At 41.8% G+C, this 63,159-nt stretch overlaps 4 protein-coding genes across 7 annotated transcripts; all 4 read right to left on the bottom strand.

Moving 5' to 3' along the window:
- Positions 1–2,761: 2,761 nt before the first annotated feature.
- sult2st3 (sulfotransferase family 2, cytosolic sulfotransferase 3) lies at positions 2,762–12,750 on the bottom strand. Of its 3 annotated transcripts, XM_054782728.1 has the most exons (7): positions 12,563–12,750; positions 10,148–10,296; positions 6,313–6,521; positions 6,113–6,239; positions 5,792–5,886; positions 5,517–5,697; positions 2,762–4,308 (listed from the first exon to the last, which is right to left on the bottom strand). In XM_054782728.1, exons 1-7 carry the CDS (start codon positions 12,595–12,597, stop codon positions 4,163–4,165), a joined length of 942 nt encoding a protein of 313 aa, XP_054638703.1. In that variant the 5' UTR covers positions 12,598–12,750; the 3' UTR covers positions 2,762–4,162. The 3 variants fall into 3 exon arrangements, with proteins under 3 accessions (XP_054638703.1, XP_054638705.1, XP_054638704.1); XM_054782730.1 differs by lacking the exons at positions 10,148–10,296; positions 12,563–12,750 and adding an exon at positions 7,260–10,113; XM_054782729.1 differs by lacking the exons at positions 10,148–10,296; positions 12,563–12,750 and adding an exon at positions 6,877–7,228.
- Positions 10,306–18,192, bottom strand: tmem147 (transmembrane protein 147). Of its 2 annotated transcripts, XM_054782731.1 has the most exons (8): positions 18,122–18,192; positions 17,654–17,754; positions 17,248–17,317; positions 16,777–16,842; positions 15,732–15,868; positions 15,512–15,596; positions 15,160–15,281; positions 10,306–12,872 (listed from the first exon to the last, which is right to left on the bottom strand). In XM_054782731.1, exons 2-8 carry the CDS (start codon positions 17,728–17,730, stop codon positions 12,752–12,754), a joined length of 678 nt encoding a protein of 225 aa, XP_054638706.1. In that variant the 5' UTR covers positions 17,731–17,754; positions 18,122–18,192; the 3' UTR covers positions 10,306–12,751. The 2 variants fall into 2 exon arrangements, with proteins under 2 accessions (XP_054638706.1, XP_054638707.1); XM_054782732.1 differs by lacking the exon at positions 17,654–17,754 and having other exon boundaries at positions 18,122–18,186.
- Positions 18,193–20,243: 2,051 nt separating this feature from the next.
- LOC129185348 (glyceraldehyde-3-phosphate dehydrogenase 2-like) lies at positions 20,244–25,004 on the bottom strand. Its single transcript, XM_054782223.1, has 10 exons — positions 24,840–25,004; positions 24,407–24,503; positions 22,677–22,783; positions 21,885–21,975; positions 21,671–21,789; positions 21,507–21,588; positions 21,259–21,410; positions 21,012–21,174; positions 20,831–20,928; positions 20,244–20,744 (listed from the first exon to the last, which is right to left on the bottom strand). The coding sequence occupies exons 1-10, from the start codon at positions 24,866–24,868 to the stop codon at positions 20,675–20,677; spliced, it is 1,008 nt and encodes a 335-aa protein (XP_054638198.1). The 5' UTR covers positions 24,869–25,004; the 3' UTR covers positions 20,244–20,674.
- Positions 25,005–28,367: 3,363 nt separating this feature from the next.
- LOC129185116 (glyceraldehyde-3-phosphate dehydrogenase 2) lies at positions 28,368–38,683 on the bottom strand. Its single transcript, XM_054781816.1, has 11 exons — positions 38,573–38,683; positions 32,958–33,014; positions 32,525–32,621; positions 30,797–30,903; positions 30,009–30,099; positions 29,795–29,913; positions 29,631–29,712; positions 29,383–29,534; positions 29,136–29,298; positions 28,955–29,052; positions 28,368–28,868 (listed from the first exon to the last, which is right to left on the bottom strand). The coding sequence occupies exons 2-11, from the start codon at positions 32,984–32,986 to the stop codon at positions 28,799–28,801; spliced, it is 1,008 nt and encodes a 335-aa protein (XP_054637791.1). The 5' UTR covers positions 32,987–33,014; positions 38,573–38,683; the 3' UTR covers positions 28,368–28,798.
- Between the last annotated feature and the right edge of the window lie 24,476 nt (positions 38,684–63,159).

The raw sequence follows: 63,159 nt of genomic DNA, 5'->3' as shown, positions 1-63,159 counted from the left end.
TCATAAGACTACAGTCAACCATTCACATTCACACCTACTTAGAGTCGCACATTAATCGTACTGCATGTTTTTGAGCTGTGTAAGGAGTAAACCCAGTGATGAATGGAATTGTACAAAGTAATGCCATCAAACCAATTTGAAACAATGCAGCTGCTCAAAACCTTGTGTTGGCCTAATGTGAACTGCTGAGCATCAGATAAACGTAAGCATGGCACTGGGCAGACAGACTCAAAATGATTTGGCTGGCTGATGGACTGTTTGGAGGGGTTATTGTGTGTGTTTGTGTGTTGATGAGAGGAGCCATCAAAGAAGCCCGGCATCCTGTGGGCAGCCCAGGGCAGGACCAGTGGGCTCAAGGCAGCAGCGAAGTGGGTGTCCTAGTGCAGGCACCGCACCGTCTGCAACACACACACACACACACACATGCACACGCATGCACACACAGGAAAAAAAGGCCACCATGTAATTGATTGTAATTGATGTAGTGTCAGAACTCCAGGGACTGATAAGACACACACATACGCAGACACACACATCATTTCGCTATCAAAAAATTGGGCTGCTTATCCGCTGTTGGACAGGGATATACTGTAGCATAGCAGAACATTTAACAATCCATGCCATGCCATGGCGATCAATTTAAACTTTGATTTTGAAGAACCGAGAGCAAAAGAAAACAAATTGATTTACTTAAATTATGATCACATAACATTACCATCGTTTTGTAAATGGAAAGAGGACTGTTTTGTTAAGCAAGTGAATGTACGCTCTCGGTTGCTCAGGATACATGCCCATTGTTTACATAGTCATAGTCAATTCCCTCGTGTCTTCCCCCTCATACAAAGAAATTTTGGACGAGTCCAACTTTCTGTGAACAGGGTGTTTTATTCCGGCATGACAATGCCCTATTTTCTCCGGGTACTCCGGTTTCCTCCCACGTTCCAAAAACATGCATGTTAGGTTAATTGGCGACTCTAAATTGTCCATAGGTATGAATGTGAGTGTGAACGGTTGTTTGTTTATATGTGCCCCGCGATTGGCTGGCGACCAGTCCAGGGTGTACCGAAGTCTCGCCCGAAGTCAGCTGGGATAGGCTCCAGAATACCCTCGCAACATTAATTAGGCTAAGCGGCATAGAAAATGGATGGATGGATGGACTATCCCCTAGTGCACAAAGCAAGGTCTGTAGAGGCATATTTGGATGAGTATGGTATGGAAAGACTTGAAAGCCATGGCCGCAACCCATCAAAACACCTTTGGAGTGAGCTAGGACCAGTGACGTACGAGGCGAGGCACCTGTCATCATGAAAAATACAGATAATGATCAATTTAAAAAAATATTTGTCTGATACCTGTATTTTTTGTATGATCCCAATCATTTTTAACATTTTCTTGAGTAAAAGTTGCTGAATTTGCACATTTCCTGATGAAATGTAGGGCAGAAATGTGAGATGAAGACATGGTGAGTCTCTCCTCTCGGCTTAAGTGCGTGAGCTGAGTTTACCGCCCAAGTGTACTGAACACAGTGCACGAAGTTGGATGGCGATTTGTTTGTCAGCATGTTGCCAATGTAATGTTTAGAAACATGTATTATACATCATGGCTTTCTACAGTCCATGTACTTAAGTGTGACATACTCATGTTTGCCAATCAAACAAGAAAATACAGAAAACCTCCACCTCAGCATGAAGAGGTGGAGGCGTGCGGCAGCTGGAAGGTGCTTGTTGCTGCCATCCTTCTACAGAGAGGATAATCCAGCATAGTTTGTTTTTTTTACTTTATTGAAATACATCAGTAGTAGCGTCAGCAACGAGAAAATATGTATTAAAGATATTTGTATGCTTTGCTGAAAAAAATAAATGAATTTGACTGCCAAGATGGAGGTTTATACAGTATATCCAAGCTCAACAGATGGTGGTCAGACTTTTAAAACAAAGTAACACAGCTTTTCCTAAAGCATAGAGTGCATGCATTTCATATGCGAACACAACGGTAAGACCAGACAAAAGTTAATTATTCTCTTCTTTTCTTGTTATCCTCTTAACAAGCAACCTGTATTAACATTAGGAAACTGAGTGGTCAGTCTGTGCATCACCAGCCATCACGTCACTGACTCGGACAGTCATTCAATGTCTTCGCAGCAAAGTTCCTTTATTGCTGCAAAGGGGACAATAAACCTTCCATTAAGAATATATCAAGGGTTGACTAACTGTTTACACAATGCTTATGAATGTATGTGTTGGTAAAGACACTGCTAGTCTAACACATTCCAAAACATGGAACACCCCATTCTTAATCTATTAATACGCGACAATATTTGCATCATTAATGCATTCACAATGAAAGTGAATGTAATCAACCAGAATCTTTGATGATTACTTTTTTTGAAGTTACGGTAAAAGTCAAGTAAAAAGCAAATGGCATGTTCTCATATTTCTGTCCGAAGTACATCTGAACATCAATCTGTGGTTTGAGAATGATAATTTATATTCACATTGCTTTTTTAAGCCTATGATGTTGTCATTATGGAATTACAACAATTTCAATTGAAAACTGAGTTTTGAGGGGTGTGTGTGTGTGTGTGTGTGTGTGTGTATTACATTCCCTGACATACAGTATTTGGCTGCAGTGACGGTTGAAAAGTTAAAACTGTGCTGCCACCTATCGGTTGATTAAGTAATCATTATGCACTCTGCAAGGTGGACAATAAAAACTTGTAGCTGTTATTGCGAGGACATGGATTGAAAAAAACAAGTTCAAATTAAAAAGAGAAACATTTATTTTGCATGTGGGTACACATCAGGCAGTGTTTGTCTACTCAGCATGTCTGAGCTTGACGGCTGAACTACATTATTTCACAAGACCTGAAAACCCTGCACTAAATAGTCACTTTGTCATTCTTGTTTTTTGGACCTGTTGAATCCACAGGGAGATCTAATTATGATTGTGTTTATTAAACTGACCATATAGTAGGAACTTATTTCAGAGCTCAATTAGAAGTAAACTCATCAAGGAGTTGCAAAAATATATAATATACATCATGCACAATGGAGAAAAAAACCCAAAGGGATTCTGTATCAGTCCAAAATCTTTACAAAAAGCTACAAATCTGTCAGCACTCATTTGCAAGTATTAAAAAAAAAACTGGAAATGGAATTATTCCAACAATGTTGGCCGTTTAGTTCTTTATCCTTTCCTACATCTTTGGCCTGGAGTACTGATTTAGCGTTGCTCGGGAATTATTTAAAATATACCAAGAGTAAGCACATCACAAGTATTGATAAATTCTAATTTACTGTGGGGATATACAGTACATGAACTGTACATGCTGTCAGAGGGTTCTAGAGTCTGTCGGGGTCCTAGGCAAAAATTCACAGGAGGCCCTTGAAACCAGAGTTCATCAGCATTATGCTTAGTGCCACTGCTGGAAAAGGTCAACATTTTTCAGCCTTGGGCTGGGCCCCCAAGCAGTTGCTTGCCTTGCCAGCTTAAAAGGAGCCATTAAGGGTCAATAATTGAGCAAAGACATAGCAACTACTATTCAGTCCTTCCGTGGACTTTTTTAGTGATTGTTGCGGCCTAAAATGCCTGATTTTGCGGTAGTTTCTCAAAGAGTTGTGGCAAACGTTGAGATGTTTTGAGGCTTGTTTATTTTTCAATTACATTGTATCAACTTGTGATTTCCGAAATGTATCAATGTTTTAAGTGTTCTTTGTAAGATTAACCACAAAAACAGAGGATTTCAACAAATGTAACAAAATATGCTAAATTTAAAAATACATTTGTTTAAAAAAAGTGTTGAATAAGCAATTAACAAATATAAAGAACAAAAAGACTGACAAAAGCATCTTACCAACAGGCACAAAAAATTGTGCAGATAGACTTTATTCTGTCACAACGTTCACCCGCATTCATGTAAGCAAATACAAACTACAAAAAAAAGAGGAAAAAAAGTCCAGTTAAAATTTATGCTAAAGACAACTAAACAATACAAATACTCTCCAGGGACATTATCATCGAAATGACACTTTCCATACCAGCTGTACACTAAAGAAGACAAAGGAGCACAAATACAACCAAGAGCCCAGTAAAAGTACAAAGAAAGTCTTGTGCTATAGAATAATCTTGTCCTACTACATATCCAGCTCTGTGACATTTCAACTTAGATTTGTTTGTTTGCTCCAGTTTCTGTTCCATCCAGGATCCATGGCAGAGAGAAGTTCTCTCCCTCCAGCTCCTTGTAAATGGCCGAGGAGAAGTGGGCCACTTGCTCTGCACTAAAATGTTTTTTCCAGTCCCCGGCAACACCTAACACACAGACGATATCAAATAAGCCTTAATACGAAGAAAATGCAAGCCACACAGGGTCCGCACATTATAGCGATCTAATTTATCTTATTTATTATGTATTGTTTACAACGAAGACATGAAAAACATCTGAATGCCGACCCACCATCCACCAATTCAAGCCTGGAGTTTTTCCAGGGAGATCATTACATCGCTGTTTGACGTGTGTGGTAAAAGGCAGTGCGCTAGCATGAATTAACTTGAGCCAAATGTGCACATTAGCACTCAATAAGTCATCCAAACTTACCTTTATGCATTCCCACATAGTATCAGCATTTCAGACCAAATATGAGGTGAAAGAAAAATGGTAAAAATACAGTAGTAGTCTATCTGTGCGCCATGAAATAAAGTTAGCACACGCACAATGGACATGCGTCAAGTGAGCCGGACGTAACAGAGAGAATCTGGACACTTTTCAAAATAAAACATCATGGAAATTATTTTTGCTTTCTGTGCGGCCCGATACCAAATGACCGGGGGTTGGGGATCACTGACTTAGTACATAAAACACACTGATACTACAAATCCCAGAATGCATAGCTAAAGCTGGTGTGTTGTAATGTAGCCATCCCAAGCGGCCGTTAGCAGTACAGTCACTCATTTACACACATGTAGATCATCTAGGTCATATTTAAGAAGTCTTTTCGTAACAATTTAATTCTAAATCATATTTATATCGCGTCAAATCACAACAAAAGTTATCTCGAGGCACTTCACACATGAAGTAGGTTGATGAGCACGCGCCTCTTAAATGGGAAACCAATTGAAAGCCCACATGAGCAAGCAGTTGGCAACGTAGACAAGGAAAAACTCCCTCTGGGGAAGAAACATTGAACTGAGCCTAGGCTCTGTGGGGCAGCCGTCTGTCTCAACCGGTTGGGTTAAGATAGAAAGATATAGTAGAGGGACAGATGGTAGCTCATGCAAGAAATCGCCAAGGATCCTCATTTAAAAAAAAAACAATGTACAATTAGTCAACTACAGGAAAAATCGAATGAATCGGATTTGACTATGAAAATCCTTAGTCGAAGACTGCCTTAAATGTAATAAAGACTGTAAGTGACATGCTGTATTACACTTTAAGTCTCAATAGTAAGTGCTGCATTCTTGTCGTAAATATAGAAATAATTTTCTTACTTCTTTTACACTATAATTCATTGTCATCTCACCTTTCCGAAGGAACGGAGACTTGTCAGTGTCCATGTAGTCCTTGCCGATCAAGCTGAAGTTGGACATGTTGTTGGCCTGCATGGACCCGAAGGAACAATGATCCGCTATTTTTTGAACGACTTCTTCGCTCAGGTTCTTTCCCAGGAATTCTGAAATACTACGTACAGCTGTACGAAGATCCTGCAAGAGATGATTGTTTCATCTTAAAAGTACATTGTTTTCCCAAATGTGAGTGTACTGCAATAATGCAAACGCTCTGCATGCTTTATTTCACCTGAACCATTTCCTCATACGTAATGAAAAGGATTCTGTCTCCTAACGCTGCGTGCTTCCAGCTCTTCACGTGGTCTGTCCATTTGCCAAACAACACTGCAGACACACAAAGTTAGGTCATTTTCGGCACAAATTTGACAAAACACCTCCACATGGCACAATAATAATGTCGCTCATGCTGCACAATCAAGATCAGTCTCTTACGCTGCCAGAGTTTTAACAATTTAGTACTATAGTTTGCAAATAGTGCAGCAATGCACTATACTGCATCATGCTGAGGTGTGCTACTAATATCTGGAAAGTAGTTACAAGTGATCTTGACCTCTGCCTTGCAGGAATTTGTCAATGAACTCATCCAAAGTTCCAGGGTCCTCAAGGAAAGTTGCCATCTGATGGAAGTAATATGACGACACCATGACATCCTTAGGGTTCCTCATGACATAGATCACCTAAAAAAAGGGATAAAAGGGATACAGGATGACATGACGCAAACAGACTGTGTGGTGGACTTGAATTATTAACCTTGGCATTGGAAGCTACGAAGGAAGGTGGCATGAACTGGAAAGGAAAATGTGTGACCAGCGCTCTTGGGGACGGCAACTGATCCACCACTTCTTTCAATCTCTTCTCCTCCAGCCAGGGAACTCTGTCCCAGTTGGGGATGGTATGGATGGGTGTCAGGTCCCCTCCATTCAGCACCAGTGGGAGAATCTCTTGCATCCAGATTGTACCTACAGAGGAGCGCAGCGTATAATATTATATGGATTACTGCATAATATCATATAGAATAGAGTCTAATCACGTGTCTAATACAACTTTACAAAATAACTGCACTAATAAGAATGACTTTTACTTCTGCACAATTCTCACTCACGAACACATCAGACTGCAAATTCACTAATTCCTTCATCGACTAAACAAACAACTTTCCACATTATGATGATCGTTTACTTAGATTTTTCAATTAGCATGGATTTCTCCTATTCTGCGTGGTGATTAAACATTACATTGCATACCCCGAGGTTAGTTCAGTATTACGTAATAGGCTTTGAATGACGACTAGTTCGACGAAGCAAACTAGCTGACCTGACTTCGGGTAGGTGACAGCAATGGCGTCACTGTCTTTAAACATGAATTCCTGTGCAAACGTCAGGCTTTCTTTGGAGTGGGTCTCTTTCGGTAACATAAGTCCATGATGCGTTAAAAAGAGGTCTTCTGCAGACATCGTTCTTCAAGAAAGTTCAAGAACGAACACAGGCGGGTCTGCTCTCTGTTGTTGCATTCACGTACATAGAAATATGTGGAGGCTTTTTTTTTTTTTTTTTTTTTACAATACGACGCTTTCAAAAATACACTTTGGATAGCTTTCAAGCCTCTTATTTACAACCCCGCCTAGAAGGTACAAGGTACGACTTGACGTGACCACCCGAGCATCTGTAGCTAAAAGGACACAAAAAAATGACACTCACTTGTAAGAAGCCACATTTCGGAGGGTACCTGAAGTTATCACACCACTTCTCTACTCCCTGCATAATCGTGTAGAACAAAGGTTACCAACTCAATCACAAGAGGTGCCCGCGATGTTGGTTTTCATTCAGGTTTAGTCAACAATGTGAGATTAAACTGGAAAGTAACGAATTCTGAAGTACAAAATGCAAATGAACAAAAATTATTGTTAATGTTTTAATACAAAATGTGAGTTGTGGATACCAACATTTTTGTTAATGTTCTGGTTAGACATAGCATGTGTTTGGGTTGAAATAAGCTATGAAAATAAATGTTACAAAAATGAGGCGCTCTTAGCCATTTTCATTTTGGAAAAATGATGGAATGATGGAAAATAGCTTTCACAAGAAAGAAGAAAGAAGACCCCTCTTTTTACTGACTCGAGTTCTTAGAAATCACTGACGCGAGTCACTCGTCACAGAGTGCCAGAGCAGAATCTTGCACATGCGCAACATTACACACATTGGAGGTAAAATTAGAGGTAAAATTGTTGACTTTACCATTGCCCTGTGAAGTAAATCCGAAATCGGATTGGTTAAACAAACAGAGAAAATGGAGAAAATTTGCCATAATTTTGCATACATTTTCCAGTCAGCATACAATGTGACGCACGTCTGGTCGTGTTATAAATACACTGCATGAGTCCAACTGTTGTTAATGTATTTTTATCACAAATTGTCCTTGTTAGTAGCTTGCTAATAGATGGAAACAGGAGGAGGAAGTCAGCTCCATCGCAAGTCTATGATGCCATCAGTGGTTGACTCTGTAGTTATTTGCTAACTAACACAGTTACGCCACAAGTATCAAAAATCGTAACAGAAAACACGTTTTTATGTTTTACAATGATAGTTTTACATGAATGAAACAGTTCAGTTCAATACATATAAATCACAAATGAATGGGATAAATGAAGGTTACTTTTTTAAGGGTACGTTTACCTTCATCAAAGACGTATTGTTGACAAAGGCACGATGTGGCAGAGAGATCAACACGGACACTAGCATCGTATTTTGCTACGAGTTTGTTTTTTTTCATTCAGTGGTGTTTCTAACCTTCTTTATCAAAATGCCAGCACTTGCAACTTCCTTTGGCTCCAATGGGTAATTTTGCAGCTGTGATCTAAAGAAAAGCAGAGATTTGAGGTCTATTGAATTTACGTCTTAAGTGGCAAATTTTTCTTATTAGGGTTGTTATTTCATATCTAGAGGGCTCTAATAATGTTAAAACACGTATTTAGAAGGTTGTAGACAGGTTCTCTATGCTCTTAACTAGCAAAATATTATATTTATATGTAAGAAATCTTAATTTGCGGAAATTTTGTTATCACTTGCGGAAATGTTGTTATCACGGTCGGGTCTGGAACCAATTAAGCGCAATAAACGAGGCATCTGTTTTGATTGTGAGTCTTTTCAAGCACTAAGGGGACATTGTCAGATATGTGACGACCTTTCTTGAAACCTGGCTGTGTAACTCATATGATCTCTTCCAAATGAAGTATTTTTCTTTTAACATTTAAAGAAGTTAAAATTTTGTAATGAGTTCACCGAAGTCATAGGTCTCCAGTTTTCAATAGGAAAATGAGTGACGCGAGGTTTCATTGTGTCTGGTAATTCATCTATCCTTAAAGTTTTGTTGAACACAGACAAAAGCAAATTCAACAAGGTTTTTTTTTAATTTTTATTATTTTTACGGGCCACTTTTTTTTTTTTTTTACAATGTTCAAGTTCTTTCCTTGTTATGGGACTATATTGCATGATACTGAATGATGAGGAGAAATTTGTGGTATTAAAGGATAAAAGGATGGCTTACATTCTTGAATGTTTCCAGCATTCACACAATTACCCCTAACTTTCCACAAAGGCTTTGCCATTCCCACCCAAACCTGCGCTTGTCAACCACACATATCAAAACGTGCTGTTATTGTATCGATGGTTAGTCAGTATTCATTTTGGGGTTTTAATTTGATGCTGTGCTTTTCTTTGTTTCATTCATCAGGAAATGACAATAGTGTTTGACAACTATATTAGATTACTATAACATGTGACAGCGCTGCATTCCCCGTCCCACTCCTGTCTAGCAGGGGTTTGACAGAACACGAGTCTGTGGGTTCAAAAAGGCTGGGGACTGCTGCTCTAGACTATAAAAATAATTAGAATCTTTTCCCCTGCGTTCTCAACATTTGACTCTTCATATTCTAAAGGCCCCTTTAGCCTTTTAAATATATACTGTATCTAGTTTATCTGGTTTGGAACACTTCAGATTCTTTGGCTGCATTAACAATGATCAAGTTTGGTTCTTTTAAAACAAACTCTGGTGCTTGGGTGGGTCATTTGGTCAAGTGTGAACCCACAATCTCAGCACTGGTGCGCACAAAACAACAGCACTCTTGAAAATTATATTTTTGAAGTTTTTCGTGAAATCTAAGCTGGTAAAAATAGATTTTAAAATAACAATCACATTCAACCCAGCAGATGACATTTTGGCTTGAAATATTTGAGTTAAGTCATACAAAAAAAAGTAGTATACGTGTCTTTATGCAGCTATTGAAAGGAGAAATATAAGAAATTAAGACGTGTCCAACTGGCATCTCCATTCTTGTGCATGTCACAAACTCAATGCATTGAATTCACTTTGAATTTTTCTCAAACAAGACTGATGCTGCATGCACTGCGTGCCCTCAGTAAACGTAAGAGTATTGTCTCAATGCATACAACGAGCCACACACTACAGCACAAACATCTGTCCTCTCACTACAAACTGCAGCATGCAATGTAATGTAAACTCTTGTTCCGTTTAAAGCCCCAGATCCACTATGTTGTTCACAATAAGCCAAGTCAAAAATAAACTGTACCTGATTTGGGATATGTCACAGCAAACACATCAGTATCCTCTACAGAAAAATTCTGGGCATATTCCAAGCTCTCATCAGTGTGGGCTCCAGGAGGCAGGGGCAGGGAACGGTACTTCATGTACTTGGTCCAGGACATGCTGGCTGAAGCGCTGCAAGAATATTGGTAGCCCACGTCACGCCTTGCACTTTGAGGTAGACAGTGCTATTATCATAAATAAGTTCCTCATGATTCGCTACTGCAGTTGACAGGCTGTAACACTAAAAAAAACAATCTCCTAAAACTAAGGCTTTCGCCTCCACCATTAGGTACAACTGATGTCTCCCCGTAAAGCAGAGAGTAAATATGTCTGTTTGAAAGGATACAGACTGATAAATGAGGAATTGCTCATCTTTTTAGTGGATAATGAAGATGAGTTTTAATACTTAGCTTCTGATATAGGATAATGGTAAGCTATGGCCGAACCAAAGAATCTCTTTCACCACTACCACATTTTTTAAGCTGTCCCTCATAGTCACACTTGTCCAATTCTCACTGAAATGTGCAAGGTCAGGACCTTTAGTGTTTTGCCAGCATCCGTTATTCTTGTACACAGAGGCAGCAGTGTGTCAACAGAGACGTGCGTATTAGCCAACAGCACAGTCTATTGAGGCCTGCTCAGAATGAGAGCTTTGTGGGCCTCTTGAGGTGAGACAACAGACAAGTGACAACAAATATTTTGTCAATATAAAGCACTGAACAAAATGGCCTTTCCCAAAGTGTTCCCAGAAATTTAGAAGCATACCACTGTTCAAAATGTTTCTCTTTTCAAGGGTGAAATAAAACAGCGTACATATTATTCCATTCCATTTTATTACGCTTATCCGCGTCCATGTCACGGGAGCATCAGTCTCAGTAGGAAAGCCCAGACTTCCCGGTCACCAACCACCTCCTCCAGTGCAACGACACAAAAGGTGCTCCCAGGCCAGTTCTGAGACATAATTACCCCAGCATGTTCTGGGTCTGCCCCAGGGCCTCCTTCCGGCTGGGTATGCTCGGAACACCTCACCAGGAAGGAATCCAGGAGGTATCCAGACCAGATGGCCGAGCCACCTCAACTGGCTCTTCTCGATGTGAAGGAGCAGCGGCTGTACTCTGAGCCCCTCCCGGATGACCGAGCACCTCACTCTATCTCTTAGGGTGAGTCCAGCTACCCTACAGAGGAAACTCATTTCAGCCGCTTGTATCCGCAATCTCGTTCTTTCGGTCAAGACCCAAAGCTCATGACCACAGATGAGGGTAGGAATGCAGATCAACTGGTAAACTCAGAGCTTTGCCTTGTGGCTCAGCTCTCTCTTCACGACGGTCCGTATTTGCACAGGTGACTTTTGCGAGGTACTATATATAGTCACCTAAAGCCACACCTAAAAAGTGGTGCTGAAGGTTCCAGAATGTCTTAACCTGATAAGGCCAAGCTCTATACACTTCTTGTTCACATTCACAATCATGATTGCTTGCAGTGTCTCTTTGCCAGCTGACAGTATGGCAATGGACACGGGACAGAATGAATGGACAGACTACTTGACAGAACTGTACCACCCAGCTTTATATTGAGCTTGGATCATCACATTGCTACAGACATGGGACATGCCATGCATGATCAAGATTCTGACTTGCAAACAGTACCTTCCTTATATACTTTCCTTAAAACAGGTTAACGTCAACTTGACTAACAGCCCACTAATTGTGGCATGGTAAACATATATACTGTATGTAAGCCTTTCACCACACATGGCAAGGCATGTCTGTTGAACTTGAGAGCTTTTACTCAGATTTGAGTCTGCAAAGAGCGTACTTTGTACGGCTTCCCTGGTACAGAGAAATTCATGATATCACCAGCATACAAGAATTGTTTTACAAGACTCATTTGGATCAACGAATAATGAGGACAATGGGAAAGTCTAAGGAACTCATGAAGAAAAACTAAGAGTATTGTAGATTTGTCAACATTTATTCATATTTTTAAACATCTTAGAAAATCTTCAACAATTGGGCTACATGACAGAGATGTAATGTGGCCTTTCAGCATATGGAAGATTGTTTGACATCTTTTTTTGTAAGACAAAAGAATGCCTTTTTTGCTAGTTTTTCATCCTTTATCCATATATTTGCCCCATGTAGAGATATTCAACACACTACTGGTCATAGAAATCACACCATGTGTTTCTCATGGAGGTGTGGATTTGGCATTTCGTCTAGTCTAATAAATAATCAAGAAATGGTTAAGATTGGGGCTTGAACCTATAGTTGGTGTTTTAATTACATACAGGTCAAATTTTGTATTGAGCCATTAATGTACCCAAAATCACTATTCAAGAAAAGGCAGATAGAAAAAGTTACTTATAATAACTTAATTGTGATCATAAAACAAAACGCACCTTTTCACATAACATCGTGTTTCAGAAAAGACCATCGTGGATGCCTTCGGATGTCACAAGAGAATAATCCACCACAAGAGAATAATTTCCCTGTCCAGTCCAACATGAAAACATTAAAAAAAAGCCCATTAAGTTTACCAGCTGGTGGCTCGGCTGTAAGACCAGTCTATACAAACAGTAATACTGGATTTAGTTACTGTGTACCAGGGTGACAAAGAGAAAAAGTGAGCAAAGAGAAATGGCACCAGTCAGCACAGCTTTCACCAACAACACAGTCCAGCTGCCCAACAGGAAGGCATGGATGAACAACCTGCAGACAAAGCGGAATGAAACAACATATTAGACAGATCTTCAAATTGGAACGTGTCTCTAAAGTCAAATGGGAAAAAAATGCACATTTTCAAGAAATTGAATTTTCACAAACATGTTATTCAGTTGAACTATTAACAAATAACATCTTCATTAGCTGCACGGTGGTTGAGTGGTTAGCATTTTGGCCACACAGTCAGGAGATCGGGAAGATCTGGGTGGCCTCTGCTTGGGCATCTCTGTGTGGAGTTTGCATGAGTTTCCAAAAATGCATGTTAGGTTAATTGGTGACTCTAAATTATCCATAGGTATGAATGTAAGCATGAATGATTGTTTGTCGATGTGTACCTCGCCTCTCACCCATTGTCAGCTGACATAGGCGCCAGCATACCCCCACGACCCTAAAATAAGCTGCATAGAAGATGGATGGATGTACTGCCCTCCCTCAAACTAATGTAGGGTAACGAACACATTATGCTTCTTTTACTGTTATGCCACAGAACACATTTCACAAATAAACACTGCAAAATAAGACAAATACTGCAATACAAGTTGTACTAGAAAGCATCAACATAATGCATGTGACTCAGAGTGATTCTTCCTGAGCTGTAGAGTACAAGTATTATGCACATAACCAGCGCTTTACATTCATTGCTGTATATTAACAATCCCAAGGTGAAACTTGTAAATACTGACGACATACTGAGCTTGTTGCTATGTGGGGAACAATGCAGTTGATGAGATCTCACTCTCATCAACTCTATCAATGGCTCTCTCAATAGCACTAGCGGAGAAAAAAACAATACCAATATGATTGGATATCTCTTCTCACGCCAATATGGGCCAATAATATCAGTCGGCTGATAATATGGGACACTCCTAGACTCCACCCTGAACAAGTCACCTGTAAATTGCAGGGACTTTTTGCATGGGGCTTGCAAGTCAGTTAGGTGAACCACTAAACTACAGTGGCTTGAAAAAGTATTCATACCCCTTGAACTTTCCCACATTTTGTCACGTTCCGACCACAAACATAAATATATTTTATTGGCATTTTAGATGAAAGATCAACACAAAGCGACACACAATTGTGAAGTAGAAGGAAAATTGTACATGACTTTCAAATTTTTTTTTAAATAAAAAACTGAAAAATGTGGCGTGCAAAAGTATTCAGCCCCCCAGTGTCAATACTTGGTGGAACCACCTCTGGCTGAAATCACAGCTGCAAGTCTTTTGGGGTATTACACGAATAGGCAAGCTCATTAGGATGACGTTCACATGTCAAACAAATCCTTCTATCAAGGCAAATGTTTTGGTATCTTTGTAAAATCATATCGTGCCCGCTCCTCTGCAGGCTCATTTTACATACTGTATGTACAGTAATGTGTATGCCGAGCAGTGATGTGTCAGGAAAGACAGGTGCGGCAAAGGCATGAGTGTAACATGAAATAACTAATATCTGTCCACTAATCTGTCTTATAAATGGATTTTCTGTAGCATTCGAATCCATCCATTTTCTATGGCGCTTATCCTCACTAGGGTCATATGTATGCTGGAGCCTATCCCAGCTGCCTTCGGGCGAGAGGCGGGGTACACCCTGGACTGGTCGCCAGCCAATGGCAGGGCACATATAGACAACCATTCACACTCACATTCATACCTATGGACAATTTAGAGTCGCCAATTAACATAACATGAATGTTTTTTGAATGTGGGAGAATGTGAACCGGAGTACCCGGAGAAAACCCACGCAACCACGGGGAGAACATGCAAACTCCACGCAGAGATGCCCAAGTGGCGTTTCAAACCCAGATCTTCCCGATCTCCTGACTGTGTGGCCAACATGCTAACCACTAGGCCACCGTGCGGCAAGCATTCCAGTCATTTTTACAACTTACTTCAGTAAAAAAAAGGTGAATTTGTGCATTCCTATTAAATAAAGGGCAAAAATCAGAGGTGTAACAGCAGCAAGAGGAGTTTCCCTCACAAACTGGGTTGTGTGGCACTTTCCCCTCTCTGTTTCTCAGTATGTCGTCAATATAATGCTTGCAGAAAGTTATATTATACACCATAACTTTATAAAGTCTGTGTAACATCTTTAATGTAAGTGTGTGACATAATTATGTTTGCTAAGCGGACAATAAACTGCAGAGAACCGTCATAAGGTGAAGCAGATGGTACTCTGCAGCACCTGAAGGGTGTGTAGGTCTAGACCTGACTCTATAGGAATCAGTGTCTCACAAGCCATGAACCTCACCACATGTCACTGGTGACAAGCATGCACTTACTCCATTAGGAAGGACTTGTAGACACACAGTGCCAGCAGAACAGTAACAGGAAGCCTGAAGCTTTTAGGAAGGTCATAGCGTGTAAACATCCACACTACTGCTGCCATGGCAATATAATGGACCTGTACACACACACACACACACACACACGCACACGAGCACAGAGGGAAATAAATAACAACAATAATAAATAACAACAATTTAAGAATGTGTTTGTCTGACCACAAAAAGAACAGATATAATGATATAATCTTTTCAGATTATATCATTGCAAATGAATATATGTAATGATGTATAATAATGAGGTATGTGAGAAGCAAAAGAGACTACAAGTCAGACTATGAACACTCACCAGACTAATGTTGGAGTCAAAGCTCATTTGGATGTATTTCCAGTCAAATTCGATCCCTCTGGCTCCGACCCACAGAGGAAGACACCTAAAGAAACACAAGCAGAGAGATTATATGAGAACTCCTTTAATGAAATGAAAGGTGTTTGCAATTGGTATTTGTTTCGATGGCACCAAGTCAAGTCATGTAACTATAGCCATGGGAAAAGAGGCAACAGCTTACCTTGACATGACGAGTTCTGCTGTTGCCCAGCCCATGGCGGCCACCATGATTTTGTACTCTCCTTTGCCAGCATTACGTGACATGACAAGATGGAGGCCCAACAGATCTGCAAGGTCCACTGTTGCTTTCATAAATTCCTGATAGAAAAACAGACATAGTTATGCTTGTTACATTTGGCTGAGCACCAACTTTAAAAGAACTGGCGATTACCGGTGGAAGTTAGTTACTAATGCTCCAAGCTAGTAGTACAAATGAAAGTCAGGCGTATCGGTGACGATGTATTGAAAGATAAAGCATGAAGTTGGTGTCTTGCTTAATTAATAATGGTATTGTGGTGACCCTAACTCCGCTTCGTAACACCTAATACGTAAGAGATCCGTGTTGACTATTTAGCGACATGGTTACTATATTTAACAACTAGGGGTGTGCGTTAAAAGTGAAAGGCATTAAGTGTTTCTTGTGTCAGGCATTTATTCGGTAATTAAATACAAGCGGTCAACAAAGGTGAAGTAGTCGCTGTGAAGGCGAGAGGAGGTGGAGCACTACCTCCAATTCTGAAAGCTGAATAAAACCCTCCACAATGCAGGCCAAGTCCTGACCAGCAACAGAGCCAGAAGGTTTGGATCCACTCGTCCGTCATAGTGGCATAGGCATAATCTTACTAGAAAAAGCTAAAATGTTGATACTAATGACTAATAAATTGTCTTTAAATATATGTATATACAATATTTTTAAAATTAGATGTATATCTCAAAGGACAGCCTGACGTAAATGGACAATGACAAGTAGGCAAGACAAAAACAGTGCAACCACAAGCTGTAACTATATCATTATACTGTAGTTCCACATAGCCAATGCATTTAGTCAAATGCACATCCTTAGTAGCATCCCACCAATTTTTAATGCACATTACTGCCACCAACAGTTCTGGGGTGGATTAATATAATTACATAATAAATAATATAATTGTTACTGAGTGCCATTGTAGTTACAACTTTAAGAAGGCAGACTTGTCGATATGTTGGGAGACTGTTTCAACACTCACCCCTACAAAATCATAAACACCAGCTCCTCCTTCCCAGGTGGGGAAAAAAGTCGCAAGGAACAGCATCTGACAAACACAATGATAAGAATATTAGATTTTTGGCAGCATTGCCAAAAGTTCACTTTCGGGATTATTATATAGGACATTTTTAATGTTATCCTGCTGTTATGACAGAAATGCATGTACTAAAATGTGACTCTGCAAAGTCGTGTTTTTTCCTACTAAAATATTCTATTCTACTCGACTATGTTATAATATTTATAATACAAAATTAGTCAATTATGCACACACACCTGCAGATGAGGAGCATTTCACTTCAATCTCAACTTTAAGTTGAAACAACAATCAGCACATGTGTGATGATATACTGTCAAATGTATTATTTGTGTAATATCCTCAACTAAATTTTAGCTGAAATACTGTACTTTCAAAAACTTACAAGGAAGATGCCAGTAAAAAAAGCTCACTCACTTTGCAGAGCTGGACAAACAGGTATGTGGCACCAGCCTGGACACATCTCCAGAAAGCATTGTATTCAGAACTAACAAGTGGGAACACAAAAAACACATCATAGGATGCACAACGTGGCAAAAATAATGCATGAAAACATGTGAGAAAACTGATGAAAGAAGACCTAAAAATGTATGTTTAAATGCTACCATAAGCATAATACAAAGTGCTAAGAGGATTAACAAAGCTCTGGTTGTACTAAGCTGATTATTAGGCCTTTTATTGTCTCTATAGGGAAAAAAAAAAAGAGTACATAACTTCCATATGATACAGCAATACTAACAAATACAATGCAAATGTTACATGGGAAGGTAACGTCATAACTGTACGTACGAGTATAGATTTCAAATTCAAAATAGACACTTACAGTCCACTGCACTTGTATGTTATAAAATAAGGGAAATACGCCAAAGCAAAGCAATTTCCAAAGTGAAACAAGGTCATGACTGGTGACGAAATCAAGTCCCCCTGTAAAAAGAGATTGAAAATTGAAATATTTACTCCATAAAGCATTTAGGTGCGAGGAAATCCGACACTTTTCCTATATTCAATCCCGTTTGTTATGACTAGCTGGAATTGCCCGAATTAGTGTGAAAACTATACAAAAACCTAATCACACAGTACTATAAAGGATTGTATTGGTAATGACCCGACTGTGACTGAATAACGTGGTGCTTTGACGACACCGTTACAGACACTCATGCCCATCAAGTAAGAACGCCAAACGACTGTCAAACGCCTGTTTCTCCTTACAGAGATGCCTCTCAAAACATTTCTATCGATTTAACATGTAACTGTGATGGCGGTGGAAATATATTTTCACGGCGTCACTTACAACACGATTTATGAAGCAGCACAACGTCCTACAGCGCCGAACGACAACCGGAAGTGACCGGGGTTCTACGATAAAATCCCATCGACTGTGCCACGTAATATACTTGTCAAAGGTTCCGTCGCAGCCAGAATGACAGCGAAATTCCTGCATTTTCTGTTTGATAGTATCAGCGTTTTATGCCATTTATAAATTAGTATATGGTGAAAGTCCCTTCTCTAACAGAGGAGCAACATGTTTAATGTTTCTTCAGTACAGCTGCCATTTACACGGGTCTGATGGGAGTATATGTAATACACACCAGGGGGCGCCACACCCCCCTCAGCTTCCTCGGTCCTCCGTCGGAACTTTTTTTGGAGGAAAGCATCACGGGTTTTTTCCCAGTTGGAACATGATTATGATAATGCAAGCCGTGATCATTGTAATTGTGACCAACTTGACCGCGCATTTCTTAAAAGATATTCTCTGGATTTTATAGTAATCCACTCATTTTTATGGCTGGTTTTACTGTGCACTGAAAAAGGTGGACAAAGCAAAAGGTGTGTAACACTTACCTGTCCATTCCTCTGTGGTATCCATAGTCCACAGTTGCTCTTCTCTTCAGCGGCGTGCATATTACAGCATCATTTGCTATTTTATGTAGTTCACTTGTAATATACAGTAAAGTTAGTCTCCTGCTAAGAACATCATTTATAGTGATAGCCTATCCATCCATCCATCCATTTTCCTCCGCTTATCCGTGTACGGGTCACGGGGGCAGCAGTCTCAGTAGGGAAGCCCTCCCGGCTGGGCATGCCCGGAACACCTCACCAGGGAGGCATCCGGACTAGATGCCCAAGCCTCCTCAACTGGCTCCTCTCGATGTGAAGATGCAGCGGCTCTACTCTGAGCTCCTCTCGGATGACCGAGCTCCTCACCCTATCACTTCAGGTGAATCCAGCTACCCTATGGAGGAAAGTCATTTCAGCCACTTGTGTCCACGATCTCATTCTTTTGGTCACGACGCAAAGCTCATGACCATAGGTGAGGGTGGGAACATAGATGGGTGGGTACATTGGGAGCTTTGCCTTCCGGCTCAGCTCTCTCTTCACCACGACGGTCCGGTACAGCGACTGCATTGCAGCAGACGCTGCGCCGATCCGCCTGTCGACCTCACGCTCCAACCTTCCCTCACTCGTGAACAACACCCCGAGATACTTGAACTCTCCATCTGGGGCAGGACCTCACTCCCAACCCGGCCGGAGCAAACAACCCTTTTCCGACTGAGAACCATGGCCTGGTATTTGGAGGTGCTAAATCTAATCCCAAAAGCTTCACACTCAGATTCAAACCGTCCCAGTAAATGTTGCAGGTCACAGGCCGATGAGGCCATTGGGACCACATCATCTGCAAGTAGCAGAGACGAGATCCTATGGCCCCCGGACTGGACTCCCTCGACGCCTTGGCTGCGCCTACAAATTGTCCATGAAAATTAGGAACAGAATTGGTGACAAAGGGCAGCCTTGGTGGAAACAGGCTCCTGTTCCGGTTGTACAAGGACCAAATGGCACGTAGTAACGCTCCACCAATCCCATACTACCGGAGCACCCCCCACAAGACACCGCGAGGAACACGGTCGAATGCCTTTTCCAAGTCCACAAAGCACATGTAGACCAGTTGGGCAAACTCCTAAGTACCCTCCAGTACCCTTACAAGGGTGTAGAGCTGGTCCAGTGTTCCGCGACCAGTATGAAAACCACATTGCACCTCCTGTAGCCGAGGTTCGACTAACAGTCGTACCCTTCTCTCCAGCACCCTGGAATAGACTTTCCCAGGGAGGCTGAGGAGTGTGATCCCCCCATAATTGGAACACACCCTCCGGTCACCCTTCTTGAAAAGGGGGACCACCACCCTGGTCTGCCAATCCAGAGGTACGGTTCCCGACTTCCACGTAATGTTGAAGAGACGTGTCAGCCAAGACAGTCCCTGAACATCCATAGCCTATCAAATGAAATAAAAAATGATTTATTTAAAATATTAGTATTGCTTAATATGTTTAAACAATGATAATTTGTGTGCAATAAACTGTCACAGTGTCAAAGCGTAGCATATTCATGTGTATTATTAAACAGGACAAAAAGGCGGCTTGAAGGTTTTCAAGTTTTATTTTTTGTCTCATTACTCTTTAGAGGAATTACAGTCACTCTGCCTCTCATGTTCCTTCTTCCACTGGTGAATAAGCCTTTGAAACACGCCAACATAGAGATGGGTACAGCAGTTAACCATAGTACTGAGCCAAAACGACAACTACAGTGGCATTGGGAGGTGAAGAGGGCAGGGGCACACAGACACAAATACTGTCAACAACTGATCATCTCATCATGAAAGAAAAAGACAAGATTAACTCAGAACACTTAACAGTTTCTGCTGCCTACTTGTACAGTATAGTAGTAGAGCTAATGGGCTGTGAACCTCAGACAGGGCTATGGCTGGGGCTTATGTGTAAAAGAGAAAGGAGGGGATGAAATGTGGGTGGGGGTGGTCCCTTTATGGACTTCCTTTCAGTACAGGAAGTGTCTACTCCTTGGTGTTCATGTACAGCAGCAGGTCAGCAACACGGTGGCTGTAGCCAAACTCATTATCATACCTGGAAGAGGAGCCAGAGGTGAGAAATTATCAAAATGCCATTTTAGGACAATCTTAGTTTAAATCCAGGGCAAACAAAAAACTAACCAGGAAATGAGCTTCACAAAGTTGTCATTGAGGGAGATGCCAGCGTTAGCATCAAAAATGGAAGAGTGGCAGTCACCAATGAAGTCAGAGGACACCACCTACAAAAACAAAGCAAGCAGTTAGCTTCTGATAATCAAATTTAAATACACCATTTTAAAAACATTGATAGTATTTGTGTCACCTGATCCTCAGTGTAACCAAGGATTCCCTTCATGGGCCCATGAGCGGCCTTCTTAACAGCTTCCTTAATCACAGCGTATGATGCAGGCTTTGACAGGCGACATGTCAGGTCTACCACAGACACATCAGCGACAGGCACCCTGAAGGCCATGCCTGTCAGCTTACTGGAGACGAATGCACAATATTACAATTCACTACCTCCTTGTCTCAATTAACAATGTACATTGTGTTTCTCTTTATGTCCTCACCCATTAAGCTCGGGAATGACTTTGCCCACAGCCTTGGCGGCTCCAGTGGAGGCTGGAATGATGTTCTGGTGGGCCCCACGGCCATCACGCCAGGCCTTGCCGCTGGGACCATCCACTGTCTTCTGGGTGGCTGTGTAGGCATGGACCATAGTCTACAATGACAAAAATCTTTACCTTTCAACCCCATTATTCAGTGTACAGAAAATGGAAACGGTGCTTGTTGTTAGAGCTTTCTTACTGTAACTTACCATGAGAGCCTCTTCAATACCAAAGTTATCATGGATGACTTTGGCCAGGGGGGCCAGGCAGTTGGTGGTGCAGGAGGCATTGCTGTTAATAGAAACACATTCGGTTTATTTTAGAGTCACATCACTCGTTGTATTAACATTTTAAATAAAGAAACCAGAATTACCTGACAATCGACATGGAGGAGGGATCATATTTGTCCTCATTAACGCCCATGACAAACATTGGGGCATCAGGTGAGGGTGCTGACACAACCACACGTTGGGCTCCACCACTGAGGTGAGACTATGGTGAGCCAGGATAAAAAGAGGGCACATGTTAGAAACTTGACAAGCTGCAGACAATGTGTGTCTGCATATACTGGACGTCTATGTACATACAGAAGCCTTCTCCACACTGAGGAAGACTCCGGTGGACTCCACAACGTATTTTGCACCAACATTGCCCCAGGGGATGTCAGCTGGCTTCATGCTGGTGTCAGATAAAGAAGAGTAGAACTTCATTTACTACTGCCATGTAGAATAGGAAGGACTTTATCACTTCACAATTCGTACAATGAGATAAGGAGCAAACCTACCGAAAAACAAAAAAGAACAAACATAAGGCTATGGCCACACAAATATGGATTTTTTAAAAACATATATTTTTCTATGCATTTTAGCTTTTATAAAAAAAAAAAATCCAGAATGAAGCAAATGTTATGTATTTTTTGCGTAAATTAAGCATTGTCATGCATACAAATGGCTAAATGAACCAAAATGCATATACACGGAATTTAGAAGCTTCATTAAAATTGTGAATGTAGCATTCTACATTGGTCAGTAGGTATCAGTAATTGTTTGGTGAGACAAGCACCAGACGATCACAGGAACAAACAGGCAGTTTACCCTCGACTTTGTGTGGACATAGCCTAAAAAAGACCAATACAGATAAAAAAAACCACTGAGATAAAAAAGAAAAGAAAAAAAAGAAAGATTCAACACTCAAACCTATCTCACGTCCCTGTCAGTTTAATGTTTAACACCCTCCTTTTGTCTGCAGTGATTTTAGTCAACTGACAATGTATTGAAACAACAGGATTTTGACAGGTACAGTAGCAGCTATTTCACGAGGCTGACAGTATGTTGTCCAGGATTTACTTAACTGCTTAGGTTCATATCTGTGTCACTCACCACTGGAAGACAGAGATGGGGTTGCCATCAACGATAAGTTTACCATTCTCCTGGGACACTTCACCACGGTAACGGCCGTGGGTGGAGTCATACTTGAACATGTAGACCTAGAGGTGCGATGTTACTGGTGAATATGTGCGTTTCAACTAAATCACAAGCAAAAAAACAAGTAGTACAGTACCGTACGTGTAACTCTGTTATATCCACACAGGACACATTCATTCATTTTCTACCACTTATTTTGTTCGGTGTCACAGGCGAGCTGGAGCCTATCCCAGATGGCTCTGAGCGAAAGTACAGCATATACCAAGGACGCTAAATGATTGGGGTTGTCGACTTTTCCGCAAATTAATGGAACAGAGTGTACTACGCCATAATGGTGGGCAACAGTGTACAATGTATTCACTAACTCTGTGCTGAGTATAAAATACAGTTATGCGCTGTGTGTACACTTTGATGAAATGAGTAATATTTACTGAACAGAATGAATATTTATGTATATATACACAAATGTGTGAAAATCCATTTAGAAATATGACCTACATGGAGATGTCAATAAAAAACTGAGCAGCAGTATGAACTTTTTCCTTCTTTATTTTACTTTTTTCCTTCCTTACAATGTTGGTAATGCTTAATAATCAACATACAAAATAATAATAGTTTATTATACGGATAATTAACTGGAAGTATTTACACAAAGCAGTATTTTGTATAATGCGCAATATAGTTTTCTTCATTTTCATGTGAATAACCCAACTACTACAAATTAACATGTGTATATATATTTTCTTAACGCCTAACTATCAACATGTGCCATATTATTTATTCATTACATCATCACTGTACTGTTAAACATCTTTAGTGCCTACATTTATTGTACTTTCTTACATACTTGGTCATCTCATACTTTACTCACTTGGCTAGGTTTTATGTTATAGGTTTACTGTATATTGTTAATATGTTTATTTTTAGATGTTTTTATAGTAGATTGTTTATCTTTCTTGTATAAATATTTGGTATATTGTGCTTTTTGTATTTTTCTGCTGCTGTAACATCTAAATTTCCCTGTTGTAGGATAAATAAAGTACAATCTAATCTAATTTACTCAGTAATGGCATTTTTAATATATCTGATAGACTATAACCTAAATCATCATCATCACTGACTTGTCATTAATTCAACTAATCACTCTGAGAAACAAATTAGCTTAAAGCTATATTGTGTGGGACAACACGAAGTCTTGGCCACCGTCCAGTTTATTTACAACAACCAGTGTTATAAATCAACATTTTTATGACACATACCTGTCTTTGTTTTTGGGGAACCTGAAAAATGACAAATGTGGTCTTTTGGACGGTCTATTAGAGCAATTAATCACTGAGCAGTGTTTTTGAATTCTGCTCACCATCATGGTGGCCAAATCCACGCAGAGCGCACTACAGAACTGGATGCCGGGTTGACAGTCCTGTTCTTTTCTAGTGTCCTTGGTATATACTGGACTGACTGCATTCAATAACAAGGCACATTCAGACAAAACAACCACACACTCACATTCACACCGACAGGCAATTTAGAATCTCCAATTACCTCTGACATGCATGTTTTTGGACTGTGGGAAGAAACTAGCTTGAGTAAACCGACAACATTTGATCTAAAAAAACATTCTGGCTGTGAGGCAGACATTTGTGTGCTTCCATAAACACATTTCAAGTATACTTCTATTTTCTCACCATGTACTGCAGGTCAATAAAGGGGTCATTGATGGCCACAACATTAATGCCTTTCTGAAGGCAGGCCCTCAACACAAGGCGGCCAATACGACCAAAGCTACAGAGAAGGAAAGACACAGTGAGATTGTTAATGTTACATTTTCATATCAACTAATTCCTGGGATGTACTATTACGGCCCTATGAAATCCGTTTTATTTTCTTCTAAAATCTGTTTTCATTTTTTACAATTCAGTTTTTTGACTTTGACACTTACTTTACCACTACAGAACGTGTGCTTGTTGTGACTCAATACAATGCCTGTTAATTAAATGGAAAAATCCTTGCATTTATTGATGCAATTAGGCAGCCTAAATGACCCTAACATTTTTGGATATTCTAATGTTTCTCTATCAATAATCACATGCTGTTGCTAAAAAAGTATTTCAAACTCACCCATTGATTCCAACACACAGGTCTGACATGGTTTCTTCTTGGGGGAGGCTGAGTTAACTGGAAAGAAGAGAAAAGCCAACATAAGAAAAACTGTTGACAGAAACATTACGTAAGTGCTGATTTGAGTTTAGACCAAATAAGTTATTGGCACATTACTGTGTGTGTGCGCACGCGCGCAAGTCTCTCTCAACATCTAATGAGCTACAAAAGTGTTATTTGTGAATGCACATGCACACAATATATCAAAGCAAATTCAAGAGATCCCTTCTGCTGTGTATGTGGAAGTGGTTTACCGCACCCCAAACTTCAATGAAAACGTACATAGTGAAGTAGATGTAATTTGTTACTATCTAAGTAAAAGCAGTGTAACATAGTAGGGTGAACACTTAACTACTTAAGATGCAGTACTGTATTTTTTGTTCACTTCAAAAAGCTGAGTGGCAGCGATATTCTTTCAATGCAGTGATGGAAAAGTACAACTTTTGACAGTGAATGTACTACGGGCAAGAGGAGGTATTATATCATGCATGAACATGTTTAGAAAACGATTGGGAGGATAAAACAGGCAGTGAGAACTGCAGTGAAAAGATCAGATCAGGCATGATGGTTGGCATCAGTTCAGGTATTTGACCCTTCTGCTCTGCCATCCACAACCCTCAACTTGTCCTACTCTTGTTTCTGCATGGTTAACGTTAATAGGTTTACAAACGCACATTGCTTTCTGAATCTTCTGACTCATGCTAAACCAGCAGCGTTAACCACGTGTTCGCCTGGTCAACAGGTTTTGTGTATGTTTTTGTGTGGGAGGTATGCAAGATCACTGTCGGTTGTCCTTGAAACTGATTGAATGTCATTGGATGCTATAATCTCCTTAACTGTGTGACCTGCGTGTGTGGTTGCATGTGTCTCAATAATGTTGGACAGGTTGTCAACCTGGTGAAATCCATTATGGCTACACTCAAAATAGACTAAAAATGAGGACAATGTCATGATCTGTGTGCTGCTCTGCTGCCCTCTGGCTGTTTTCTGTTGCAGCACACGGGTACCGGCAGGAGGAGCTAATTTGACACACCTGCAGGCAATTAAGGAAGCTCTTCTTAAACTGCAGTCCAACACTTGTTCAGTGCCGGATTGTTACTCAGCCTACGCCAACTACCTGCTCTTTCCAGCATCTAGTTACCTCGTATTGCTACTCTCTGGTCATTCACTACCTTGTTTGCCTGTTCCTCCTGCAGTTGGGTTTTTCCCTGCAGTGGTGAGTCATTGTCCTGCTTGATTGTTCAGCAGCGTTTTCATTTCTATTCTGCCTACCTTTTTGCGCAGCTTTTTGTGTTTTTCTCTCTGCTAGTTTACGCAGCACTCTTCGTTCACTTACCTTTTTTCCCTGTGACTAGGTCCAGGAGTTTTATGTTGTACTTTCTAGTTTTGTTGTATGTTTTTCCCCACTTGTGGACAACCTTTGTTAATAAACCCTTTTGTTACGATTGTGCGCTCTCTGCATATTGGAATCCAAGTCCCGGCATAGCTGTTCCGAACAGACAATGTGTATTTTTGAAAAGTAACATCTAATTTGCCATTTTATGCTGTGTTGCTGCTCTGTAGGGCCACATGGTGGATGAGTGGTTAGCATGTTGGTCACACAGTCAGGAGATCGGGAAGACCTGGGTTTGAATCGCCACTTGGGCATCTCTGTGTGGAGTGTGCATGTTCTCCCCGTGCGTGCATGGGTTTTCTCCGGGTACTCCCGTTTCCTCTTACATTGCATGTTAGGTTAATTGGTGACTCTAAACTGTCCATAGGTATGAATGTGAGTGTGAATGGTTGTTTCTGTATGTGCCCTGCGGTTGGCTGGCGACCAGTCCAGGGTGTACCCCGCCTGTTGCCCGAAGACAGCTGGGATGGGCTCCAGCATGCTCCCGTGACCCTAATAAGGAAGAAGCGGTTTCGAAAATGGATGGATGGATGGATGAAAAAGGTGGACAAAGCAAAAGGTGTGTAACGCTTACCTGTCCATTCCTCTGTGGTATCCATAGTCCACAGTTGCTCTTCTCTTCAGCGGCGTGCATATTACAGCATCATTTGCTATTTTATGTAGTTCACTTGTAATATAAAGTTAGTCTCCTGCTAAGAATATCATTTATAGTGATAGCCTATCCATCCATCCATTTTCCTCCGCTTATCCGTGTATGGGTCACGGGGATAGCAGTCTCAGTAGGGAAGCCCTCCCGGCTGGGCATGCCCGGAACACCTCACCAGGGAAGCATCCGGACTCGATGCCCGAGCCTCCTCAACTGGCTCCTCTCGATGCGAAGAAGCAGCGGCTCTACTCTGAGCTCCTCACCCTATCACTTCAGGTGAATCCAGCTACCCTATGGAGGAAAGTCATTTCAGCCACTTGTGTCCACGATCTCATTCTTTTGGTCACAACGCAAAGCTCATGACCATAGGTGAGGGTGGGAACATAGATGGGTGGGTACATTGGGAACTTTGCCTTTCGGCTCAGCTCTCTTTTCACCACGACGGTCCGGTACAGCGACTGCATTGCAGCAGACGCTGCGCCGATCCGCCTGTCGACCTCACGCTCCAACCTTCCCTCACTCGTGAACAACACCCCGAGATACTTGAACTCTCCATCTGGGGCAGGACCTCATTCCCAACCCGGCCGGAGAAATCCACCCTTTTCCGACTGAGAACCATGGCCTGGGATTTGGAGGTGCTAAGTCTAATCCCAAAAGCTTCACACTCAGATTCAAACCGTCCTAGTAAACGTTGCAGGTCACAGGCCGATGAGGCCACTGGGACCACATCATCTACAAGTAGCAGAGACGAGATCCTATGGCCCCCGAACTGGACTGCCTCGACACCTTGGCTGTGCCTACAAATTGTCCATGAAAATTAGGAACAGAATTGGTGACAAAGGGCAGCCTTGGTGGAAACAGGCTTGACTTACTGCTGGCAATGTGAACCAGGCTCCTTTTCCGGTTGTACAAGGACCAAATGGCACGTAGTAACGCTCCAATAAATCCCATACTCCCGGAGCACCCCCCACAAGAGGGTACTTGGGAGTTGGGCAAACTCCCAAGTACCCTCCAGTACCCTGACAAGGCTGTAGAGCTGGTCCAGTGACCAGTATGAAAACCACATTGCGCCTCCTGTAGCCGAGGTTCGACTAACTGTCGTACCCTTCTCTCCAGCACCCTGGAATAGACTTTCCCAGGGAGGCTGAGGAGTGTGATCCCCCCATAATTGGAACACACCCTCCGGTCACCCTTCTTGAAAAGGGGGACCACCACCCTGGTCTGCCAATCCAGAGGTACGATTCCTGACTTCCACGTAATGTTGAAGAGACGCGTCAGCCAAGACAGTCCCTCAACATCCATAGCCTATCAAATGAAATAAAAAATGATTTTTTTTAAATATTAGTCTTGCTTAATATGTTTAAACAATGATAATTTGTGTGCAATAAACTGTCACAGTGTCAAAGCGTAGCATATTCATGTGTATTATTAAACAGGACAAAAAGGCGGCTTGAAGGTTTTCAAGTTTTATTTTTTGTCTCATTACTCTTTAGAGGAATTACAGTCACTCTGCCTCTCATGTTCCTTCTTCCACTGGTGAATAAGCCTTTGAAACACGCCAACATAGAGATGGGTACAGCAGTTAACCATAGTACTGAGCCAAAACGACAACTACAGTGGCATTGGGAGGTGAAGAGGGCAGGGGCACACAGACACAAATACTGTCAACAACTGATCATCTCATCATGAAAGAAAAAGACAAGATTAACTCAGAACACTTAACAGTTTCTGCTGCCTACTTGTACAGTATAGTAGTAGAGCTAATGGGCTGTGAACCTCAGACAGGGCTATGGCTGGGGCTTATGTGTAAAAGAGAAAGGAGGGGATGAAATGTGGGTGGGGGTGGTCCCTTTATGGACTTCCTTTCAGTACAGGAAGTGTCTACTCCTTGGTGTTCATGTACAGCAGCAGGTCAGCAACACGGTGGCTGTAGCCAAACTCATTATCATACCTGGAAGAGGAGCCAGAGGTGAGAAATTATCAAAATGCCATTTTAGGACAATCTTAGTTTAAATCTAGGGCAAACAAAAAACTAACCAGGAAATGAGCTTCACAAAGTTGTCATTGAGGGAGATGCCAGCGTTAGCATCAAAAATGGAAGAGTGGCAGTCACCAATGAAGTCAGAGGACACCACCTACAAAAACAAAGCAAGCAGTTAGCTTCTGATAATCAAATTTAAATACACCATTTTAAAAACATTGATAGTATTTGTGTCACCTGATCCTCAGTGTAACCAAGGATTCCCTTCATGGGCCCATGAGCGGCCTTCTTAACAGCTTCCTTAATCACAGCGTATGATGCAGGCTTTGACAGGCGACATGTCAGGTCTACCACAGACACATCAGCGACAGGCACCCTGAAGGCCATGCCTGTCAGCTTACTGGAGACGAATGCACAATATTACAATTCACTACCTCCTTGTCTCAATTAACAATGTACATTGTGTTTCTCTTTATGTCCTCACCCATTAAGCTCGGGAATGACTTTGCCCACAGCCTTGGCGGCTCCAGTGGAGGCTGGAATGATGTTCTGGTGGGCCCCACGGCCATCACGCCAGGCCTTGCCGCTGGGACCATCCACTGTCTTCTGGGTGGCTGTGTAGGCATGGACCGTAGTCTACAATGACAAAAATCTTTACCTTTCAACCCAATTATTCAGTGTACAGAAAATGGAAACGGTGCTTGTTGTTAGAGCTTTCTTACTGTAACTTACCATGAGAGCCTCTTCAATACCAAAGTTATCATGGATGACTTTGGCCAGGGGGGCCAGGCAGTTGGTGGTGCAGGAGGCATTGCTGTTAATAGAAACACATTCGGTTTATTTTAGAGTCACATCACTCGTTGTATTAACATTTTAAATAAAGAAGCCAGAATTACCTGACAATCGACATGGAGGAGGGATCATATTTGTCCTCATTAACGCCCATGACAAACATTGGGGCATCAGGTGAGGGTGCTGACACAACCACACGTTGGGCTCCACCACTGAGGTGAGACTATGGTGAGCCAGGATAAAAAGAGGGCACATGTTAGAAACTTGACAAGCTGCAGACAATGTGTGTCTACATATACTGGACGTCTATGTACATACAGAAGCCTTCTCCACACTGAGGAAGACTCCGGTGGACTCCACAACGTATTTTGCACCAACATTGCCCCAGGGGATGTCAGCTGGCTTCATGCTGGTGTCAGATAAAGAAGAGTAGAACTTCATTTACTACTGCCATGTAGAATAGGAAGGACTTTATCACTTCACAATTCGTACAATGAGATAAGGAGCAAACCTACCGAAAAACAAAAAGGAACAAACATAAGGCTATGGCCACACAAATATGGATTTTTTAAAAACATATTTTTCTATGCATTTTAGCTTTTATAAAAAAAAATCCAGAATGAAGCAAATGTTATGTATTTTTTGCGTAAATTAAGCATTGTCATGCATACAAATGGCTAAATGAACCAAAATGCATATACACGGAATTTAGAAGCTTCATTAAAATTGTGAATGTAGCATTCTACATTGGTCACGAGGTATCAGTAATTGTTTGGTGAGACAAGCACCAGACGATCACAGGAACAAACAGGCAGTTTACTCTCGACTTTGTGTGGACATAGCCTAAAAAAGACCAATACAGATAAAAAAAACACTGAGATAAAAAAAAGAAAAGAAAAAAAAGAAAGATTCAACACTCAAACCTATCTCACGTCCCTGTCAGTTTAATGTTTAACACCCTCCTTTTGTCTGCAGTGATTTTAGTCAACTGACAATGTATTGAAACAACAGGATTTTGACAGGTACAGTAGCAGCTATTTCACGAGGCTGACAGTATGTTGTCCAGGATTTACTTAACTGCTTAGGTTCATATCTGTGTCACTCACCACTGGAAGACAGAGATGGGGTTGCCATCAACGATAAGTTTACCATTCTCCTGGGACACTTCACCACGGTAACGGCCGTGGGTGGAGTCATACTTGAACATGTAGACCTAGAGGTGCGATGTTACTGGTGAATATGTGCGTTTCAACTAAATCACAAGCAAAAAAACAAGTAGTACAGTACCGTACGTGTAACTCTGTTATATCCACACAGGACACATTCATTCATTTTCTACCACTTATTTTGTTCGGTGTCACAGGCGAGCTGGAGCCTATCCCAGATGGCTCTGAGCGAAAGTACAGCATATACCAAGGACGCTAAATGATTGGGGTTGTCGACTTTTCCGCAAATTAATGGAACAGAGTGTACTACGCCATAATGGTGGGCAACAGTGTACAATGTATTCACTAACTCTGTGCTGAGTATAAAATACAGTTATGCGCTGTGTGTACACTTTGATGAAATGAGTATTATTTACTGAACAGAATGAATATTTATGTATATATACACAAATGTGTGAAAATCCATTTAGAAATATGACCTACATGGAGATGTCAATAAAAAACTGAGCAGCAGTATGAACTTTTTCCTTCTTTATTTTACTTTTTTCCTTCCTTACAATGTTGGTAATGCTTAATAATCAACATACAAAATAATAATAGTTTATTATACGGATAATTAACTGGAAGTATTTACACAAAGCAGTATTTTGTATAATGCACAATATAGTTTTCTTCATTTTCATGTGAATACCCAACTACTACAAATTAACATGTGTATATATATTTTCTTAACGCCTAACTGTCAACATGTGCCATATTATTTATTCATTACATCATCACTGTACTGTTAAACATCTTTAGTGCCTACATTTATTTACTTTCTTTCATACTTGGTCATCTCATACTTTACTCACTTGGCTAGGTTTTATGTTATAGGTTTACTGTATATTGTTAATATGTTTATTTTTAGATTTTTTTATAGTAGATTGTTTATCTTTCTTGTATAAATATTTGGTATATTGTGCTTTTTGTATTTTTCTGCTGCTGTAACATCTAAATTTCTCTGTTGTAGGATAAATAAAGTACAATCTAATCTAATTTATTCAGTAATGGCATTTTTAATATATCTGATAGAGTATAACCTAAATCATCATCATCACTGACTTGTCATTAATTCAACTAATCACTCTGAGAAACAAATTAGCTTAAAGCTATATTGTGTGGGACAACACGAAGTCTTGGCCACCGTCCAGTTTATTTACAACAACCAGTGTTATAAATCAACATTTTTATGACACATACCTGTCTTTGTTTTTGGGGAACCTGAAAAATGACAAATGTGGTCTTTTGGACGGTCTATTAGAGCAATTAATCACTGAGCAGTGTTTTTGAATTCTGCTCACCATCATGGTGGCCAAATCCACGCAGAGCGCACTACAGAACTGGATGCCGGGTTGACAGTCCTGTTCTTTTCTAGTGTCCTTGGTATATACTGGACTGACTGCATTCAATAACAAGGCACATTCAGACAAAACAACCACACACTCACATTCACACCGACAGGCAATTTAGAATCTCCAATTACCTCTGACATGCATGTTTTTGGACTGTGGGAAGAAACTAGCTTGAGTAAACCGACAACATTTGATCTAAAAAAACATTCTGGCTGTGAGGCAGACATTTGTGTGCTTCCATAAACACATTTCAAGTATACTTCTATTTTCTCACCATGTACTGCAGGTCAATAAAGGGATCATTGATGGCCACAACATTAATGCCTTTCTGAAGGCAGGCCCTCAACACAAGGCGGCCAATACGACCAAAGCTACAGAGAAGGAAAGACACAGTGAGATTGTTAATGTTACATTTTCATATCAACTAATTCCTGGGATGTACTATTACGGCCCTATGAAATCCGTTTTATTTTCTTCTAAAATCTGTTTTCATTTTTTACAATTCAGTTTTTTGACTTTGACACTTACTTTACCACTACAGAACGTGTGCTTGTTGTGACTCAATACAATGCCTGTTAATTAAATGGAAAAATCCTTGCATTTATTGATGCAATTAGGCAGCCTAAATGACCCTAACATTTTTGGATATTCTAATGTTTCTCTATCAATAATCACATGCTGTTGCTAAAAAAGTATTTCAAACTCACCCATTGATTCCAACACACAGGTCTGACATGGTTTCTTCTTGGGGGAGGCTGAGTTAACTGGAAAGAAGAGAAAAGCCAACATAAGAAAAACTGTTGACAGAAACATTACGTAAGTGCTGATTTGAGTTTAGACCAAATAAGTTATTGGCACATTACTGTGTGTGTGCGCACGCGCGCAAGTCTCTCTCAACATCTAATGAGCTACAAAAGTGTTATTTGTGAATGCACATGCACACAATATATCAAAGCAAATTCAAGAGATCCCTTCTGCTGTGTATGTGGAAGTGGTTTACCGCACCCCAAACTTCAATGAAAACGTACATAGTGAAGTAGATGTAATTTGTTACTATCTAAGTAAAAGCAGTGTAACATAGTAGGGTGAACACTTAACTACTTAAGATGCAGTACTGTATTTTTTGTTCACTTCAAAAAGCTGAGTGGCAGCGATATTCTTTCAATGCAGTGATGGAAAAGTACAACTTTTGACAGTGAATGTACTACAGGCAAGAGGAGGTATTATATCATGCATGAACATGTTTAGAAAACGATTGGGAGGATAAAACAGGCAGTGAGAACTGCAGTGAAAAGATCAGTTCAGGTATTTGACCCTTCTGCTCTGCCATCCACAACCCTCAACTTGTCCTAGTCTTGTTTCTGCATGGTTAACGTTAATAGGTTTACAAACGCTCATTGCTTTCTGAATCTTCTGACTCATGCTAAAACCAGCAGCGTTAACCACGTGTTCGCCTCAACAACAAACCTCAACAGGTTTTGTGTATGTTTTTGTGTGGGAGGTATGTAAGATCACTGTCGGTTGTCCTTGAAACTGATTGGATGTCATTGGATGCTATAATCTCCTTAACTGTGTGAACTGCGTGTGTGGTTGCATGTGTCTCAATAATGTTGGACAGGTTGTCAACCTGGTGAAATCCATTATGGCTACACTCAAAATAGACTAAAAATGAGGACAATGTGTATTTTAAAAAAGTAACATCTAATTTGCCATTTTATGCTGTGTTGCTGCTCTGTAGGGCCACACGGTGGATGAGTGGTTAGCATGTTGGTCACACAGTCAGGAGATCGGGAAGACCTGGGTTCGAATCGCCACTTGGGCATCTCTGTGTGGAGTGCGCATGTTCTCCCCGTACGTGCATGGGTTTTCTCCGGGTACTCCCGTTTCCTCTTACATTGCATGTTAGGTTAATTGGTGACTCTAAATTGTCCATAGGTATGAATGTGAGTGTGAATGGTTGTTTGTCTGTATGTGCCCTGCGGTTGGCTGGCGACCAGTCCAGGGTGTACCCCGCCTGTCGCCCGAAGTCATATGGGATAGGTTCCAGCATACCCCCGCAACCCTAATTAGGATAAGCGGCATAGAAAAAGGAACAAACATGGTCACCAAAAGAAGCTATATCCCAGTGTGGCTGTGTGCTTTCTTCCTTCTTCCCAACCAACATCACCTTTTGTGTGTTAACTAAACTCAATCACCTCCATTGTCTTGAAGTTTCTTTCCTCTCTGGCCCCTACTAGGCTTTGTCAATTCTAAGCACTCCATTTTCACTGAACACAGTAGGTGGCCCAACTTTTCAAACACAAAATGGCTGCTCCGCTTATAAATGATACCCTTTTAGATTTGAGAATCACAGACAACTAATGTGGTTAGCACGTCTGATTTTCAAACTCACGAATGATGTTTGTATTACAACTTGATAAAAACCTACCTTACATACACTGCGAGTTATGTTCAATTATCACATGTTTCTAATGGCACTTGCCTTCAGATCTAGTATTCAGCACACATTCACACACATTAAATCTGCCAGTACACAGAGGCAGCATTGTGCCGAGCCAACCAGTCAAGTCTAATGTTGGGAACAGCAGCTTGAAATCTGCTGACACTCATTTAAATGTAGAGCGGAACACACAACAAGGGTTCCACTAATGGCTTGACTGTGGTCACAAAAAAAGTGTTGTGAAAATAGCACAGAGTGAGTGAAATTCTGAAAATGAAAATGATAGGGTCATCCCAAAGCCTTTGTCACATTGTACTTTAAAACGGCAGTCCAGAATCAGCGAAGAATAAAAAAAAAGCTACACCACACAACCCTGGTCTAGTGGTTAGCATGTTGGCCAACACAGTTACAGTCTGGAGATCTGGAAGACCTAGGTTCAATTCTCTCTTGGGCATTTCTGTGTGGAGTTTGCATGTTCTCCCCGTGTGTGCGTGGGTTTTCTCCGGGTACTCCGGTTTCCTCCCACATTCTAAAAACATGCAGGTTAGGTTAATTAGAGACTCAAAATTGTCCATAGGTATGAATGTGAGTGTGAATGATTGTTTGTCTATATGTGCCCTGCGATTGGCTGGCAACCAGTCCAAGGTGTACCCCGCCTGTCGCCTGAAGTCAGCTGGGATAGGCTCCAGCATGCCCCCGCGACCCTAAATAGGAGAAGTGGTATAGAAAATGGATGGATGGATACACCACACATGGTGGGTGTTTTCCATTGAACTCCTGTACTACCTTGTGTTATGGTTCAATATTTTTTCGATACAAAAAATAAATTACCTTGCCTTTTTTAATTTGACTGTTATCGAAATTGCCAACATTTTTCAACATTTTAAGCATGGTATGAATGTGGGAGGCGGAGCTCAGTGGCTCTGTGCTTGACAATGCAACCTATGCCAGAGTTGTCGATCGCAGATACACTGAGCTTTCAGCACAGAGCGACGTCAGAAGTTGATGAAATAAATATGAAACTGCGTATTGCTCGATACAGGGGTCATAGTTCGGTCCGTATGTGTATTGAACGGTTCCATACAGACACTTGTATTGTTACACCCCTACTAACAACATAAATAGCGCAATGCATTATTGGTAGGACTCTCTTGCGTTGTACAGTAGGAAACGTGAGGTAAAACATTCATTCATCATTCATCTATGCCGCTTGGAGATAAAAACATATTTTTCTAAATATGGCAACAACGTCATGCTTGCCATGCATGCACCAACTTTTTTGACGTCTATTTTGAGGAAGCTAGAACAAAGTATGTTTTCCAGTAGGCATTTTCTTTTTCAGACTAAACTAGTTGGCCAAAAAGCCTCTTTAACAAGTCCAGAATGTTCTATCTCATTGAAATATTTCCTTCTCCGAGTTCAGTTTTTGTACTTCATTCTTCCTCCAACTGCCTGCTCACCAGCAGTGTTAGTGAGCACTCAACACTCACAATTTTGTACTATTCGCTTGTGTTTTACGGTAGGGTTTTTTTGGTCCCACCCCCACCTTCTCTTCCCAACCACCCAGCGAATGATTAAAAATCCCCACCCTCCTTCCATCAGCCCATTTGTTCATTTTTACCATTCTTAGCAGTCCACCTCATTAAGCCCTGCCCTCCCTCTGAGCTACGACCTATTTTCCACACAGAAATCCTTGCAGTAGTGGGGTGGTGGGAGGGGGTCACCATGGCTGGGAAATAGACACTTCCAAACAATACTGACTCTACAATGTCTACACCTCAATTGTAGTATGAAATAACCAAGTGTAGTCCCTTGCTGCCACCCTTTATTGGCTACAATTCCTTTTTTAGAACAAAAAATGCACTTGAACTCATGACACTCCCCCAACCTTCTTTTGTCCTGCCCTCAGCGTCTCTTGCCTATTCAAACTTTCATTGTACTGTCAATCCCTCAGCCACTCCTTCCATCCCTGCTTTTACACTGCAGTTGGCTGATTGGATGTTCCTTCTGGACTACAGCCAATCAGGGCATGTTTTCACTTGTAGGCCGCCTCCCTATGAATCAGAATTTAGTAGCAGTTTAACTTTAAATACAAACCAAAAACAATTATAGTGCCTACCACAACATTCATTCTTCTTACTGCCCTTTGCCAGTTTCTGACAATGTCACCTTGCTGCCACATAAGACACACACAACAAGCTGCACACTCAGCAGGTTTTACTTCCTGAGGACAGCAGGACACAAACAACATGTCTGCTCTTTGAATAGGACTTCCTCTGAGTGATAAGTGGGATCAGCAGCTCCAAAAAAATACAAAGCCTTTGCATGAACAAACCAACCACCATGAATAAATGAAAGGTGCACCATGCCTGCCTGCAGAAGATTCAGTAGGAGAGGCAGGCCATGTGATGACTCTGCAGAGGAAATGAAGGTAGGCAAACACTGCCCCTGTGTGCCAGAAGCACCCCACAGTTGCGTTTGAATGATACTTTCAGCTTTCAGAATCGCACACACATATGCAAACACTGGCTTACAACCCTGTTTTGCTAATAATAATATTAGGAGTAATAACAATGTAACACTTCCTACAAAAAGGTGTGTAGTTGAGAGTACCTGCTATAACTTGTCATTACATACTACAGGGATGTTTTAAACTACAGGCCTGTGCTTCATGACATCCAGTCATCTAGAATGTGTACTGTGGATTGAGTGTTATTATCCCATCAGCACTTGATCTGAGATATCAAAATAAATATTGGCAGTGGCTCTTCGTCTCAGCAGCAGCTCGAGGCCTGCACTGACCTTCTACAGCTGGAGTGATGACCTTCATCTCACAGCTAAAGGTCATCACCCCTTACATGGCTGATGGCTGTATTTGTAACACAGAAGTGGATTCAATATACTGTAAAGCACGACTTCAACAGAAACATAGATACAGTGCATGTTGCTCGAAACACTTTGCTTGCTTGATAAAACAAGACACCTTCTTCTTCTTCTTCCCCTCCTTGTTTATAGGACAATTATAAAGCATCTCTTATTTCATCACATGCCCTCGCTCACACACACAATGATCCAACTGCGCCAGACGTTACACTTCACTATGAAGAGACACCGCCACGTAGCTCTTTCCACAATCATTTCGCCATATATGTACATCACAACAAGACCGCGCTCAAAGTACTGGATTGTATGTCGTCACTGCACATTCTAATGAAAGAATTGCCGTTGATGGCAGCAAAGTAATACGTTGAGTCAAGTTACGTAACACGGCCATATTACTTCCGCAAAGATGCAGCAAGGGGAGCCGCCAATGTCACGTTACCCGCGAAGCAAGGTTGCTCCAGCAACAGACAAAACTCTACGCTAGTTTCACATTTTCAGTTCCTGGGTTAATTTATAAAATTATGCACAGTTTATGTGAAATTACAAGTGTAAACCTAATGATGCAACAGTGCTTGAATTATACAACCAGACCGGCGCCATAACCGCATCTCCTCCCATCTGAGGGCTTATCCTCCATTCCAGAGAGAAGATAGGCCTGTATCCCCTAGAAGACGCCCTTTAGCGTTCTCAATGGTGCCCAGTCATTATATTGCACATTTTAAACAGCTATTTATTAGTAAAATAAGACGAATGTCTAAAATGAACCAACGCAGGGTCATCTTGAGACAGTAGCTTCCGCGAGCCAAAATAGGACGTCGGGGATCATGTCATGTCGTCGTGTCAAATTCGTAACGTACATACAATCATCTTAAGGACATTCGTGACTACGCTTTACAATGACGTCACCACACTGTGCACTACTTGTCTTGTTTGAAACAAAAATTGTCGGATATCCGTTACGTGCGGGTTAGTGGTGTCTAAAGCAGGCTTACGACTTACCTCACGGTTGATGCTTCCTCAGTCCGAGTGCACAGCCCACTGCGCCGCCTTCCGCTTTTATACATGACACGTGCCTCGCGCAGCCGGGTTTCCTTGGTGACATGACGTCATGCCATCCTTTCCTGCTAGCGTCCATTCTGAACCGGGCGCCTGACACGACCGCTCTTCGCTGCCTGCCATAGCAACCATCATGTTCGAGCAGGTGGTGGAATCTTACAAAATATGACAGACCACAGGGGCAAAGAAAGCAGAAATGATAACCTATGTTGTGCTGAAATAATGGCATGCTTCATCAAATAATGCGGTGGAAAGGGAAATGTTGACTATTAGGCTTTTCACTCAGGCAGAATCCTTTTTGCAGAGTGGGGTGTGGGTGCAACGTGTGTCTGGCATGTTATATAATGGTGCAATAGTAGTAATACGTCACTGTCACAAACAACAATACTGTATATTCTTAACGTGCTGGCTATACTGCAGTGTCATGTTGGTTATCCTCTGCTGGTTAGAACTGCACTACTTGTGTACACTAATATCACACCACGTTTGCGCAAGGCTACGTGCAGCAGGATGTGTACAACATGGGAAATCCCTGCAGTGCCGTTGATCATTGGAGCAACATCCTCTTGTCAAAATATGTGGTTAGTGTTGGATTTCCAGAGAATGAGGGCATATCTAGCTAGCTATCCCACTTATTTCCTTTTGAATCATAATGTTTCATCTTTTGGATAATTGTATGCTTCCCACTTTGGGAAATGCCTATTGTCCATTTCTTTCCCAGCAACAGCTTGTGCACAAATAGAAGTCTATAAAAGTCTATAAACGCATGCTTGTATGAGTTTGATGTGGAAGAACTGTAACAGAACCCTGACCTCAAATACGTTCGGGCTGACCCAGAATTCAGCTATAGTTCGCCTACACCTCTCTCTGGTCCAACATCTGTAACCTCTGACTTCACAAATGTTCTTCTGGATGAATGGACACAAATAATCACACAGACACACTCCCAATATTTTATAGAAATGGAAAGGAAGTTGTTATAGCAACTACATGTATTTCGAGTTTCACTTTTACAGGTACCTTGTGTGGCCCAGAGGCCATTTACATGAGCAGTCCATTTTATGTTGGCCACTGGCATATTCTGAAAATGTATTCATTATTAAAAAGCCACCAATTTGCTTTGTTACCTATAAACACAAAGCTAAGATGTTGATGTTTTGTTCAGATAGCTCTTCATATATTGATCTACATTGGATTAGTTTTAGCATCTTTAATGTACAAAATGTATCAAAGGCATCATTCATTTTTCTTTATAAGCGGCCCTTGGTGGAAAAAGTTTGGACACCACGGGGTTACGTCATATATGCAGATATATCATTCGATCTGTGTATCATAACCTAATCTAACAACGTAATTCAATGTACTGTACTTTAGTGATTGTTTCAATTGGGACGCCTATAACATGTATCCTGAGCCTGTTTTAAACTGCTATATTGTACAATTATTTGTAAAAAAAACTCATCTGATGTCACAATTGTCACAAGTGCAAGTCATTAGGGAAGTAAGAAACCACCCCTTTTGTACTCTGATGGTAACCAGGTCAGCGACTATCCGATTATGATAACACACGCGAACGCAAATATTAAACAATGGCGACATCCTGTGGACAAACATTGGATGTACAATCATACAATAGTAACCACAATAGTTTTGCCAGTGCTCAGCATTTTTTTAGACTAAAACTGCTGCTATCTTTTGGATCAACATGATCAAAGGGTGGACACATATTTCCAAACTAGACAATGTAATACATATTCTTACAAATATCTTCGATAGGAGATTATTTGAGCCCAAGAAGGAATTGCACTGTTGCTGTTTCAGGTTCACCACTAACCTGTTTCCTGACTGGAGATTGTAGCGTGATCACACATAATAAATACAATTACATCCTAACACATGGACTCATCTCACCTGCTATGTCAATGTGCTATCCCGTTTCTGACTTTGCAGAAGAATATGCTACAATCAGTTTAGCAAGTCACATGCTTCATTTGCATCTCCATATAAAAGGGGCATCAGCATCAGCTTCAAGACATAAACCACACTGTTTATTTTATAAATGTGTGGGCCTAAAGTCTTATTAAATTATTACAACACAATATAACATGCTAGTAATTAGAAGTTGAAAATAACAAATTTCATTTACTGGTGTTATTGTAATTGAGTAGTTTTTTATTATTATTATTATTTGTACTTTTTAAGTCGTTTAAAATCTGTACCTGTAGTTTGAAGAAAATATATTTTTGTACTTTGCTACATTTGAATAGAGTAGATAAAATATACATTTTTAAAAGATACACCTGGAAACAGTATTGAATGATAGGCCAGGTGATACAATCTGCAGGAAGATGACAACTTATTTTATTTTCGCACTTTAATTCAGAAAGGCGTTGGTGTCATTACACTTGCACCACTTTATACGATTTGCAGTACATAAGAGACCCCGCTTATATCTATAACTAAGTTACTAGTCCTAGTAACTTTTACTGTGAATACAATTTCAAATCATTGATGTTTGTGCATCTCCTTGAGTTTACTGTCAGCAAAATAACTGTACTTTTACTTGAGTATTTTCCACCTAGCTAGCACACAGCTATTTTGGCTACCCATAGCAATAGCTACAGTATTAGCTAGCAGTAGCAACCTGTTATAGCTCAGAACACTAGCTAACTTGCTACTAGGTGAGCAGATGTTTTTGACACAAATAAAGAACAAACACACATAGTAACGTAGTAATTTGCACCACTTGTGTCATGACGTTACCTGTTAAATTTGATTCTAAGGACTGTAACTGACAGCAGACACGCTGTAGTGCAGTAGTGGCGACAAATAGATGATAGACCGGAAACATGGTAACGATCGTGATGCCTTATGGGATTTGTAGTATTATATAGTGTACGTGCGACTCGTCAGTTGTTGTGTAATGTAGATGCATTACATATACAATGTGTAATAACATTACGTAAATTATTAGTAAATTATAGTACAGTATTGTACATTACTTTCTTATAATGGTTAAAATATTACAAAATTACACTACAATTAACTGTTATTCATTGTATTACTTACTGTATTTATGTTGGGGCACAAACTTGAAATGATAGGGTGGAACATACACGTGCACATTTTTCTTGGTGCAGCAGAGGGCGCTCTTGTCTTGAAGACAATGTGAGAATGGTTCACGTTGAGACTCACTAATATGATGAAGCTTAACAGCATTAACAATACTCTATGTAGAATGTGTAAAAATTCTGTACAAATATTTTATTCAGTAGCTGCTTCAGAATACACAATGACAATATATGTATCTATATATATACATACAGTATATATAAAAATAGCACTGTGCCCATTTTATTACCTTACCTTACCTTTTTTACATGAACCTACAGTATTGATAGAATATATAGTCAAAGTGACACTTCATGTTCGCCTGCACGGTCAGTGACACATAGGAGCCCAAATCAGGTAACCCAAACTATACCCTGCGAATAATAATAATAATAATAATAAATCATTTAATTTAATGGTGCGAGAACACATGAACTAGAGGAGCAAGCACCCTAAACAATAAATATTGAACATACATCTCTGCCTACTTTGACCACTTTGTGGTTATGAAAATAATATCACTATGGGGACATTTTATGAAATGAAAAAGATGTCCACTGCTGAACCTGACGTGCTGCCCATACTTCCAAGTACACTTTCCACTGATATTTGTATTTGATTCCACTGATTTTTTTGTCTTCCACACACCACATAATGTCTTCTTGGCAGCTTGTGCAGAACAACATAGTATTTATTGATATTTAAGCTTCCTTTTGTAAACTGTCAGCTGAAATGAGCCACTAACCAAATGACAGATCTTTCATATTCATCTCCCACCACTACTTAACAGGAAATTTCAGTCTGAGCTGAGGTGTGGGGGGTGTGCATATATATCTTGGTGCAGATGTGAACATATTAGAATTTGGGGTTTCCCTCATCCACAACACTAGAAAAACAAACCATTTGTCATTATACGTCCAACTATTATAATCAATTCCATATGCTACACTAATGTCAGGCATTTAAAAGTCGGATCATTAAGCTTTATTTTCACGTTTACATAACTCTATTAATTATACATATATAAATTATATGTGGGATAGTTTTTCTTCACAGCCATTTAAGACGTCCCTAATACTACAAGCTCAAACAGTTCATCACACCGAGCCCCAAGGTAGCCTTAAAACAACCTTTTGACCACCTCAGGCAAAGTGGCGGCCCTCACCGACAATATTTTCATAGGCTGAGAATTATAAGCGTTTAAAGTGGTACTAAACGCAACGTTTCTCTCTTACTAGGATCTGCTTACCATCATTCAACCACAATGTCTGGTAAAGAGGCTTGGGGGCCAGGATTAAAGCATTCATCATGACAATTATTTGTTTTTGTAGCATATCAGCTTTTTATGAAAGAATAAAAGTGTAAATATAAAGAAAGATGGAAGTCATCGTGTCTTTCGAGATGGGGAATTTCTATAAATAAAGTTTCTGTTTTTGTACTTTGTGCAGGAGAAGTGAATCGCCCCTCTCTTTCTGCACATCTTACTGGAGCATTTTCCTCAGGACAGTGTGAACCGCTCAAGAAACTCTGCTCCTGTAGAATGTGAGGCACAAAAAACGGCATTTAAAAGGAGAATCTCAGATTGATGTATAGAGTGAATGCAATGCTAGTTTCTGGAAAATGCAACAATATATGAATGCTGGTAAGAAGAACTTGAAAAGTAGGTTACGTGTACACTGGTAATTAAGTAAGCGAAATGAAAAGAAATAATATTGAACTAACTCAAGCAAAAGTGCAAGAAAGAAGTGAGATATAACTGGGAAAATGTGTCTTTTTCCAAATGTTTCTATTAGTAAATCTTGTATGAAAACAATGTTGACAGATGATGAAGCTATAATTCTCCTTGGTCTTAGGTGCACGTGCAAGGAGACCTTAATGAATTATTAAAAAAAAAAAATTGAGCCGGACACTTTAAAGCAAGAATATGGACAAAGTAATAGATGATTTAAAAAAAGAAGATATTTAAAAAAAAAAGCATCACACGCCAGCATTTCCCCCACATACATTCACACCAGACTGTGGGCTACTTACTAAAATGTTTTTAAAAAAATCATTCAAAGCTTCATTGCAACGTCTTTTCTCATTTAAATTGTAAGTTTTTGGTTTCTTACTTTGTCCTTCTTATCCACTCTGTTTGAAACCCTTTTAGTTTCAAATAAATAAATTGGAGGCTAACTTGTTAGCTTGCTAGCATTCTACGCGTAAAGCCATCGCAGTCTATTGCGTAGCCTGCGCATTAGCAATGTGGTGTAAAGAAAGAATAATAGGAGTGTAAAGGTGACTATAGGGGTGTTATTTCCTCCAGGGCTCTAGTAATGGTAGAAACATCATAAATATCCTCTTGTCAAAATAAAGTCATACAGATTTTCTATGCTCTAACTTAAAAAATATTCCATTTATTAACACTGAATCCTACTACGCGGACATTCACTTATCACGGCTGGGTCTGGAACCAATTAACCGTGATAAACGAGGGACTGTATATGGCAGACTTACTGTTCACTACAAATGACGCGACACACAGCCATTATTGTCTGAAGAGCTGGCAACATAAGCAAACACCAGGATAACTGTCGTGGGAGTGTCATGCTTTGAGCCTGCATGAGTGCTGCCAGCACTGGGGAGCTGCGGTTCATTAGGGGAAACACAAATTCCAACATGTACTGTGACATTGTGAAGCACAGCATGATCCCCTCCCCCGGGAAACTGGTCCGCATGGTTTTCCCAAATGATTACGAGCCCAAACACGCCTCTAAAATGCCGAGTGCCTTTTTGAGGAACCTGAAGGTGAAGGTGATGGAGTGGCCATGTATGTCTCCAGACCTGAACCCACTTAAGGTCAATTCTAACTGTCAACTGTGCATGAGGCTGGAGAGCATTAAGTTCCACAGAGTACATTTTAAACCAGGCCTAATTTCACAAACCCAACACAGACCAAACCAGCTTGGTGAGCTTACTACGTATACGTGCCACATACTCTCTCAAACGTCTCCAATCAACGTAATTGCCAAGCAAACATAGGGTAAAAGGATAATTACTCAGTGGGATGTGTGTGTGATAAATGAACCTGCTCCTCCACCTAACTTCTGGTACCACCTGGACAGATCTCTTCTATCCTTTGCTGCCTCTGTGTTTGCTTTGGCCTGCATGCCACTGAGGGCTTGGAACTGTCACTTCATCACAGCCGACTCTTGTTGTCCTTGGAGATTGCAGAAGGATGTCTGTTAATCTGATCTAAAATCCTCGACCGAGATTTGGCAACTTCCTGACAAACACCTATGAGTCTACAGCAAAGTTGGTCTAAAAACCTTGTCTCTTTGAGAGATGGACTGTCTATAATAACTCTACAAGGAGCCTCAGCTTCAAATGTGTGTGGGATATTTTTGCGTCGAAGTTGGACTATGGAAGCCAAAGGTGTTGTGAAATAAATTTGCTTCTGAAATGTCACTGCCAACAACAGTATGTGAAATGCAGGGAACAAGAATAAGTGCTGTAATTGTACATACTAAATTTAAAGTGGTTAGTCTCATTGTAATTTACTAATTGATTTATAACTGGGTGATAGTATTTGCTACTGCTGCATGGTGGCAGTGTGGTTAACACATTTGGCCCCCCGGTTTGGAATCCAGCTTAAATTGAACGGGATAAGTGGTAGACATTGAACGAATTATTTGTTCCAAAGTGAATGTAATGCCAATGGTCAAAGGAATCTGAGCGGTATTACAATATACCGTAATTTCCAGTGTATAAGCCGCTACTTTTTTCTTAAACTTTGAACCCTGCGGCTTACGAACTTGTGAACCCTTTGGAAATCGCAGGAGGTATTTACTCAATATAACAACCTGACTCACGGTGTCATCTTACAACAAACGCTGAACTCATCACACAGCAACTTAACACTCAAAAGGTAGCTAGGAAATACACAAGTACCAATATGAGTTTAAAATAAAAAAATATTTAACGTTTTCACATAATGCACTGTGTCCAAGCAAAGCATTCATTGGTGCCTGCTGGGGCGCTGCAATGACATCAGCCTCCCTCTGGGCTCTCCTCTTGCTCCCTCTGGTGGACAGAGGCAGCATTGCAGCGCCATTAACCCATCCATCTATTTTCTATGCCGCTCGTCCTCCAATTAAATGCTTTGCTCAAACAAAATGCATTATGGGAAAATGTTAAAATAGTTTTTTTATTTTATTATTTTATTTTAAACTCGTATTGGTACAATTCCTAGCTAGCTTTTGAGTGTTAAGTTGCCATGTGATGAGTTTAGCGTTCTTTGTAAGATGACGCTGTGAATCAGAATGTTACACTGAGTAATGTCCTCCTACAATTTCCAAGGGGTTCACAAGCTCGTCGTGAGTTCACTGATAGCTCGTGATCATTGTATTCCAATTAGTAAGTCTCTTTTAGGCAGTTAGGATTCTGCATGAGTCGCGGTCTCTAAAATTGACCTCTGACCTGTGTGTATACATGTGCATCTGACTACTTTTTATGGATTTGCAGCAGAAATTGTCCACATGCACAACATTACTATTTTCTTTCACTGTGGCACTCTGATGTGGTTAGATGTGGTTAACATATACGCACAAGAGAAATGTTAATTTGTCATAAACTGCGCTGGTTGAAGCCAGAGCTAAGGTTCAAAGAATGCAATAAGTCAATGTTGGTGTGTGTGTGTGTGTGTGTGCGCGTGTGTTTGTGTGTGTCCAAGACGTGGTATGGCAAGAGTAAAATGACATACTTCAGAGTACAAAAACATCAGGTTGGTCCCAGGAGAGATGAGCAAACGTTCTTGGACGGAAGGAGAATGCGAAGAAAAAGCCAACAAGGAAGAAAGATGAGCAACACTCAACCAAATCAAAACATAAATGGACTACTGACTAATTTTAAAGGCTTATCAATTCAGTTTAAAAGGCAGCATTTGAGAATAAATATGCTATTTATGCATTTAATACTTACCCTTTGAGATAAGTGTATTTTGACTGCAGTATAAGAATGTTTCCAAATTGTACTTTTAAGACATAATCCTTTCAGTGTTAAGAATAAAGTTTATTATTGTAACTAATCCAAAAAAGGATCAATGAATTATACAACTTTGTCTGAGAAAAATGATAGCTTTTATAAAAACCTATAGTACCGTAGTGAAGCTGTAAATTAGGTAATACACCTGGGGTGCTGCTCTTGAAGTGTGTTCTGTATTATATCATAAGATAATGGTAAACATTTAGAGCCAAATTCTACAAACTGTTTTCACAGCTGTGGGCCGAGTGTGTGAATGCTACATCTGGATTTGGAAAAACGTTAAAGAGTATAAAAGATTATGAAAACAAACTGACAGAATGCTGCTGTTTTGACATTTTAATCTAAATTCTGAGAAGAACTACATGCAATTCAGAGTCTGACATTTATTCAATGCCTCTCTTACTGAGCTGGTAATTATACAAAAGACAACGAGTTGCATGCACACCTTCTGCGTCGTCTATGTATATAGACAAATTCTCTCGACTCTTCTTTTCCTCTGGTCAAGTATTTTCCATCAATCCAATTTCTCTGACCGGTATTTCCCAATTCTTATTGGTGGACTCGAGATATATGTCTGTACCTCCCCCATCACCTCAGTGCATCAACACTCAGTCCTGCATGTGTCCTCTCCCGTCATTGTTAGACTACTCATACGTCCCTCTCACTCAGCACTACTTCCTTAGTTCATCTCTACCTTGCAAGTATTGTGCACTGAACACATCGTTCGGCAATTGCCCACCCATGAAACATATGAAAGTTGTTTGTGTGGATGCTTTGGTATTTGTAGAGATTATGTCAAGTGATCGTTTGTACTTTTGCAGTGACTCGAATATAAAACAATATATTTTCCCTCGAAAACAGTCTGAAAAGACAACATGTCTTCCAACCTAACAGGCCTGTCTGCATATAAAACCAATAAAGAAATGATGATGCTAATTTTAACATACTGTGATCACTGATTATGATTAGTCAGAATCAATCATAACATTGATGATTAATGAAATATGATTAAATTGGTATTAAAACATGATTTGAAAAACAATTCAATTTGTTTAAAAAAATACTTTTCATCTTATATTCGGTGTCGTCTTATATTGAATTTAATACCGTAATTGCAAACACCTACTCAGAATTTAGAAAGATGTTGGACAAAAAGTTTGGCACTGTATATTCTTCAAAATGTAATAAACATTTAACACAAATCAACTAAATTGATGATATAATTGTTAAATATTACATACCAATTTTTTTTCCTTTTACATTATTTCAAAGTAGTTAGGTTAAAGGGGTTATGACAGGTGTGACCAAAGTGTGGCCTGGGGGCCATTTGCGGCCTGTGGCACGTTGGAGAAATAAAATTAAACAAAAATAATTGCAAAAATGGGAAAAATACAGCAAAAAGGCACAATCTAAAGAGAAAAGGCTGAACTGTTGATACTAATAACTAATCAGACTTGACTTAAAATATGCTGTATATGTGTAATGTGTAACCTTTTTAGCCATTTTTATCAAATAAAAAAAAAATTGAAAGTTTCGATTCATTTGTGTGGGTTTTTGTCTCTTCGGGTGTTGTTGCTCTGGACTGGGGTGGAGCTGGGGTTACTTCTTTTTTCTTTCCTTTGTTATTAAAAAAATGTCAAAGTGATAAGTGATAAAAGTCAAAAATAATTCAAAAAAAGAATAAATTAACATTTTTTAAATTAAAAACATTCTAATCAAAGTGCCCCCCTGCATCCTTTGATCTTGAGTGGAAAAAAGTAGGACACCCCCTGGTTTGACAATTAATGTTCATATGATTCAGCAGTACAAATACAAAAATAACAAATGTTGTGACCTGCGTATTATTTACAATGCATGAATTTTATATGCAATTGTAATAACGGTGTAACAGTCCATGTTATGAAACATCTATTGTTTTGTGTGTTTTCAAATCAAATAAATCATATATGACAGATGAATAAATGTGTGCATAAAAGAAAAGGCTGTCATGCACAGATGATAATGTTCAGAATAAACTGTGAAGTAAGAAGGGATTACTTAACATGATTGATGGCCATCTTTCTTGAACAGCTACAACAGTATATCCTGTTTCAGCTACTGCATTATTTTTTTCAAAAACTACCAAAAGTATCATATTGTCACAGATTTTGGGACATTCTTTGGGACGCACACACACACGCACACACACACACACACCTGCTTCCTCTGAAAGGTTAGAATACCACACTGAATTAAACATTGACTCCCCATTCATACGGAGTTTTACCACTCAATCACCAACACTAACAAATAAGAAATGCAAAATTATTCCACACAACATACAAAATAAGGGGGGGTGGAAGTAATTAGTGGGCTCCGACTTACTGATCCATATCTTCAAATACAGACAGAGAAATAAATATTGGTAATAATTTATTCCCATAGTAATGTTTCCCGTGTTCCATGTGTGTCATTGGTCATTCTATACGATCCCACTGCTGTGCAATGAGGTAGCTCAGCTCCTTCCATAAATTGACTGCTTCTGTTTGTTTTCACATCCAAATGTTGACTTCTGCTAACTGTGCTAGACTGAAGGACAGAACCAGGAACGAAACCTGAGCTATGGAACCAGAACTGACTTGGGCCTGGGTCTGTGCAGCCACAGATCACCTTGTTAGTCTTGATTTCACATTCTGACGACCCAAACCTGGAAGTTCCATCTGTGTGGTTGAGTCCAAGGTTGACTGAAGATCAGGTTGCCCCACTCTGTATGTGCACGTGTGTATTTGTATACGCGTGCCCTTGTTCGTGCATGCATAGACGACATGATGTGTCTGTATGCTTGCATATGACATGTTTGCACACGTGTGTGGATGTGAATGTACTGTGAGTGTGTGCGTGTGTGTGTGTGTGTGTGTGTGCTTGCTGAAGGCGTGCCAGGTATGGGTTGAGGAGAAGGATTGATGGTCCAAGAGAGACTCTGCAGCTGGAACAGAGTACAGACAGACAGACGGACGGACGGATGAAGCGAAGCAGGGGAATAAATCAGAGACAAGAGAAGGATGCTGGATGGAAGCAAGAAGCAGAGAGAGCTCAGACTCAGGATCAAGATGAGGAGGAGGGGAATCAAAGAAAATTGATTTCATTAACCAGATTCTTTTAAAATGAAGTGATGTAAGATTTCAATAATAAGCGAGTAGACTGCAATGTGTGTCGTCATTCCGAAATGCCAGAAGACCAGAGGAAATATCATATAATGCTAATGTATCTGACCACAACCATTCTTGATTCTGCAAACACACACACACACCTCACATCTTCACTTTCCACTTCTCTTTTCCTCTTATTTTACCACATCCCTAAACGTTCTTACTGTCGCTGTCTAACCCCTTTGGCACACACTTACACACACACACACACACACACACACACACACATATATACACACACGCTATATGGCTCTCTTCTGACCACATCCCCTACTCACTACACTCCTCCCAACCTCAGGTCATGTGGTAATGAGTGTGTGACAGAGCCTCGTGGCTACCAGACTGGCAGTGGTATTTTTAGCACTTCTGGTGGTTTCAGGCCTTAAATGTGCCCCAACGTCATATTTCAAGGTTTGAAGCCAACCTCAAAGGGTAGGAATGGATCATTTGCTGCAGGAAGGTTAAGCTATTAGCCGTTCCTGTTAACTTGTGGATTGACAGGCTCGGAAGATAATTACTGATACCTGAAAAGAAAACATCATTGTCGTCAAGAGGGGAGGTTTGAGCAGAGCTGAAAGTAACGTTACATCAATGGAGGACCTGAGAGGCAAAAACGACAACACAAAATGCTCTTTTATTATTCTAAACATTGTGGACCACAGCAGTTGAAGCTGCCTGTCGGGGCATGTCAGTGCAGCGCTTGAAATCATAACATCTTGTAAATGCGGCTTCATACAGCCAGTATAACACTTTGGGAAGTCATGTTGTTCAGACTGTTGGCAGCTTCGAAATCAGTAAGTGACTTCAAGTTGTCAGTTGGCTTTCAGTTGATATTTACCATACAGGTATTGTGTTGCATGTGGTCGCACCGCACTAGAAAAGTGCGCCTCGAGTATTAACAGTTTCCCTGAAGCGTTTGCTGACCTCTGTTAAAGTGCTGAGTCAACTATATTTTGTGTTGATACAAAGTGTGTCATGCATTGCTCACTTTTTTCCATCATGACAAGCCAGCTGCAGCAACTACACACCAAAAACACAGTCAGCACTGAGCAAACAATTGATGATTACTGTGATATATTTTATATTCAGTACACATTGAGTCAGCTTTGTTCATTTTCTACCACATATCCTGTTCAGGGTCACAAGTGAGCTGGAGCCTACCCCAGCTGACTTTGGGTTAGAGGCGGGGTAGAAGCGGGGCTGACAAAGCAAATAGTTATTAATATCTAAAAATATGTCTTATTAATAATGAATGAATGTAATTTTCAGAATACACCGAGGGCCAATAAAAATGACCTGTAGGCTGAAAATGGCCCCCACGCCCCGGATGTAGACAGACAACCATTCAAACTAAAGCGGAATTTATACTTGCGTGCATTTTGCCTCTGCATTATCCCGCAATTGGCCGTGGCAATGCGTGTCACTTATTTTTGGCATGCCTGAAAAGCGTGAAGACTAGTTTGCATTCCGTTTTACGCATAAACTGTGCACTTGGCATGCAATTTGTGACCGAAAATGGTGCAGAACTTATTTACACCTTGTCAAGTACCGTTTGCGTCTAGTGCACATTAGTACGTATGACGCGCATTGTTCCCTCATGGGTATGCATTGTCACCACCACCACACTGAAGCAGTCTTGGCACTCTTTGGCCCCGCAGTGTCCCATGTGGTGCCACGCAACAGCAGGCATCACTCCTCGCTTCATTAATTCCTCTATTTGCAAGATGTTGAACTCCAGAGAAGCAGCTCATGCAAAAAATATTGTAAATAAAACATTTTCCTCACAACTGCAGATGGAGAATGTGCAAAGAGCAGGAAGGAGACAATAAACTAGAATAAAAAGGAGGCGCTGAAAGTGAATTGCTGACTAGAAGGCTACTGTAAAATAGCCACAGCGCTCTCGTCTCCTATTCCGAAGGTCCTGTGTCCAAGCCCTCGCGCGGGCAGTGTAAAGCAGGCGGGTTACATACGTATGTGACTGAGGACGTACAGTAAATGTATCCTCATCCTACCTGCAGAAGGTGTTCCAAAATATTTCACAAGCTCCCCTTAATGCATTGAAATGCATTGTATTACTTACACACTTAAAACTCTCAGTCAAGAAAACAAATGAAGAGCATTTAGCCTATAGCCACCAAGTAGCGTTAGCTTATTTGATTACATGCATTCCATAATATGGTATACATAAATTGATGAAGCTCCATACCTTCATCTTTGATCTGTTTCTCCTCTTCATTTATGATATTTCTAAATTGTGCATCCGATGGCTTTGACTTTCTCTTTTCCTTGTTATGACACAAATGACAATTAGTCATCATCCTCCACTGCCACTCAACAAGCAGTCAAGGCTAAACCATTTCACACTGACTCACAATTCTCTTGTTTTTATTTAACATTTTCGTGGTGAAATTACATGTTTGAGACTCTTGGTCTGCGATATCATTAACATACTAATCATAAAATGTTTTATTTTTGAGCAATTACTGTTGTAATTTACTTTTCTTACCTTGTAATTAATTTAAGGGCTGAGGCCCAGCGGTGAACTGAGTCTAACCCCCCTCACTACTCTGGTTTGACCCACATGACCTGGTAGACGTTTGATCATGTCTGAGTTGCATGAGGGGCGCCCATCAGCCACACATAAACTTGATGAGCAAATGAGCTCTGAACACTAATAAATAGGACTTTATTTCTTTCCCCTCATCCTTAGCGCCCCCTAGAGGAAGCCACCCTGGGCGATTGCCCATACAGCCCATAGCTAGAACCACCACTAGATGCAGAGATCTCAGAACATCATTTGCAACGTGGGTTTGATTTTTTTTGTTCGGCTTTCGAAAATTTTGGTCACACTCCAAATTGTACAACTGGGCATCTGACTTTCCGTTGTAGGATGCAAAAACATACTGATACATTCAAACTAAATCTGTGGAAAAGAGCATAAGAAACACATTAAAGAACGCACAAAGGTGGATCGTAGCTGCAGTAAAGAGTATGAGGCCTCTGTCTTGCAAGCAGGCCAAAAAGGAAGTACCAGAGCCACCGCTTGAGAAAAAATACAGACATGACTGGACTTCCCAGCATCAAATTGACAGCATCTGAACAATGGGCTTTTGTCGACATTCCAACTCTGACATGTGTCTATAAACATTATAGAGAGAATAAAAGCCATAATTTGTGTGTCTGGGTTGACAGACTTGGACACACACCAAGATCTCTTCAAAATCCCAAACTACCTTTCATGCGTGCTGAGTCTAATCTCTTTCACGTTGCTCTTCAATTTCACAGTTTACATAGTGTTCACATCCCTAAATCTTACTGATATCTCACTAGAATGGCTTCAAGTGGATGTTTGCACAATTAAATGTGGCCATCACACGAGCACATTTCCTATGCATGCATTGTGAATTTGTAAGCATTCGTTACATCATTAAGGGTGAAGAACACGCAGAACGTTAAGCATGTCATTTATGTTGGGATTATTTTTTCAATGAGATAATTTCTGCTTGCAAATGAAAGAGGCTCACACGTGATTGATGGCTCACAGTGGAGCAGAGATCTTATTCTTTCTTTTACTTGAGAGCATTTAAAGTTTTTACAGAGCGCTACAATTTCTCCTTCTTTATTTCTGTTGGCAGGCTCATCTCATTCTACCTCATCATTGCTATTTCACAAGGAGCTTCATTGTCCATGTCAGAGAGGGTTTCTTTATGGTCCGTACAAAGACAAGTGGCAGAAGCTCCATTCCACAACTGCACCGTATGACTGCCTGGGTCATTTCATTTTAATGTCAACAGAAGCTGCTCTTTCTCTTACCAACAAAAAAAGACAAAAAATTTTTAATCATTTGAAAAACACCCAAGCAGACATTGTCTTATTACAAGAGACTCACATGTCCAAGTCAGCTGTCCATACACTTCACTCACCACAGTTCCCACACACATATTTAGCAAGTTACAACTCCAAACAGAGAGGGGTAGCTATTTTAATTAACAGGAGGGTGAATTTTACACTCCACAACACTATTACAGACACAGAAGGGAGATATATAATTATGAACATATCTGTTGATAATGTACATTTCTGCATTGCCAACATATATGGTCCGAATGTTGACGACCCCTCCTTCTTTCATGCCTTCTTTTCTTCTCTCTCTGCACATTTGGATACAAATATGATCTTGGGAGGGGACCTCAACTTAGTATTTAACCCAGAAGTGGACAGGTCTTGCCCAGCTGGGAGACATCGTGAGTCTCAATCAACATCGACACTGAAGAAATACATGAATGATTTTGGTCTTTGTGATGCTTGGCGCTCTTATCACCCTACTCACAGGGAATATACCTATTTCTCACCAGTGCACCACACCTACTCTCGTATTGACTACTTTTTGACAAGCAACTCAGTCATATCAGACATCTCAAACATTCACATACACCCTATCACCATTAGTGACCACGCCCCAGTCTCTCTTTTTCTCACTAACCAAACAATGAGCACTCCTACTAGATGCTGGAGATTAAATACATCATTACTAAAAGACTCAGACTTCCTAAAATACTTTGAAAGAGAGTGGACAATGTTTTTAGACTTCAATGACCAACCCGGTGTTTCGGCTAGTATTCTGTGGGAGGCAGCAAAAGCAGTAATGCGCGGAAAAACCATTTCATATTCATCATATAAGAAAAAGAAAGAGAGATTACTAGAATCAGAGTTGGAGAAAAAAATCCAACTCCTCGAAACCGCTCATGCTGACTCAAAGGATGAGCATATCCTAAGTAACCTAAGGAAACTGAAACTAGACTTAAAAGAAATTACTGACAAGAAAATTCAGTTCCAACTGCAGAGACTACGTTTGGAAAAGTTTGAGCATGGCAATAAACACGGAAAATACTTAGCTAACCAGCTAAAAGTCAATAAAGAAAAAAGCTCTATCTCCTCCATTAGAAACTCAGGAGGTCACATCACTCACCTCCCGGAAGAAATTAATTCTGTCTTTAGGAGCTTTTATAAAAATCTATATACACCTCAGATTAAACCATCTCTCCCAGATATCGAAACATTTCTCAACAACATAGAATTACCAAAATTAAATGACGAACAGGTGACCAACTTAGATGTACCCATTTCATTCATAGAACTCCATAACGCTCTACACCGGTTGCCGAATAATAAAGCACCAGGACCTGACGGTTTCCCTGCCGAGTTTTATAAAACATTCTGGCCATTACTATCTCCAATATTTCTTAGAATGGTTTTGGAAATTAAAGACAGTTCATGCTTGCCTCCAACCATGAACTCAGCTACAATCAGTCTCCTGCTGAAACCGGATAAGGACCCAACACTACCTTCCAGTTATCGTCCAATTTCACTGATTAATGCAGATCTTAAAATAATATGCAAAGCGTTAGCTATAAGGCTGGAAAAAGTTACCCCTCATATAATACACCCTGATCAATCAGGATTTATTAAGGGGAGAAACTCAACTAGCAATGTACGCCGTCTAATCAATCTGATTGATTACTCTATCATCCATAATTTAGAAACCACAATTGTCTCATTGGATGCTGAAAAAGCATTTGACAGAGTAAACTGGAAATTTCTCTTTGCAACACTACATAAATTTGGCTTTGGAGACTCATTCAGAACATGGATTAAAATACTATACAACACCCCGAAGGCCTCTGTTCGGACCAACAATCACATCTCTCCAGAATTTACTTTACAAAGAGGTACTAGGCAAGGGTGTCCACTCTCTCCCTCACTATTTGCTATCTTTATCGAACCTCTTGCAGCTGCAATTCGACAACATATAAATATTAAAGGGATCCACACCACAAATGTTCATCATAAGATAAGTCTTTATGCTGATGATGTATTACTCTTCCTGGATAATTCACATTCTTCACTTCACGAATCTATCTCACTCATTAACAATTATAGCACCTTCTCAGATTACTCCATTAACTGGTCTAAATCCACAGTACTGCCCATTAACTTTGGTTTCCAGAGCACCCCCTCTATACCACTGTGTTCAGGGAACATTAAGTATTTGGGTATTAACATTTCCTCCAACCTGTCAGACCTGATCCGCTTGAATTATACTCCACTATTGAAGTCAATAGAGGATGATCTTGCACGTTGGAGAACCTTGCCCATCTCACTTACAGGCAGAGTATCCACCGTGAAAATGATGATTTTACCAAAGGTTAATTATCTATTTTCCATGATCCCCACTAAACCATCTATAATTTGGTTCAAGTCATTAGACTCATATATAAATAAATTTCTTTGGAAAAATAAGCCAGCACGAATAAGTCTCAAAACATTACAAAAATCTAAAGAATATGGGGGCTTAGAACTCCCAAACTTCTCCAACTACTTCCTTGCAAACAGGTTACAGTATATCTTAAAATGGATCAACCCTAACCCATTGGATTATTTATGGCTAGACATAGAACAATCACTTAGCCACGAAATCCCAATTTGTAACCTGCCCTTCATTAGCCAAATCCTCCGAAAAAATAATTGTTTTAAAAGTATAAATATAAGCAACACTCTGACAGCTTGGTGGGAATTTTTAAAAATAACAAAATTCTCGCTCACTCCTTGCCAATACACTCCCGTCTGGAATAATCCTGACATCTTGCTTAAAAAGAAACCATTAAATTTCCCAACATGGCACGAAAAAGGAATAAGTTGTATGAAAAATATAATTATAGGAAACAACTTTATCTCATTTAACGACCTTGTTACACAGTATGGAATAAATCATAACAAATTTCTTGAATACATACAAATTAAATCCATAATTAAAGCAAGTTTCAGGACCATATCATGGGAAAGCAATACCACTATTGACCAATTTTTAAAAATATCTGCCCCTAAAACATTATCTAAATTATATATTCTACTTTCAAAAAATGACAACACAATTGGAGTACCAATCTCCAAATGGAGCTCAGATTTATCTACAAGCTGTGACCCTGAATTTTGGAAGCAAATATGTCTTAATGCTTCCCGGTTAATCAATAATCCCAACCTACAGCTGATTCAGTTTAAAATCCTTCATAGAGTACACTACACAGGACATAGAATGTTTAGAATGGGCTTAACTGACTCTAACATCTGTACACACTGCTCAGACCATAGAATAGATGACTACTTACACTCCATGTGGACCTGTGCTCCCATTAAAAATTTTTGGCACGGAGTGTGTGAGTACCTATCTTTGGCACTTGGGTTCTCCATTCCTACCTCTCCTTTACTATGCCTGCTGGGCGATCTCTCCACAATTGATGTAGAAACAAATCAAACACAGCTTCTCATCACTGCATTAAGCATCGCCAAGAAAACCATTCTCATCAATTGGAAATCAAGGAAGAAACTGAACATAGCTCTTTACAAAAATCTTTTGTTAGATCATATAGCTATGGAGAGAATGTCTGCTGAATCTAAAGAACAAATGTCAGAATTTCAGTCTATATGGGCACCAATAATTAATTCCCTGACCTGACTCTCAGGGGGGTGAGGGCATCTGTCTCTGCCCCTGGGGGTCTCGTTCATCTGGCGTGGGGTGTGGTCCTGGTCGCTGGGTGGGCCTGGTACCTCGGGGGCGGACGGTGGCGGGCTTGGTGTCCCGGGTCTTCTTTGCTGGGCTGCCTGCCTGGGGGGGCTGGTGGGTGGGGGTGGGGAGGGGTCCGGGTCGGGTGATGGGGCGGGGGCGGGGTCGGGGGGGTCGCCCAGGGGGCGGCGTTGGTTGGCCTCCGGGTTGGTGGGTGGATGGGGTGCTGCATCCTGCGGGTGCCGGGCGCCTACTGCTGCTGGGGGGGCCCGTGTGCGGCTGGTGGCGCTGGCTCTCCCTCGCCTCCTTTGCCTCTGGGGGTGGGGCGGGGACTGCCCTGGGCCCTCCTGCTCGGCTGCCGCGTGGGGCCGTCCGGTGTGGGGTGTGGGGGCCGGCCTCTCCCCCTGGTGGGGGCGCGGGTGCCTGAGCCCAGCTGCCCCCGCGGAGCCATCTCCCCTGGGTGGGAGGGTGGTTTGGGTTGCCCCTTTTTATTTATTTATTTTTATTTTATTTATTTTTTTAAAATTATTTTATTTTATTTTATTTCACTGATTTATGTGTGTGGTGTATGTGTGATAGGTGGGAGCTGCCTGTTATCCTCCGGCGCCTGTGGCTGTCCCCCGGGTGACGGGGGGCGCGGAGGTGGGGGTCGCGGATGTGCGGTTTGGGCTCGGGGTGGGGGGTGCGTGGTGCTGGGGTGGGGGGGATCCCTTGCTTTCTCCCCTCAGGGACGGGGCCGCTGTGGCTCGGTGGGTGGGGCGTGTGGGGGCCGTGGACGGGTTGCGCGTGGGGGCGGGCGGCGTGGTGTCCATCTGCGTGGTGCTTCCCGGGATCGGCGGGAGGATGCTTGCTCCGGGGTGGGGCGGTCGGGGGGTGGCTTTGGCCGGGGGCTTGGGGGTCGGGCTGGCGGGCGGTCCCTGCTGCCTGCTGGTGTCAGGCTGGTCCTTGCTTCCGGGCCGGCGGTTGTCTCCCTCCCTCCGGGGTTTCCCCCTTGGCGTGTTGGTGGATGGGCGGGGGGTGGGGCGGTGGCCGGTCTGTGGCGTGGCGGGGGGCGGGGCGGGCGGGGGCATCTGCTTGGGCGCCGGGCGGGGGGCCGCTCCTCTTGCGGGCCCGGTCGTGCGGTGCTTGCTTCTCTGTCCCTCCCTGGCGCCTCTGGCCTGCGTGCTTCGTGGGTGCGGCCGTGCTCCGCTCTATGTGGGGTCCGGTGCTCTTGTGGTCGTCGTGGTGTTGCTCCCTTGCCGGCCGTGGTGGTATGCGGGGGGCGCGTGGGCGCGGCTCCCGCTGTCCTGGTGGCGGTCGGATCTGCCTTGGGGGCGTGTGGCTTGTCCGTGGTGTTTGGCGGTTTGGGGGTGGCGCTGTGAACGCTACCTCCGGTGGGGCTCCGGTGTTGGGGGGCGCTGGGGGTATCGCCTCTGGGGGGTTGGGTGGGCCGGACTGGGCATCCTGGCGGGCCGGGTAGGGCCTGTGGTGTGTCCTGCGGCACGCCCGAGCCTGGGCTGTGGTGGGCGGCCGGTCGGTCATGTGTCCTTGGTCCCCCCCCTGCTCGGTTTGGGCGGTGTTGGGGTGTGGGGCCCCCGTCCTTCCTGTGCCACTGCACCACCTCACATATATATAGGACATTGGGGGGTGGCCTACGGTCGGGCGTGATTGGGGAGGGGAGCTGCCTTGCGGGGCTTCTTTGCTCCTGCTGTGCCACTGACCTGTTGCCCCCCAATTTTAATCGCAGAGTAGACACTTAGGGTTTGGGGGGGCTGGCCAGGTGAGGGGCCCTCCGAGCGGCAGCTGTCCCCCGATTTTAATTGCATCATTAGCTATCATCCACATACACTCCATATACATGCACACAGATACACCATCCTCTTTTATTTTATTTTATTTATTTATTTATTTATTTTTTTTTAATTGCATCATAGACACTATCACACCTTATCACATACACGGGTGGGGCGGGCTGGATTGGGGTGCCTTGTGCACCTCGGCGTCTGCCCGCCAGGGTCGGCGGTGTGGCCGGGGGCCTGGCCGTCGCGGTGGCTCGCCCGGGGCGGCCTGGCCTGTGGGGTGCCCTTGTCTGGTTCGCCTGCCCTTCCCTGGGGTGGCCCTCTGGGGCCTGTTGATGCCGGGGCTTGCGCCGGGGGGGGGCGGCTTGCGGTGCCCCCCCTGGACTGACACGTGCCGCGGGCGCCTCTGCGCTCTTGGGGCGGGTTCGGCGGTCTCCGGGGGGCGGTGCTGGTGCTTCGGGTGGCCCGTGTGCTGTCGCGGCGGCCGGTGGTTGCTGCGCTGTGGCGGCTGCTGGGGCGCCGGGCCAGCTGGTGGGTTGGGCTTGGTCATGCTTGCGGGTACTGTGGGCCTGGGTGGCGGGGTGGGGGTGGGGGGGCGGGTGCCCTGGGGCCGGGCTCGCTGGGGGGGGTCGTGCTCTGCCGGGCGCTTGGGCGTCTGTCGCCGTTGCGCTTTGTGCGCTGCCGGGCCGCTGTCTGTGTCCTCGCCTCCCCCGGTCTGTCTGTGGGCTTGTCGGGGGTGGGGCTCCGGTGCGCGGGTGGTGCGCTGTCGGCTCTGGTGGCATGTGGCTGGTCTGGCTTCTGGTGGTTTGTGGGGGCCGTCGGCTGGTCGGCTGCTGGTCTTGCCTTCTCGGCTCTGGTGCTTGGCCTCCCTGCGGCTTGGGGTGTGGTGCTCCCGCTCTCTCTTCGGGGTTTGCTGGCCCGCGGGTGTCGGTTGGCGCTGTGTGGTGGTTCGCCTGGCTGCTCGCCCGTTTTCCCGCCTGCCTGCTCGGTTTCCCGCTCTCCTCCTCGCTGACTCCCCTGTCTGCCTCGCTGGCGGCGTCCTACCGCTGGGGGGGTGTGGCCGGGTGTCTTCCTGCTCCCCGGCGGTCTGCGCTCTCCGCCCCTGGGTTCTGAGTCGTATGTCTGGGACCCCGGGGTCCCCGGCTCCGCTGCTCCTTGGGTTACCAACGGGGGATAGGGTGGGGCTTCCGGGTGTCGGGCAGTCGACCACTGTGTGTGTGTGTGTGTGTGTGTGTGTGTGTGTGTGTGTGTGTGTGTGTGTGTGTGTGTGTGTGTGTGTGTGCGCGCTTGAGTAAGTAAGAGGGTGTATGAGCGTGCGCATAGGGGTGTGTTTGTGCGTAGGAGTGTTTATGTGCGTGTGTGTGGGTGCGTAGGAGTGTGTATGTGCGTGCGTGTGTGTATTTTTATTTATTTATTTATTTTAGTTATTTATTTTGGGGGGGGGCATACAGGGGTTTGCTCCGTGGGGTCAGGTGCTGGGCGATACATCTCTGCCGCCCGTGCCTCCGCCGGGTGGGTGGAGGGTGTGCCTCCTGCATCCCTTGGCGGGGCGGCCCTGTGTCGGGGGTCGGGCGGGGGTTGGCCCGGGGCGGGCCGGGCTCCGCTCCCTGGGGGTGGGGGTGGCGGTGGGCGGGAATTGGCGCTTCCGGCGCGGGCGGGCTTCTTTCCGGCTGTGGAGGCGTCTCTGGGCCTGCCGGTTTGTGGCCCCCGGTACCCGTCTGCCTTTGTGGGGTGTGATCTCTCGCTGGTCTCAGGGGTTGGCAGTCCTCCGGCCCGCTGGCGCCCTGTCCTTGGCTGGGATTGCCTCTCTTCGGCCCCTTACTGGTCTTCCCGGGGGGGGGGCTCTCTGGGCTGGCTCTTGGGGCACTGATCTTTGTGCTGCCTGCCCCTATGGGCCTGGTGGCCTTCTGGCGGCCGGGGCCCGGCCTTGCTATTTGGGGCGGGACTCTCTGGGAGGTGGAAGGCGGCCCCTTTCCTTTCATGCACTCTCAGTGACAATCACACGCCCACACATTCCTGCACCTTTATATATATATATGAAGTCTTCCTTACATACAGAGATACCTGTACATATGCACACTCACAGTACATACGTACTTCCCCACATTACTCACTGAGTTAACCAGGGTGTTATTATGTTGTTGGTTTTATTACAGCGACGGTGATTTCAGCAGTATGACTATATATATATATATATGTGTGTATGTGCGGTATGTGTGTGTATATATATATATATATATGTATATATATATATATATGTATATATATATGTGTATGTATGTGTATGTATGTATATATGTGTGTATATGTATTTTTTTTTTTTTTTTTTACAATGATGTGCATTACAGTAACTTTGATTCTATTCACTATCATGGATAATCATTTCATTACTACAGTTATGTGTGACTGTTTCAATGCGGTATTATCATGGTGATCACTATCATAATTCATCATTTCATGACTGCTATTGTGTGCGACTGTTTCAATGCAGTATTGTCATTGTGATCACTGTCATAGTTCATCATTTCATGACTGCTATTATGTCTGATTGTCATTGACAGCTTTGTCATTGTGGTTGTTGATATTGATTTGTCCTTTATCCTTGTTCGTCTTTATAGTTGTCACGGACATTTATTTGCTGATGTCGTTCTGTATGTTTCTGTTGTTCTGTCACAATTGTTGTTGTTGAAAAAAAAAAAAAAAAAAAAAAAAAAAAAAAAAAAAAAAAAAAAAAAAAAAAAAAAAGCATGTCATTTATGTTGGGATTATTTTTTCAATGAGATAATTTCTGCTTGCAAATGAAAGAGGCTCACACGTGATTGATGGCTCACAGTGGAGCAGAGATCTTATTCTTTCTTTTACTTGAGAGCATTTAAAGTTTTTACAGAGCGCTACAATTTCTCCTTCTTTATTTCTGTTGGCAGGCTCATCTCATTCTACCTCATCATTGCTATTTCACAAGGAGCTTCATTGTCCATGTCAGAGAGGGTTTCTTTATGGTCCGTACAAAGACAAGTGGCAGAAGCTCCATTCCACAACTGCACCGTATGACTGCCTGGGTCATTTCATTTTAATGTCAACAGAAGCTGCTCTTTCTCTTACCAACATGTCTTTACTGTATTCTTATGTTTCCATCCATAAAAGTATAATAATACCAAACTTTAAAGAAAAAAAAAATCTTAAAAATAAAATTATATTTCAAAGTTGTGTCAGTTCATGCGTAGCACACGAACAATGTAGTTATTGTTTTACTAAAGGCATATTTACGTCTCTTCTTCACTTATCCCTCTTGTTTTTGAGTCTTTGCAGGTCAGCCTGTCGGCCTCCAGGAAACTTAGATTTTTCCCTTAAATCATCTTTATTTTGGATGGTACACTGGTGCAATGCTACACAAATAGAAAAGGGTATAAAATCATTGTGCACAGCATGTGGCAAACATATCACATATGTTCTCGTTTGACGTCTTTGCCAGGCTGAAGCACAAAAGAACCAAACGTGCGTATTTAGATCGTAAAATTCCGCAGGCGACGGTAGTTATATTATTTTCAAACATTGTCTTCTAAGCGCGGGGATGACACAACACAATACACATTTATTAGGACCACAAAATTATTAAAATGATTTCTCAACATGCTCCAGTATCGATACATTTGCAACTTATTTTAACTTGTCGGTCATGTGTATTTTTCATTAAAGTCCAAAAAAGATGTTGCAACTGAGTGCAAAACTTGTCATGCACAAGTTTCCCGTGGTGGCACAGAACCGGGGAAGTTTAATGTGACCAAACTCATTGTGCATTTGAAGCAGCGATACACGGGACGACAAGACGCCATGAGCAATGGTGAGTAAAGTCGGGTATACAAGCTTAAT

The sequence above is a fragment of the Dunckerocampus dactyliophorus genome, chromosome 7 (genome assembly GCF_027744805.1).
Source record: "Dunckerocampus dactyliophorus isolate RoL2022-P2 chromosome 7, RoL_Ddac_1.1, whole genome shotgun sequence".
In the NCBI taxonomy this organism is placed as follows: Eukaryota; Metazoa; Chordata; class Actinopteri; order Syngnathiformes; family Syngnathidae; genus Dunckerocampus; species Dunckerocampus dactyliophorus.
The sequence above is the reverse complement of the archived record's forward strand: the minus strand, read 5'-3'. Positions and strand labels throughout refer to the sequence as shown.

Coding starts and splice junctions, on each gene's coding strand:
- sult2st3 (XM_054782728.1), bottom strand. CDS start 12,597: ATGGTCTTTTCTGAAACACGATGTTATGTGAAAAG. Junction 10,297..12,562: donor ACACGATGTTATGTGAAAAG/GTGCGTTTTGTT, acceptor ATATTCTTGCAG/CGCTTCAGCCAGCATGTCCT. Junction 5,887..6,112: donor CAAATTCCTGCAAGGCAGAG/GTCAAGATCACT, acceptor GTGTGTCTGCAG/TGTTGTTTGGCAAATGGACA.
- tmem147 (XM_054782731.1), bottom strand. CDS start 17,730: ATGACCTTGTTTCACTTTGGAAATTGCTTTGCTTTGGCGTATTTCCCT. Junction 16,843..17,247: donor TGTTTGTCCAGCTCTGCAAA/GTGAGTGAGCTT, acceptor TGTGTTTGTCAG/ATGCTGTTCCTTGCGACTTT. Junction 12,873..15,159: donor TACAAGTCCTTCCTAATGGA/GTAAGTGCATGC, acceptor CTTTGTCTGCAG/GTTGTTCATCCATGCCTTCC.
- LOC129185348 (XM_054782223.1), bottom strand. CDS start 24,868: ATGTCAGACCTGTGTGTTGGAATCAATGG. Junction 21,411..21,506: donor GTATTGAAGAGGCTCTCATG/GTAAGTTACAGT, acceptor TTGTCATTGTAG/ACTATGGTCCATGCCTACAC. Junction 20,745..20,830: donor TTTGTGAAGCTCATTTCCTG/GTTAGTTTTTTG, acceptor CTCCTCTTCCAG/GTATGATAATGAGTTTGGCT.
- LOC129185116 (XM_054781816.1), bottom strand. CDS start 32,986: ATGTCAGACCTGTGTGTTGGAATCAATGG. Junction 29,713..29,794: donor TCCTCCATGTCGATTGTCAG/GTAATTCTGGCT, acceptor TTCTATTAACAG/CAATGCCTCCTGCACCACCA. Junction 29,299..29,382: donor GTCATTCCCGAGCTTAATGG/GTGAGGACATAA, acceptor ATTCGTCTCCAG/TAAGCTGACAGGCATGGCCT.